General features: G+C 34.0%; 3 protein-coding genes and 2 long non-coding RNA genes across 7 annotated transcripts; 4 read left to right on the top strand and 1 right to left on the bottom strand.

The window, feature by feature from the left end:
- The first annotated feature begins 4,484 nt into the window (after window positions 1-4,484).
- LOC120199828 lies at window positions 4,485-5,557 on the top strand. Its single transcript, XR_005523485.1, has 3 exons — window positions 4,485-4,970; window positions 5,062-5,184; window positions 5,480-5,557. It is a non-coding gene; the product is annotated as an uncharacterized LOC120199828 (long non-coding RNA).
- Window positions 5,558-19,499: 13,942 nt separating this feature from the next.
- Window positions 19,500-22,203, top strand: LOC120199835 (soluble inorganic pyrophosphatase 4-like). 3 transcript variants are annotated; one of them, XM_039200830.1, is made up of 10 exons: window positions 19,500-19,629; window positions 20,339-20,476; window positions 20,566-20,594; window positions 20,893-20,958; window positions 21,050-21,157; window positions 21,367-21,432; window positions 21,523-21,643; window positions 21,766-21,847; window positions 21,958-21,999; window positions 22,100-22,203. In XM_039200830.1, coding segments are annotated over exons 2-10 (651 nt in total). In that variant the 5' UTR covers window positions 19,500-19,629; window positions 20,339-20,340; the 3' UTR covers window positions 22,101-22,203. The 3 variants fall into 3 exon arrangements, with proteins under 3 accessions (XP_039056761.1, XP_039056760.1, XP_039056759.1); XM_039200829.1 differs by lacking the exons at window positions 21,958-21,999; window positions 22,100-22,203 and having other exon boundaries at window positions 19,527-19,602; window positions 21,766-21,852; XM_039200828.1 differs by lacking the exons at window positions 19,500-19,629; window positions 22,100-22,203 and having other exon boundaries at window positions 21,958-22,000.
- A 2,486-nt stretch (window positions 22,204-24,689) lies between these two features.
- Window positions 24,690-25,225, top strand: LOC120199823 (histone H2B-like). The gene has a single exon (XM_039200821.1). The coding sequence runs from the start codon at window positions 24,744-24,746 to the stop codon at window positions 25,161-25,163; it is 420 nt and encodes a 139-aa protein (XP_039056752.1). The 5' UTR covers window positions 24,690-24,743; the 3' UTR covers window positions 25,164-25,225.
- A 546-nt stretch (window positions 25,226-25,771) lies between these two features.
- Window positions 25,772-27,662, top strand: LOC120199822. The gene is made up of 4 exons (XR_005523484.1): window positions 25,772-26,248; window positions 27,172-27,240; window positions 27,319-27,456; window positions 27,563-27,662. It is a non-coding gene; the product is annotated as an uncharacterized LOC120199822 (long non-coding RNA).
- An 18,570-nt stretch (window positions 27,663-46,232) lies between these two features.
- On the bottom strand, window positions 46,233-48,688 carry LOC120199834 (squalene monooxygenase SE2-like). The gene is made up of 8 exons (XM_039200827.1): window positions 48,386-48,688; window positions 48,172-48,283; window positions 47,918-48,092; window positions 47,614-47,782; window positions 47,314-47,532; window positions 46,955-47,233; window positions 46,593-46,871; window positions 46,233-46,468 (listed from the first exon to the last, which is right to left on the bottom strand). Exons 1-8 carry the CDS (start codon window positions 48,653-48,655, stop codon window positions 46,340-46,342), a joined length of 1,632 nt encoding a protein of 543 aa, XP_039056758.1. The 5' UTR covers window positions 48,656-48,688; the 3' UTR covers window positions 46,233-46,339.
- Between the last annotated feature and the right edge of the window lie 14,808 nt (window positions 48,689-63,496).

Genomic DNA, 63,496 nt, shown 5'->3' with positions numbered 1-63,496 from the left:
CACCTTAAGCTTTAGCCATTTACGCTAGGTTACTATTCAAGAGTTTTATTATAAAATTATTATTTTATTAACTATCATTCATTTTAATTCAAAAACTAATTTCATATCAGATATTAGGCAAAATCCCTAACCCTAAAATTCCCAAATTGATAGCTTTCATCTTCGCCCTTTCCCTTTCCGTTCAACCACCATCTGAATGTCTTCATTGTCACCGATCCTACTGATGTGATCGTTATTATTCGACGAACAAAACCTGATCGACCACGCTCCGTGAGACTCTATTGTTTATCGTGGAGAGCTCCACGAAAGCTTCGTCAGATATTTAAAACCCCGGCACCATCTTTGCTATTTTTTTTCCATTCCCAGTGGTCGTGCCATACATCGCCTCATCTGAAGTGACCGCCGTCCAACCCCGAGCAAAACCCCTCAATTAATTCGTCATGGATAGTCGTCATTGGCCAACAAAAACTGTTCAAAGTTTCGTGAAACCCAAATCGTCAGCCATTCTTTTCTGTGATTTTCGACTGAATCGACAGTCGGTTAGCCTCGCCACCACTGTCATCCGGCTCCCCTCTCTATTCCAACCAAAACCCAGTCGGGTTCGTCTCTCTACCATCGTTGTTTTACCGACCGTTGCTTTGGTAAGCCTTTGATTCTTTTTCGATCATTTTAGCTTGTTTCGGCTTAATATCTGATATGATTTTGGTTGATTTTGGTGTTTGGCACCTCTGGGAATGATGGGTCATTGTCTCTGCCCTATCACCTATCGCACACATCGCCACGCACCACCACTGCGCGTAGACGTTGTTCTGCTGGGTCTTTTTGTTGACTGAGTCAACTCAATCGAGTCAGTTAAGTCAACTCAGACCGAGTCAACCTATTGACCTCTGACCCGGACTGTTAACCGTTGACTAAACCCTTTAACTTTGACTGTGTTGACCGTTGACTTTGACCAAAAAGTCAACTTTTTTATATAAAAAAAATTATTTTGTTATTTTCGACGTCATGAGCCTGAATTTACAGTCTTTTTAGCCAAATTTGAACTCGGTAAGTTAGTTTTAAGCATTTTAAATTCTGATTTGAATAGTTTTACCGATTAAGTTCCGTTTCTAACGTAAATTCTTTTGCTATGTATATGAGATATTATAAGACATAAAAATCGAGGTAGTAATTTACTACCCTTTGTATGCTTTACGGAACATGTTGATAATTGGTAATTGCATTGATGAAATGATTGGTCATTTAGGTATAATTAATTACTTTTGGACTTGAACAAAATTACAGTAAAAAGACAGTAAACTTTATAAAACTCAGATGGTTGGCATAAGAAATTAGAAGACCGATGGGAAACAATTATAAGTTCAGTGATTCATTAATAAATGAATTGACCTCAGGATCCATAAATTTTGATTAATTTCTTTAAAGGTTAAATACCATGAATACATGGATAAGAAATTAAAAAAATAGCCCTATGGAGTAAAATTACGAGAATGATCTCGTACTGCAAAAAGACCAAGACTGTCCTTGAAAGTGAAAACTAACCATTAAATGACATACTTGTCCAAATTACCAAAATAAGTACATATATTTGGATTGAGCATAATTACCTAAATGTTCTCGAGATGTGAAATAACTAAAACAACCTCCAATATTCAAAGGACCAAAATACTCTTGAACCCTAAAAAGACTAAAATACATTGAACTCTAAATGACCAAGTAACCTCGAGTAAGGAAATGACCTAAATACCCTCATGACCTAGAAATGTGTGAATATTATTGGATAATTCTAGAAACACCAAGAAAACCTAGGTATTCTATCACCCCAAAAAGTTATAGAGTATGACTCAAGTATGTCGGTCATCTTGGAGACTGTTGTAATACATAAATAAAACAAATACCATCAGAATACGTATAGTTCCTCAAGATACGTTCAACGATGGTTCTGAAGATGATCAGTTCGACTAGTATTGTTAGTATTAAAGTATAAATATTCTTGAAGTGCATCGATTTAAGTGGTTGATAGGTATCGCAGTAATGAGATTTGTTCAGTTCAAGTTGACCCGATATCTTGATAAATCGACACAAATCTTGAGTACCATAAATCGTCGTTTCACCCTTATTGGATTAAATTGCTAAAAATCCACTAGAAATCAAAGTGTCTGAAATACCCCTGATTATCTAAATAATGGAATCGCTCTGGTTATATCTTAAATCTTAATTTATTATGATATAAAGGTTCATAAATACCTTTCTGATACACATGAAATCCTAAATGGTCCTAAAGCATCAAACCCTAAAATCTGATCAATTTTACGTATATTCATATTTTCTATTCTTGATAATTTCTAAGCGCCTTCGAAAAATATCTAGATCTTATAGTGTGTTCCCTATTGACAAAAGAATATTTTCTCTGATTTATATAAAGTATGTTTTCTAATATCTAGTTTCTTATTTCTAACACGAGGTACAATTAGCTCATGATTTCTAATATTACTGTCTGTTATCTGATATGTTTTATTGGGTATTGTCTGGGTAGGTGTTTGGAGACTCTGAGATTCAGCTAGCTGGTAAATCCTTTCTATTTTGATCATTCACATTGGACTCCTAGATCCTAGGGTCTAGGGTAAGTCCTTACATATGCTTGTTTTGGGTTACTGTATTTGGTGTACGTTTGGAGGGAAACTTTGTATTTTAAATAAAAACCCAAATTCTGATTTCTGTTTTTTGATATTACTGGTTCTATCTAAAACTATTTATTGGGGTATTGATTGGGTAGGATTCTGGAGTCCCTGAGGTTCAGCTAGCTGGTAAATCCTTTATGTTATGATCATTCATATTGGACTCCTAGATCCTAGGGGTCTAGTGCAAGTCCTTATGGATGATGTCTTGGGGAATTTCACATGGAGTATTCGGATGAAGGGTAATACAATGATTTTAAAAACCTACTTTACTGAAATAAATTACTATAGTTTATAAACTATGATTTCATTTTATTCTAATTTTGAGGGAACACACTAGACTTCTGTTTCAATCTCTCAACCTGGTCTTTTGAATGTTTCCTCTAAGCTATAAGCTACTTGTCTGTTACCTGAAAAAATATCAGTGGAATCTCAGCTCAAAACGAAAACATGTAGATGCATGAATCAATGAGAAAATTTTTATGCTTGTCATTTATCTGCATATCCTTCAGTATCACCTGGTAGTTCCGTATTACTGATCTCCCCAAAGCTCACTCTTTTACTCACCATTTTAGGTTAAAAGAATCGATCCAGTGCAACTATCAACTCCAATAATGTGAGTTCATTTAGCTTGGCTTATGGAGTACGATACAAGTTTAAATTAGGGGCATGAAGGCCATATTTGATTTTTATAATAAGTCTAGAACTTGTATGATTTTAATTTTGTTTGTAATATATGAATGGTTTTTTGAACTTGTATTTTATTTATAAATTATTTTATGATTTTACATGTTTTAACAAAAAAATTAATTTTTCCTGGATTTTTACTGTGGGTCACTTCGGTGACCCTAATGTGACACCTCATATCAGATTGGGTCACCCGTATCATTTGAGGGTATTACATTTAGTGGTATCTGAGCTTAGATTGAGTCAAGTTTTCTGGGTAGACCGACCGATTGACTGTCATAAGACGTCTAGTCAGTACATGCCCATATTATAATCGTACTCCTCTAAGCCAGAACTCCAAGGTCGAGTCCCTCTCTGTAACTAGCTAACCTAAGATTTTTGTTCATTAGAGCTCGACTTGTGGATAAAAGGAATACAAACAATGTTTGTTCAAATTATGTAAAGCGCCTTACGAGTAACATGAGAATTACTTAACTGAGAAATTCTGACCTAAATCCGGATATTAAATTGGAATATGTTACTCGATTTATGAACCTAACCTCGTAGCTAATGTTAGATTGTTACCACAAGGATAATTCTATTCAGATTCTTGAATTATTATGAGGGAGAGTTCTGACGAGAATGCATATTCAGCTGGTTAAGGTTTGGTAAAGTATATGTAATCCTATAAAAGCTACCTGAAGATATTGAAGTAATGATGAAAGTTTCACTTCTGCATTTTGTGACTTGGGTGGATTTCAAGGATGAAATACTTTTAAGGAGGGGAGAGTTGTCACACCCCAATTTTCATTCATTTCAAAAAAAATTATTTAATTAATTTTTTGGACCAAATTAAGTTTTAAGACAGTTTTCAAATTCCCTTGAAAGTTCAAGAATTTATCCCCAAATTTAGCCATTTCTACTCAGTAAAGGAAAAAAAATAAATATGCATTTGATGGGTTTTGAACCCATATTTCTAAAACCATCACCTTAATCCCTAGCCATTTAAGCTAGGTTATTGTTCAAGAGTTTTATTATAAAATTATTATTTTATTAACTACCAAACACATTTTAATTCATAAACCAATTTCATATAAGATATTAGGCAAAATCCCTAACCCTAAAATTCCCAAATTAAAAGCTTTCATCGTTGCCTTTTCCCTTTCCGTTCAACCATCATCTAAAAATCGTGATTGTCACTGACCCTACTGATGTGATCGTCATTATTCGACGAACAAAACTTAACCAGCCATTCTCCGCGAGATTCTGTTGTTTGCCCTGGAGATCCAAAAAAGCTTCGTTAGAAATTTAAAACCCCAATGTCATATTTACTATTTTTAACCATTTCTGGTGGTCGTGCCATGCACTTCCTTAGCTGAAGTGACTGCCGTCCAATCCTGAGCAAAACCCCTCAATTATTTTATTATGGATCGTCACCGTTGGCCGGCAAAAGCCGTTCGAAGTTTCGTGAAACCCAAATCATCGGCCATTGTTTTCTGTGATTTTTGATTGAATCGAAAATTGGATAGCTTCACCGCCATCGTCATCGGGCTCCCCTATTTCTTCTAACCAAATCCCAACCGGGTTTGTCTCTCCACCACCGCTGGTTCGCCGACCGTTGCTTTGGTGAGCCTTTGATTCTTTTTCGATCATTTTAGCTTGTATCATCTTAATATCTGATCTGTTATTGGTTGATTTTGGTGTTTGGTACCTCTAGGAGAGATCAATCATCATCGTCGCCCCCGTCATACGTACCGCCACGCTCCACCGCTGCGCATGGACATTGTTCTGTTGGGACTTTTGGTTAACTAAGTCAGCTCGCTCGAGTAAAATTATCTGAGTCAGCTAATTCAACTGAGACCAAGTCAACCTGTTGACCTTTGACCCAGATCATTGTTAGTTGACTAGACCCATTGACTTTGACTTTAACCGCATTGACGGTTGACTTTGACAAAAAGTCATTTTTTTTTGAAAAAGTCCTATTTTATGCTTTTCAATATCCTGAGCCTGAATTTGCAATCCGTTTTGCCAAATTTGAACTCAGTAAGCTATTTTCAGTATTTTAATTTCTGATTCGAATAATATTTCAGATTAAGTTTCGTTTCTGACGTAAATTCTTTTGCTATGTATTCAAGATATTAGGAGGCATGGAAATCAAATGTAACAGTGATTTTGGGGTTCAGTTGGTCAATCGATATGTCACAGAAATTGAGGTAATACTTTACTACTTTTTGTGTGTTTTCTAGAACTTGTTAATAATTGGTAATTGCATCGATGAAATGATTGGTCATTTAGGTATAATTATTTTTTTTTTGGACTTGAACAGAATTACGGTAAAAATGAGTAAATTGTATAAGACTCAGATGGCTCGCATAAGAAACTGGAAAACCGATTGGAAATAATTATAAGATTAGTGATTCATTAATAAATGAATTGGCCTCAAGACCCATAAATTTTGATTAATTTCTTTAAAGGTTAAATACTGAGAATACTTGGATAAGAAATTATAAAATAGCCCTATGGAGTAAAATTATGAGAATGCCATTGTACTATAAAAAGACCAAGATTGTCCTTAAAAGTGAAAAATAACCATGAAATGACACACTTGTCCAAATTACCAAAAAAAGTACATATATTTGGATTGAACAAAATTACCTAAATGTTCTCGAGATGTGAAATAACTAAAATAACCTCTAATATTCAAAGGACCAAAATACTCTTGAACCCTAAAAAGACCGAAATACCTCAAACTCTAAATAACCAAGTAACCTCGAGTAAGGAAATAACCCAAATACCCTCGTGACCTAGAAATATGTGATTATTATTGGATAATTCTTGAAACACCGAGAAAACCTAGGTATTATATCACCCCTAAAGGTTGTAGAATACGACTCAAGTATGTTGGTCATCTTGGAGACTGGTGCAATACATAAATAAAACAAATACCATCGGAATACGTACAGTTCCTCAAGATCCGTTCAATGATGGTTTTGAAGATGATAAGTTTGAATAATATTGTCAGTATTAAAGTGTGAATATTATTAAAGTGCATTGATTTGAGTGGTTGACAAGTATCATAGTGCTAGGTTTTGTTCAGTTCGAGTTGACTCGATATACTGATAAATCGACACAAATCTTGAATATTGTAAATCATCATTTCACCCTTATTGGATTAAGTTGCTAAGAATCCACTAGAAATCAAAGTGTCTATGTAGACACCCATTTTCTTAAAAGATAGAACTAGCAAGAGTTCATTTCCTAAGAGGACTCTTCTACCACCATATCTTTTAAAGCAACAACCACACCAACAAACGTGCAACAACCGAGCAAGGAATCTAGTTGCATTAGGATTCTATTGTTAATAGGATTCTAAAAATAGTTAGTTTTTTCACTATAAATACATGTAATCCTCCCCATTTTTAACACACGGATTTACATACAAGATACAGAGGAAAGCACGAAAAATACAAAGGCAAATCTATTATAAACGATTCGAAAATGAAATAAAAGGTAGCATCTTTTTTTTACATTAATTCATTCATTTCTCGCATGTACATGTTATTTTTCTTGAGATTTGGTTTGAATAACCCAAAACATGGGTTGCGCCGATGACCAAAAAGGGGTGGGATTTCGAAGTTTCGAACCTAAATCTACTCCCGAGGCATGTTCATTTTTTAAAGTATTTAATATTTCCCCTAAGTCAATCTTAATCTTTAATTTACCTTGAAATTTACCCTTTAATTTTACTCTTATATTAATTTCGTCCCATATATATATATTTTTAATTATATTTTTTTATCTATTTACTATATTCCTCTTTTTTATTTATATTTTTATTATATATCTTATATCATTATATATATATATATGTATAGATGTATTACTTTTTCTCCATTTACTATGTATATATATTTTTTTAATATTATATTTTATACGTTTTTATATATATTTTCTTAATATTCTATTTTTGTTTTTATTTATTTATATATATTATATTTTTACTTTATTTTATTTTTTTCTTAATATCATGTATACCTTTATTTTTTATTTGTTTTACTTAGTATTATATATTTATTATTTTTATTTGTTTTAGTAAATACTACTTTATATGTACACATTATTTTTATTCTTTTTTAATTTATTTTATTTTTTTTATTTTTGTACTCCATTAATTTTTTCCCTTTTTTATGTGTCTTTGTTTTTAACATTTTATTCATTTTGTTTATTTTATTATTTTATTATTATTTTTACGTGTTTTGTTATTTTTTATTTTTTTTGTTTTATTTATTATTCTCACGTTTGCACACTTGCTATCCTAATTCGATTTTATACTCCTCTACGAATCTAACGTTTTTATCTTTTAAGGATATTCAAATCAATCAATTGTAAGTAATTTGAATCGGGTCTGTTAAATTTTAATTTAAATTTTGAATTTTCGCAACTAAGACAACCGGCAAATTAATTGGTACCGAAAGGGCGGTTCAAGGGTGTTAATCATTCCTTGACCGTAACCGACTCCTGAACCCGACACATTTATGGCAAAAACGCAGATCAGGTAAGATGGTGTCCGACCCACCTAAATTCGTTTTAAAATGGTCGGTGGCGACTCCAATCCACATTTTTCAAGTCGAAGCCCAATTCCGGTGCCCAACCGAAAGACGGTTACGACAGCTTGGCGACTCCGCTGGGGAAAGGTAAGTGAGTCAGGCCGAAATTAATTTTCGGTTGTATTTTTTTAGCGAAAATTACAAGTTTAAATTTTAATTTATTTATTCGATTCCAATTATTTATCTTTGATTATTTTTTTTCAAGTAAATAGTTGTACTAACCGTTTTCTAATAATTTCAGCCCTTAAAGATTTTTCGTCTAAGGATCTATACCCGAGCTTCGAACCTTATTTAAGTGGGGGTGAAAGCGACGCCTTCGTGTGAATTTATTCACCGTGCGGGCCTAGTAAGTAGCTTTTGGGATTCATATACCTTATATCTTCGTGTGAATTTATTCACCGTGCGGGCATAAGGGAATGTTTCCTCTCGAGTTTAACTTAATCCACACAAGCATGTGATGGGTTTAGGACTAAGGGTCTGGTAAGCCCAAGGGGCACCAGTAAGGAGAACTCGGGTACCGTTTCTAGAACCTAAACCGGGAGAGTACAGGGAATTAGAGCCTACCCCAAAGCCTCATTTTAAACCCTAGGTTGTTTTTATTTCCTATTTTACTTTCTGTTTAAAGCATGCGAACTAGACAAATATGCGGTTAGGATTTGTTTAAAATTAGCATACGGGATAGAGATCATGTCCAGGTAGGAATAATAAGCATGTTGGGAGATATCATGTAGGGTAGGACTTTTTTTTAATTTTATCATTTTGATTATCATCTTTATTTCACTAACTTTTTTTTCCTTTCATCTTCTTTTATTTATTTATTTATTTTCATCATCTGCATCATTTAAAAGAAGTATTGATCCACCAAAAACGTGTTTGTTAAAACATAAATAATTTGCATTAATGAACAAAGGGGTTGTAATACAAGAGATGAAAAATACAGGGGTCCGACTATGGTCAGAAAAGACTCAGAAAGAAAAAGAAGACAATTTGCAAGACAACTATGTGTCACATTCGATCAAGAAGATATGGTGCCCACAATCAAGTATATCAAAAGTTAACTTTTCAAAAATGGGTTGACAAAGGTGGCAGGGGCAAGAAGAGAAAAATGTTACTGACCTCGAGAGTCCATTCAAAGACAACAAGAACAAGATGGCAAGTCACTGTCGACAAATTCAAGAAACAAGCAAATGAACTTCGGATAATCCATTTGATGGAGGATTTCAATGGAATTTCCGATTCAGCAAAGGATGAAAGCTAGAGATGCAATCATTCGACACTTTTTGGGAACCAGTACAAAAAACAACTCAACATTTTCACGGTTCATCCAGAGAGGCTGGAGTGGTTCAACAGGTTATTCAACCGGTGAAAGACGAAGCAAATGACTAGTCAACCTGTTCCGGGTCTAGAGGATTTAGTCCGGATGTACCTTTAAATATGTTTATTATCTCTTAAAAGATAAAATAATTTTATCCCAATAAAGGTTATTTACAATAACATACATGTTTTTGGATCAATGCCTCAAACATTTCATGCATTTTTGCATTTTGCATCTACATTTCATTTTTAAGCATTTTCATAAACATGAAATTTCTTCATGGAGAATTCGATGAAGTGGTTTTAACCACATGACACCACATGGAAGCAAGATTGTAACATCAAAAGAAAAAATTGAAATCAATACAGTGGGATCACGATCAGTTGGTTATATGACTAAGCTTGCCAGGATGATATGAGAAAGGAGTTCACATATCCTGAGGGCTACGATGTTGAAGCTGTTTGCAGTTGCCACATAGGATGCTCCAAGTTTTGACGACCACCCCTTTGAAACTTTTTCATACCATACCTTTCTTTGAGTCGATAAAGTCACACCATTGTCTTTTTAGACTCAAAATTGACATTTTTATGCCATCAAAACCCAAGGCATTGAGTTGTTCATTTGAACATGAGCATTCTTCTAAGACACAACTTGGGGCATCTCGCAGGGAGCCTGAACATTGAGACATGTTGGGGGCAAGAAGCAGAAAGAAGAATTCATTCAAAATAATTCTATCATGCATTAATTACAATGTTTTCATGTGAATAAAATTAATCCTGAAAATCTATCCCCTGGGGATACCTCTTCTGTGAGGACTTCCATGTATGAAATGATGAATGTCTTTCTTTCTTCATCCCTTCACAACAGGAGAAAATATATATCCCTTGTGTCCCCTTTTGAGCCTATAGTATTTTTCTTCTGATTCAACCCTAACCAAGGATCACCCTCTACACTGGGGGCAAGGTGGAGAAAATATGCTCGCATGAGTGAAGACATTGATTCAGATGAGATACCGAAAGGTGAACCAAATGCCAAGTGCGAAGATTCAATCAGAACAAAAAGAGAAAAAAGAAAAAAAAAGCAAAGAGAAAATAAAAAGAGAAAAAACAAAGGAAATTTGAAGAAAAAAAATACAATATGCATATGTAAAGATTCTCTCGATTCAAATGACGCATCAAGATTCAAACTATGAGATTGATCAAATCACTGAACCACTTCACTCGAAGATCATAGAGCATCAAATGAGATTGATCAAGAACAATCATTTCTAAATCACTGAATCACTCCACTCGAAGATCATAGAGCATCAAGAGAGAGACACATACGAACAGATTCAAATTGAGCAAGATATGATTAAAGACATCAGAATGATTTGATCCTTAGTTCAATCACCCTTAAACACTTGTTTGGGCCTTTTATCCATTTCTTTCATAACCATAAACCATGACCTACGTTACGTGCCTTAAAAGTCCCTTCTAATCATACATGAAGTTTTAAACATAAGAGACTATCTCAGATTTCATCCCGCCCATCAAGATTAATCTTTATTTGCAAAAAACAGTGTAATTAATGCATGATAGAGAAAAATAACAAAGGGGGTTTCAAGACGTAAATTACGAATGACGTCTTGAAACCAAAGGAGGATTCGAGTTGAAAACCTGAAAAGGCAGCTCGAATACGAAAATTGGGCAGTTGAGGCGATCACACAAATTCCTTGATAAGGCATCGCAAAATCCGAGCATGACCATGAAAGTTGGGAGTCAGAGAACACTTCCAATAGAGGAGCATACAAGGTACCCCATCAAACCTTTGAGCATCAAATAAATAAAAAATACCAAACCTTTGACCAAACACAATAACCTGAGACTTTTTATCCTTTCATTACTTAACCATTTCCCAAAAATAGCTTTGATCTTGGCACGTGTCAAATAGCTATAATTTATTGAAGGATTAACATTGTAATTAATTCTTTGATATCCAATGAGCTCTAGTTTTATGATTCATCTCAATTGTAAAACCGTGAAAGGGGCAATATTTTTCAAAACTTATGACTAAACATTTTTCGAAACTCTTTTAATTGATATTTTCAGAACTTTGAAAATAAAAGAGAAACATTTTTTCAAGCAAGACAATCTCTCTAGAGTGGATCTTGGTAAATGACATGTGGCTCTCAGACAATAATCTCATGCTTAGAATTAATGTTGAAGTAAGAAATGAGGAAAAATAGGGGCACTTTTAATGTTGGGGCATTTTTGGAGATTCAACATTGAATATTGGGGCATCTCCGGGGATCAAAATCCTGATGCGAATGATCAGATCTTCTGAAGGCTTTTCCTCCACATGTAGGAACCATCAAGCAAAAAATGAGATTCTGTCCAAGGAATAAAACAAGAACTCATTCATTATGCATACATTTTAGAGCATCATATTTATCATTTTTTCACATACATAAGTTTTACAGCTTTAGAGTCAAGTTTCAACTTCAAGGCGTAAGATACTTGATTCAGAAGAGTTTGTAAAAATCAATGGTGGTTGCTTAACTCAGCAGCAAGAAGTCACACTTCAACCAACTTGACAGATTGAAAGATCGATATTCATCTTCAGATTCAACATTTCCAAAATAAATTTTGTCTCGCTTGAGACAGTCTCATTTAATGCAGATGATTATCTCACTTGAGATTGTTTTTCTTAAAATAGAATTTGTCTCACTTGAGATTGTTTCACTCGAAAGAAGGCATTTCATTTCACTCAAGACTGTTTTTAAAAAGAAGATTTTATCTTGCTTGAGATAGTTTCCCTTGAAACAAAATATTGTCTCCCTTGAGACAGTTTCTCTTGAAACATAAACATTGAAAACATTTCCCTTGAAACGAATTTTGTCTCTCTTGAGATAGTTTCCATTGAAACGAAATTTTGTCTCCCTTGAGATAGTTTCTCTTGAAATATAAACATTGAAAACATTTCCCTTGAAATAAATTTCGTCTCTCTTGAGACAGTTTCCCTTGAAACAAATTTTGTCTCTCTTGAGACAGTTTCCCTTGAAACAAATTATTTGAAACAAATTTCATCTCCCTTGAGACAATTTCTTTTGGAACTAAGTTTTGTCTCTCTTGAGACAGTTTCTCTTGAAATAAATTTCATCTTTCTTGAGACAGTTTCCCTTGAAACAAAATCTTTGAATTTATTTCCCCTAAAACAAATTTTGTATCCCTTGAGACAGTTTCTCTTGAAACACAAAATCTTCAAATTTATTTCCCTTAAAACAAAATTTTCTTTCCCTTCAGACCGTTTTCATGAAACAACAGATATCTTTGAGATCGTTTCCCTTGAAACGAATTCTATCTCTTTCGAGACAACTTCTCTTGAAGCATCATCTGAACCGTTACACTAAGCTCAAACACATACTTGAGATGGTCGAGAAGCATTTCTCAAATCAAAAATAGAATGTATACATCAGATTTGAATATTTAAAGAATTCAAGATCAGGGATCAGAACTTAAAGATTCAAGAATCAAGATTCCAGACAGGCAATCGGAGATCGAGATTTCTCTCCAGAGCCCCAAGATAACATATGTTGCATATGCATTTTAGGCACACCTAAGAGCATTGCATCCATAGCATCACATATATGTATAACTTTTTCAGGTTTTATCCAATTTCAACTTCACGGAGAAGGATATTAAACTCAAAATGACACAATTTGCTCGATAGTAGATTTCAACTTCACGACGGAGGATATCTAACTCGAAGTCAAACTTCACAATAAAGGGGTCATCAACGGTTTCAACTTCACGGTGAAGGGAATCGTGTCCACCCGCAACATACAATACTTGGATTTCAACTTCACGACGAAGGATATTCAAGTCAAGGCTCAATTTCACGACGAATAGGCCATCCGCGATTTCAACTCCACGACGGAGGATATCGTACCCGCACATCCACAATTTCAATTCCACGACGGAAGATATCGTGCCACTCGAGACAACACAAGTTCAACTTCACAACGAAGGGACGACTGGTTGTCAACAAACAATTTCCCAGTTTTAGAACCAATTTCAACTTCACAGTGAAGGATATTGGATTCGAGACAACACAAGTTCAACTTCACAACGAAGGGACGGCTGGTTGTCAACAAAAAACTTCCTAATTTCAGAGCCAATTTCAACTTCACAGCGAAGGATATTGGACTCAAGACAGCACAAGCTCAACTTCACAGCGAAGAGGCGGTTGACTGTCAATAAATAACTTCCCAATTTCAGGGCCAATTTCAACTTCCCAGCGAAGGATATTGGACCCAAGACAACACAAGCTCAACTTCACAACGAAGGGGAGGCTGATTGTCAACAAAATTTCATTCAGAGTCAATTTCAAACGAAGGATATTAGACTCGAGACAGCACAAGCTCAACTTCACAGTGAAGGGGCGGCTGACTGTCAACAAACAATTTCCAGAGCCAATTTCAACTTCACGACGGAGGATATTGGACTTGGAACAATACTACCTACTTGAATTTCAACTTCACAATGAAGGATATCCAATTACCAGGCTAAACTTCACGACGAAGGTGCCACTCACGGTTTCAACTTCACGACGAAGGGAATCGTGCACACAAACAACATCCATCTCTAGATTGGATTTCAACTTCATGACGAAGGATATCCAACTCAAAGAAGGGTTATCTGTCAATAAATACCTTCGAGTTCGACTACGCTCAGCTCCAAGACACATAATTTGTAGCATATCTCAAGGCAAGAAGGGTTATCTATCATCAAAGACCTTCGAGTTCGATTACATTCAACTCAGAGGTAAATCAAATTTACAATATAGCTCAAGGCAAGAAGGGTTATCTATCAACAAAAATTGTCGAGTTCGATTCCATTCAGCTCGATGACACCTCAATCACACTATTGTCCGACTGCAATCGAGGTTTTCAAGAAGATATGGGTTAGTCGTGCCTTAGTAGCAAGAAGCCTTTTTTCCGTCAGCATAGCTTAAGTCGAGAAAAGCTCTCTGTCAATGAAGACTTTTCGAGTTCGGTTTCATTCAGCTCGAGAGCATATCAACCACATTATGGAGTTAAGAGATTACTTTCCAGTCGAATTTTTAGCCAAGGTCTTTAAACCGAGAAGAAGACCAAAGTGGACTACAACGAGAAGCCACATTCTGATTCAAATCATTTCAAGATGGACTCGACTTCGCGACGGAGGAGCCATCCGCAACTCAATTCGACAGGGAGTTATTCTTTAACTCCACTGAACAAAAATTTGTGTCTTTTTATCTTTGTCCTATTTTTCGTTCCACGAAAAAAAACAAAGAGGGGCAGCTGTAGACACCCATTTTCTTAAAAGATAGAACTAGCAAGAGTTCATCTCCTAAGAGGACTCTTCCACCACCATATCTTTTAAAGCAACAACCACACCAACAAACGTGCAACAACCGAGCAAGGAATCTAGTTGCATTAGGATTCTATTGTTAATAGGATTCTAAAAATAGTTAGTTTTTTTACTATAAATACATGTAATCATCCCCATTTGTAACACACGGATTTATATACAAGATACAGAGGAAAGCACGAAAAAATACAAAGGCAAATCTATTGTAAACGATTCAAAAATGAAATAAAAGGTATCATCTTTTTTTACATTGATTCGTTCATTTCTCGCATGTACATGTTATTTTTCTTGAGATTTGGTTTGAATAACCCAAAGCGTGGGTTGCGCCGATGACCAAAAAGGGGTGGGGTTTCGAAGTTTCGAACCTAGATCTACTCCCGAGGCATGTTCATTTTTTTTAAAGTATTTAATATTCCCCCTAAGTCAATCTTAATCTTTAATTTACCTTGAAATTTACCCTTTAATTTTACTCTTATATTAATTTCGTCTCCTATATATATATTTAATTATAATTTTTATTTATATTATATTATTTTTATTATGTATATCTTATATCATATTATATATATATATATAGATGTATTACTTTTTCTCCATTTACTATGTATATATTTTTTCTTAATATTATATTTTATACGTTTTTATATATATATTCTTAATATTCTATTTTTGTTTTTATTTATTTATATATATTATATATTTTTTTCTTAATATCATGTATATCTTTATTTTTTTTTACTTAGTATTATATATTTATTATTTTTATTTGTTTTAGTAAATACTACTTTATATGTACACATTATTTTTATTCTTTTTTTAATTTCTTTTACTTTTTTACTCCATTAATTTTTCCCCTTTATCTGTGTCTTTGTTTTTTTAACATTTTATTCATTTTGTTTATTTTTATTATTTTATTATTATTTTTTTTACATGTTTTGTTATTTTCCATTATTTATTTATTTATTATTCTCACGTTTGCGCACTTGCTATCCTAATTCGATTTTATACTCCGCTACGAATCTAATGTTTTTATCTTTTAAGGGTATTCAAATCAATCAATTGTAAGTAATCGGGTCTGTTAAATTTTAATTTAAATTTCAAATTTTCGCAACTAAGACAACCGACAAATTAATTGGTACCGAAAGGGCGGTTCAAGGGTGCTAATCCTTCCTTGCCGTAACCGACTCCCGAACCCGACACATTTCTGGTAAAAACACAGATCAGGTAAGATGGTGTCCGACCCACCTAAATTCATTTTAAAATGATCGGTGGTGACTCCAATCCACATTTTTCAAGTCGACGCCCAATTACGGGGCTCAACCGAAAGACGGTTACGAAATCTGAAAGACCCCTGATGGCCTAAATAATGGAATCGCTCTGGTTATATCTTAAGTCTTAATTTATTCTGATGTAAAGGTTCCTAAATACCTTTCTGATACACCTAAAATCCTAAATGGTCCTAAAGCATCAAACTCTGAATGTTTGTTTAGATTGGTTAATAATTAAACTTTTTTAATAGGGACATCGATCCTGAAATCCTATCAATTTTGCGTATGTTCTTATTTTCTATTCCTGATAATTTCCAAGCACATTCGAAAAATATTTGGATCCTCTAGTGTGTTCCCCATTAACAAAAAAAAATGTTTTATTGATTTATATAAAGTTTGATTTCTAATATCTGATTCTAATTTCTGACACGAGGTACAATTAGCTCTTGATTTCTGATATTATTTTTTGCTATCTGATATGTTTTATTGGGGTACTGTCTGGGTAGGTGTCTGGAGACTCTAAGGTACAGCTAGCTGGTAAATCCTTTCTGTTTTGATCATTCATATTGGACTCCTAGATCCTAGGAGTCTATAGTAAGTTCTTATGGATGTCTGTTCAGGGGTATTGCATTTGGTGTACGGTTGGAGGGAAACTTTGTATTTTAAATAAAAACCCAACTCTAATTTTTTTATATTACTGGTTCTATCTGAAATTGTTTTATTGGGTATTGATTGGGTAGGATTTTGGAGTCTATGAGGTTCAACTAGCTGGTAAATCCTTTCTATTCTGATCATTCATATTGGACTCTTAGATCTTAGAGGTCTAGGGTAAGTTTTATGGATGATGTCCTGGGGAATTTCACATGGAGTATTCAGATGGAGTGTACTATAGTGATTTTAAAAACATTTTTTAATGAAATAAATTACTATTGTTTTGAGGGAACATACTAGACATCTGTTTCAATCTCTGAACCTGGTCTTCTGAATGTTTCCTTAGAGCTATAAGATAATTTTCTGTTACCTGAAGAAATATCAGTGGAACCTCAGCTCATCACGAAAACATGTATATGCTTGAATCAATGAGAAATTTTTATGCTTGTCATTTATCTGCATGTCCTTCAACATCACCTAGTAGTTATGTATTACTGAGCTCCGTAAAGCTCACTCTTTTACTCAACATTTCAGGTTAAAAGAATTGATCCAATGCAACTATCGACTTCAGTAATGGGAGTTCATTTAGCTTGGCTTGCAAAGTACGGTACAAGCGTAATTAGGGGCATGTAGGTCGCATTTGATTTTTATGCCGAGTCTTAAACTTGTATGTTTTTAATTTTGATTGTAATATATGCATGATTTTCTGAACTTGTATTTTATTTATAAATTGTTTTATGATTTTACATGTTTTAACAAAATTTTTAATATTTCTTGGATTTTTAGTGTTGGTCGCTCTGATGATCCTAATGTGACACCTCATATCAGATCGAGCTACCCGTATCGGTATGAGGGTATTACATATTATATATATTTTGATTTGTGTTTTTTGTCTACTTGTCAACATGTCAATATACTAATGTCTTTATAGGTCGTCTTTTTCTATAAAAGATTTTAAAAAAATTATTATATGTCTCAAAAGATTTTTAAAAAATCTTAAAAATCTTTTTTATAAAAGGTGTTTTTTAGATTATCGATCATCTCTAGATAAGAAAATATTTTAATTTTTGATTAAATAATTATTTTTGTTTATATATATTTTAAAATATTTTAACTTTTAACATTTTATTTTATTTTTTTTGGATAATTCATCTTTATTACCCCGTAAAGCAAAGTTTGTTACAAAAAAAATACCAATCTCAAACAAAAATACATTCAACATATAAAAAAAAACAGATCAGTTAGTCAATCCCCCATGAAAAACAGAGGTGAGAGTTGACTCTATCATTCCTATTGATTCTTTTCCCTCTAAGCTTAATACTTACAAGATCTTTAATACAAACAAGGAGCTCGTCTTTGGATCGGGAGCATCCTGTAAAAATCCTTCGATTACGTTCTTCCCATAGAATGTAAATGTAGGCACACCAAGCAAGCTTGAGAGTAGTGGTAAGGATTCTCTATGAATGAAAATTATAAGTTAATAAATTATTAACTCTCCAATATAAGGATTTTTTTACCCTAAAATAAAACATGAGGGCTATAGTACTCGAGAAAAAAAAAATTAAGAGCTAAAATAAATATTCATTTAAATATTTTAAATATTTTATCCTAAATGAAAGGTTGAGTTAAAATACTTTAAAAATAGCACAACCCAACTTATTTTGGTGGTTAAAAGAATCATCGTTATTCCTAAAGGTAATGAGTTTGAGTACCAGTGACTGTAATAAGGTGATTGGGCGCTCATTGTCAAATGATTGAAAGTATTTAGAACGTATACTACTTTATAATCACTTTAGCTTAATAAAAAAATTAAAAATATAATATAAAATAAATAATCATTTTAATAAGTATTCAAGCTTATATTTCTTCTTTTCAACAAATGCATGCAACTATAAAAAGATTCATTTGGTCCATTTCAAGCCCACAAATTGAGAATAATAAGAAAAATGATTCGATGGTTGTTCGTTGCTCACGTCAATCTATCAAAAAGAAACTCAACAATAGAAATTTAAAGGAATAAAAAAAAATCAGCGGCGTATGCAAAACAAAGGAAGCAACACAGGTAAACGTGAGTGGTGTTCATTGTTTGACAAGTGTACAATCAGCTGCGTACAAACAGAAATAAGAAATAAGAAATAAGAAATGAGAAGACTGGTAGTTTCATTATGGGAAGTCAACCAGCATGTGCTTAGCCTTGGAGTAATGTGGAATTGTGGATTGCATGTATACCTTCCTACCATGCTCCCACGTTAACTGTTCAAACCAAACCTATCAATATATTTTATGGGATTTATGATTATATAATTTTATTAATTTTTCAAACTATTTAAATCCATTTTCTCTTTTATGTCATTTGTTGATTTCATTTATATAATATTTTAAATTATTCTCATATTTTAATATTTGTTCAGAATCATCTCTTAATAACATAAAATTATTTGTCATATAATATTTTGTTTATTTAATTTATATAATATTTTTAGAGGACAAAATTGGTAATTTAGATAATAATAAACAATTTTTCAATAATTTCTAATTAAGGGAAAAGAAAGAAAAAATTTACTCTTAATAAATATTAAACTCATAATCTAAAAAAAAGAAAAAGATGTCAATTGGATCTTAATATTATTATAAAGCATTTTTTATACCTTTATAATATTTATATAAAATAATTAAAAGTTAATATTAAAAAAGCAACACGAAATTCATGAATTTATTCGCTTCACCTTAATACCCAATCACCAGAGGACGCGTAATCTTAGATATTAGAAAATGGGGCCCACTATTAATTCTGCTGCCGCAGAATATCCGCGATCCCTCTTTGTTATATCTCTGTCACACCGGATGTTAACTTTTTTCTCATTTTCCGTTTAATTTGGGGGGAGGGGGTTGCCTTTAAGTAGCAACGAAGAAAGAGAGAGGGAACGAGCACGGCATTCTTTGCTCTCCATGTTCTTGAGATCCGCGTGTTTCATCAAGATCCTCCAAAAGCTTCGTTTTCTTCAGAACTGGAAACCGCTGCAGGTTTCGTTTCAAATCTGTTTCTAGACGGTTACGTCGTTGAATTTTCGTTTCTTTTTTCGCTTTTATGCTCTGCTTTTTTATACGATTTTTCTGGCTTTTAAGTTGTAACTAGGTTGTAGCATTGAATCAGAGATACTTTTCTTGAGTTGCTTTTCTTTTCTCTTTCTGGTAAGAAATTCTCTGGCGTTGATGTTGAGGATAAATAATTTTTTTAACTTTTTTATTGCCTTTTGATTTTGTATTTTTCTCATTTCTTTTGTAGATTCAAGTGGTAGTAGTTTGTAGATCTGTGTTTTATAAGCTATAGATTAAATTGTCACCAAACGTTTTTCTTTAAAAAGAAAAGAAATAAAAAAATCGACTGTGAGCGAGGGGACTCTGCTAGGAAATCGTCTTGATTGTTTTTCCAAACAGAGTAAAAGAGTCAATTAGGACAATTCTTATTCTTCTTTTAAAAGATTTGGCAGTTTTCTTTTGGATTGTTGAGAGTTCTACGTTAAACTGTTTTCTTATTATTATATTTGACGATACTCTGCTGCTAAGAAAATCTTCCGCTTTCAAAGAAGAAAATCGCCGAAGTGTGGCGACAATTTTGTTTTCGTTGCATATTTTTACAAGTATTTGATTGGTTAAACTAGATGATCTTTGAAAAAAGAAATGTACCAACTCTATGATTTTTCTATGGTCACCGTTTATTAAACATGTTAATTTCTAACTTTAAAATTATTTCTCACAGTGATGGCTTCACCAATTGAGCCTCCAGCCAAATCCTCCGACTCTCAAAATTCGTCACATCCTCCTTTGAATGAAAGGATCCTTTCTTCAATGACCAGGAGGTCCGTCGCTGCTCACCCATGGCATGATCTTGAGATTGGTATGCAATGTCAGCTTTAGCTGTGTATAGTTTTGGGTTTTCTAATTGCCTTTTTAGTAAATCTAATTATATTCTACCTTTTCATATAGGACCTGGAGCTCCTACGTTTTTTAACTGCGTAAGTACACTAACTTTACATTTTGAATATCATGTCTGGGATGGGATGAGATGCTTTAGACATTCCTACAAAAATGTACACCATTTAATTTTCCCTAGCATATTTCTTATAAACATCTGGCCTTTTAGATCTTTTGACACGGCCAAGTGACCTAATTGATCATGCTTGGGATTTTTTTGAGAAATGGATTGAAGAATCAACATTTGTGCAATTCCATTAAGATTAAAAGATATAGGCAAAACAGTTAAGTGTTCTTATTCTGTTATTTTTATATTGAAGACGTGGTTAATGTTTTCAGGTGGTTGAAATTGGGAAAGGAAGCAAGGTGAAATATGAACTTGACAAGAAAACTGGTTTGATCAAGGTAATTACCAATCTCTACCTACTACTTACAGAAGTTGCAATACCTATGAGATTCTTAATTGGTTGCTGATGAAAGGTACATAAATTTGTAGGTTGATCGTATTCTTTATTCATCAGTTGTGTATCCTCACAACTATGGCTTCATTCCTCGCACTCTTTGTGAAGATGCAGATCCCTTGGATGTCCTGATCATAATGCAGGTACGCCGTTTGGTTCTCATTTTCATTTTGAAAGTATCATAGTTTAATGCATGGGTGCATGACATGTTTCATGCTCTTAAACTGTCTTATGCCCCTTTGATTTTTCCAGTGCATTTTGAGATCGGCATGGTCCTATTTTATTTTTCCCTAAAATGTTATGCATATTCAAAGGGTCTAACTTTTTGTTGCAATACACCAATGAATTGCAGGAGCCCGTTCTCCCGGGGTGCTTTCTTCGGGCTAAAGCTATAGGTCTGATGCCTATGATTGACCAGGTATGCATTAGCAACAGATTAAAAATCTAAAACACTTGTCCAATTTTTAAGACCAGATGAGAAAAATGAAATCTGAAACCATGAATGTAGGGTGAGAAAGATGACAAGATTATTGCCGTGTGTGCTGATGATCCTGAGTACCGTCACTACAATGATATCAAGGAACTTCCCCCTCACCGTTTAGCTGAGATTCGCCGCTTCTTTGAAGACTGTAAGTTTAATCCTTCTTAGTAGCAAATCATGTGCTGATGTAAGTTCTACAAGCAAAGATAATCCATGTTAAACTGCTGGTTGCATTTATAACTTGTGTTTTCCGTTATAAATAATTTTCAGACAAAAAGAACGAGAACAAGGAAGTTGCTGTTAATGACTTTCTGCCCGCCTCAACTGCATATGAGGTGATCAAGCATTCCATGTAAGTGATTGTTTTATATCTTTGATTCGATTGAATAGGCTTTAAGTACTTGATTCAATCCTGTAGTTTCTGGATTTTAATTGCATATCAACATTATTTTTGGTTGATAGGGATTTATACGCGGACTACATAGTGGAGAGCTTAAGGCGGTAGTTGTTACACGTTTCTGCCATTATATATCTTTGTGAACATGTTTCTGCTATAACTACATAGCGCACTGCAGACTGCATTCACCACCCAAGTAATCTCGTGGTTATCCCTTAAAATACAGTCTCTAGATGGAAAAATATGAAAATACGCACTGATGATTTTGGATAATTCTCACTGTTATTATGATATAGACTATATTATACGTACGACACTAAATTTTGATGTTCAATATTCTCTCTTAGATATACAAATTCCAATAGAACTTATCAAACATCTACCCAAATCCCAACAATACTTGCTGCCGACCGAACCTCAACCATTAACACACCCAGAGCCACCGCTCGGTTTCTCACTGCAGCTGGAGCCATCATATAGCTCCCTTGAGTTGCTGTCTACATCTTCTCGAAACAAAACCAAACCTCTAAGCCCACCACCCAAACCAAAATCGTGACTCAACCGAAAAGCAACGACAACAAAGAACAAAGGTCATAAACAAAAGAAGAAAGCTAAAAGAGAAGAAAATGGTCTACCTATGTCGGATTTTGATAATCGTTGCCTCCGACAGACGATCCCAATAAAGAGGTGGTTACTATCATTGAACGATTTAGACGACGACAACAACAACAAAACCCAATTTCCATATGCAATGGGGTAAGGGGGAGGTAGTGTAGTAGGCTGTCCCTAACGTCAGGTTGAGAGTAGTTTCCGTGGAAGACCTCCGGCAGTCAGAAAATTAAAAATATAGATAAAATGCAAAACATGTATAAATAAATACATAAATACATAAATTTTAAAGGAATATATATAAATACACATTAAATGTTAAGATTAACATAATAAATATAAGAAATTAATAATTAAAGAAAATTTAAATTTTAAAGGGGACACTTGATCATTCTAGTGCACATAATATATTTCATTTGAAATTAATTGAACAATGAATAATATTAATTCGATGAAAAATATTTTAAAACTCATATTTGAATTTATAATTTTTGAGTTCATTTTAAAAATGTTTGATTGGATAAAATGAGAAATATGAAAAAAAAAATTGTGATGACGATTTTAGTACACAATATATTTCATTTGAAATTAACTGAAAAATGAATAACGTTAATTCGATGGAAAAAGATTTTAAAACTCACATTTGAATTTATAATTTTTGAGTTAATTTTAAAAAAAGTTTGATTGGATAAAATGAGATAAGATGAAAAAAAAATTGTGATGATGATTTTAATTCATCGAAAAGATTATTAGAGAGACAATATGTAATGGTTCAAAGTTGACAATAGGGGAAAAAGTTCACTTCTTCTATTGCTTTGGAATATTTGATATCGTGTGTCTTTTATCAGGAGTCTTGCCTTATGCCTTACTGGTATCTTATTTCCTCCGGTATAGCTATTCAATTAACTTATCTTTCAACGCTATTTTCCTTTTCGGTCATAATGACTAATTCAGAAAAATATAATTGACTGGGCATATATAAATATAATAAGAAAATAATTTAATAGGAGTATAACTCTCAAATAGAGTTGGCACGGGACTCGAACCCGACGGGTTCTGATCCGACCCGACCTGATTGGGTAGTTTTTTTTTAAAAAATTAGATTCGGATTTAAGGTGAAAAATATCCAACCTGACCCGGAAAAATATATAATTTGATCTTATATATTTAGGAATAATTACAATAATACCCCTCTATATATATATTTTTTCCAATTAAATCACTGTTTTTATTGAATAAAAATAATATTTTTATTATTATTTCGGGTCGGGTTTCTAAGTTATATGTCGGGTCGGATTCGGGTCGGGTGAAATTTTATTTTGGTCGGATATGATCGGGTCTCAGGTGGAGGATCATTTGTTTTCGGGTCGGGTCGGGTCGGGTGGACCAAAAACCCTACCCATGCTCATCCCTACTCTCACATAATCTTTCAATTTAAAAATTTAATAACAATTAAAACTAATATAACTAAATGTTCCAAAAAAAAACTTTAAAATTTATGTAAAAAAAAATAATCCGAAATAAAATATTTTTATCAATTAAAATGGACTCTCATTTTTATAAAACTATATTCATTTATGATCAAGATAAAAAATATTGAATAATTTTAATTAAATAAAATATAATACGAGGAGAAACTTTTAAATTGTACTTTGAATGTGATCTTCAAGTCTGTATTGAAGCTACTGTAATTGTAGAGGCACTTTCTAATGAATGAATTATGGTTTAAATTAAAAAAAAAGAGTTGACAATAGGGAGGAGAACTTTAAGAGAATGAAATATTATATTAAATAAAAATATTTTAAGACATTGATAATTTGTTAAATTTAAAAATTATTTATTAATGAAAATTTAGTTAATATTTTATTTAAAATTTAGAATTTAGTTTTAATTATTTTTAATATTAGGTCAATAAATTAATAAATATAATAAATCAATACCATAATTAATTAAAATATAATGTTTTTAAATTTGATGATTAAAATAACATGAAGACAAAATAAAACCGACTTCCGTATAGTTTATCCAATTAAATAGTACTATTTCAACTGTGACATCTAGCCTCACATCTAATCGACACGTACAAGGCCACGTCACCGATCCGCGTGAACCTCAAGCAACCAATAAAATTTCATCCCACAACTCTATATAAACAACCCCCATCCCAAATCTCAATCCGCCGACTCCCCTCAATTCGCTCTTTCTCAACACACACAAAGTCCATTTTTCTTCCCCACAAAACATGGCACCGAAAGCCGAGAAGAAGCCTGCAGAGAAGAAGCCAGTAGCGGAGAAATCTCCGGCGTTGGCAGAGAAGAGGCCGAAGGCTGAGAAAAAGATCTCAAAGGACAGCGGAGAAAAGAAGAAGAAGAAGATCAAGAAGAGCACCGAGACTTACAAGATCTACATCTTCAAGGTTTTGAAACAAGTTCATCCAGACATCGGGATCTCGAGCAAAGCCATGGGGATTATGAACAGTTTCATCAACGATATCTTTGAGAAACTAGCACAGGAGGCTTCGAGATTGGCCAGATATAACAAGAAGCCTACGATTACGTCGAGGGAGATCCAGACGGCGGTCAGATTGGTTTTGCCTGGTGAATTGGCTAAACATGCTGTCTCTGAAGGAACCAAAGCGGTTACCAAATTTACCAGTTCTTAGATTTGTTTCTGTTCTTTCTTTTTCCTCTTAAATTGATATTGCAATCAGATTAGTATATTCGCTACTGGATTTTAATTTTTTATAAATGTTTTAGTTGCAATAGATAGATTGATAAATGGATCTGGTTACTGTTTATGAATATAATCAGATTATGGCTTAGATGAATTTTGAGTCGAATGGGAGGCGGTTAAATCGTATTATCAGATCTAGGTTTTGGGATGAAATATTTTTTTCTTCAAAATAGGACCGAGGAAAATGAATTGAAACCCTAATTTTCCAGTTTCTAAGTATGAAATATTTAAGTGATTTTAATATAATTATTATGCATGGAATATAAATAATATTTTTTTTTCAAAAATAATAATGAGATAAAACATTTTCCCTCCATCTAAACCACTATGAACTGTCATCTCTTGAATTGTCCATTAACACTGGTATAATAAAAATACATAATTAATAATGACATCATTTTTTAATTTTATTATCCATTTGCATCAATCTTAATTTTAAATATTCATTTACAATTAATTAACTTACTTTCCACCTTCAAATTACGAGATAAAATTTTCAATTTTATTATCTTTTATAGATTTAATTTTTTTTTATATGAAATCAATACACTTTTACAGTCAAAATTTAGGGTCTGTTTGGTTCAGGAAAGCACGAAAGTCATCTGAGAATGTTTTATGGTCAGCCTAAAATTAAACTTCTCATCGTAAAACAACTTAACCTTTAAAAAAGGGAAGTCGTTTTCCCTTCCCTAACGTTCCTTCATTTTCCCTTCCCTAAATCTCTTCACACCTAAAATCATTCCATCAAGTGGCCTTCTTCTCACCGGTGTTTGTTGACTCCGGCGGACGGTCATCTTCTCAGGTGATATATGTTTAGGTCATTTTCTGCAGTTGGTGATAGTGGAGCTTGCAGTTTGCAGATTTTTATTGCACTTAAATGGAAATGTCCGCAGTGGCCCTTAGCAGCAGTATCACGGGGGAAGGAGCCTTGAAATTATATTTTTGTCGCTGCGTATTTACTCACTCTAATTCGTCTCCATCGTCATCCTCATCAACAACCAAATTTTTCTTCAGGTTTGTTTGATATCTGCTTTCACGTTTCTTCTTCTTCTTATACACTGTTCTTCAACTTGTTGGGGGAATATTATCCAAATTAGTTTTTTCTGTTTCATTTTGATTTGAGTGGAATTAGTTCGATTTCTCTTTTTCTTTCATTTTGATTTTGCATGGAGATTGAGACGTGGATTTCGGATTGAGAGCCTTGAATTGATTCTTATTGTCTTGCTGTAAATTTAGTTTATTTGATTGTTTCCTTCTCTCGATCATATTCAATCTTGCTTCTGGTTTTAACTTTTTGTTGCGAAATTATTGGTTTGTCGAAAATGAAAAATGGGATGCAATACTTCACAGAACCAACGAGGTAGATGATGATAAAAAAAAAGGACTATTGTTCACAGAAAACAAATTAAGACTAAATGCTTCTCTCTCCTGAGACGGTTAAGTAGAAACCATAATCGGATCACTTCAATCTTAAAGTTCCATTGCTTTAACTGTCACAGCATGCCTCAGTTTCACCTTTGATTTTATTCCTTTCCATGCAGTCTCATCACTCTCATTTCCTGTTACCTTCTTTTGCTCTAAATTTAGTTTATTTGATTGTTTGCTTCTCTCGATCATATTCATTCTTGCTTCTGGTTTTAACTTTTTGTTGCGAAATTATTGGTTTGTCGAAAATGAAAAATGGGATGTACTAATTGTGAGCAACAAGGCTCCTTTGTACATCCTTTCCTTTGAGTGTTGTCTAGGACAGCAGATTGTCAAACTTGAGGTCTATTACTACTTTGCATTTTAGAATATTTTGCCTCTGCAAACCATTGTGCATTTATTATTCAGCATATTCTGTTTTCACTTTGATGGTGTATTTTTCTTTTAGAGTTAAGTCTCTTCTCTTGTTCACTTTATTTGTTAACTGATCTGGTGGCTTGCTTCTTGTTAAGCTTCCCGCTGGTACCTCAGTTTATGGAACTGGAGAAGTTAGTGGACAGTTAGAGCGAACAGGAAAACGAGTGAGTTTTCTTTAGGACATGACTGCATGAAGGATATTTTCCTCCCCTTTTATTGCTAATGAAAATTAATACTTGTAGGTTTTTACATGGAACACGGATGCCAGGGGTTATGGTCCTGAAACTACATCCTTGTATCAATCACATCCTTGGGTTCTGGCAGTTCTTCCAAATGGAGAGGCATTGGGGATTCTAGCTGACACGACAAGGCGCTGCGAGGTGTAATGGCTTTCCTTTCTTAAATAATAAATGAATAAAAACCTGCTCAACACTATTCTATATTTATATGTCCCTTTAACTGTCAAACAAACTTGTTCTCTAGTAGATTGATCTCAGGATGGGATGTAGAATTCAGTTCCTGTCATTACTTTTGGTCCATTCCCTTCGTCCACTGATGTTTTGGTATCTTTATCTCATGCAATTGGTAATTATAGACTTCAACAATATTGTAGGTTTAATGTGTTGTAGTACTAATTATGAATTAGACTTTGTACTACGGTTGGATAATATTGTTGTTTTAATATTATGTAATATTAATTATACACTTTGACATTATTATTATTATTATTACAATGTTATGTAATATTTTTGTTTTAATGTGGTGTACTATTAATTATAAACTTTGATAATATATTTTTAATAAATTATTAAGATTATATCAATTAAACCTACATAATGTTAATTATACGTTGAAATTTAATTCTAAAAATACTAATGAATAAGTATCATGAATATTTTAAACCTAAAATACTATATTTATAACACAATCAACATAAATTATTAATATTATCTAAAAATTTAATTTGACGTACTTATATAAATAAAACATTTAAATTCAAAGTTTTATAAAATATAATTATATAAAATAAAATTTACTTAATAAAACTAAAAGGTAAAAAATAAAAAAAATATAAAATATGTGTGCTTGTTTATTAAAAACATATTCTAAAAATTATTTTTTAAAAAAATTAATCAAACAGTGTAAAACATTTTACAATGTAGCATCCAAGCAATAGAAAAATGTTTTTCAGAAATGTAATTTATTTTTCAGATTTCATTTTCCGAAAACTGTTTTCAGTGAAACAAACGGACCTTACATGATATGATGAAAGTCGATTAGATCATCTTTTATCATTCTATCGATATCATTATTTTTATTTTTGAAAAAATACAATATAATAATCTAAAAGAATATTTCTCTTATCTAGTGGGTCTTCTTAGTGACACTTATTTTTTAAAGTGTTAAGTTTATTCTTTTAAAATAATTATCTCAATTCAAATAGAGAATTGTTCAACATTATTTTATTGAAGTTCCAGATTTATTTTTTGATTAATGAAATATGAAAACATAAGAATTGAATTATAATCCAATATATCCTAAAAAACGTATCTCAAATCTTATTCTTTATCCAAATTTAAAATTCTCAAAAAAATATTATAGATCTTATTTTGAAAAATAATTTTAATTATAATATCATGAAACTTATAATGTTTAGATCGGTTAGAATAATCAAAATAGTTGTTTACTATTTTTAAAGTTTATTTAAGTTCTGAATTGTTACAAAAGAGAAAATCTCTTGACAACATATGTTTTAAGTTGACCCCTAGATAACTATATTATGATATTTTATTTTCATGTCCTTATCCTTAAATGCACTTATCAAATGAGTATTTTAAATTTATTATACTTCAACCTTTCTTCCTCTTGTATACGATAAGAAATGAACTATTTTTACAGTTCATTTCTCCTTTTGATATTTGCAACTAATTTTAAGTCATCTTAAAAATGTTCTTCTCACCATCTGGATTTTCAAATGAACGCCTCAATAACTTAAATTTGAGAAAGCCGACAAACTCCTAATATGATAGATTTTTAGGTTTAATTATGCGAGTTATAAATAAGTTTTGAGAAAATCTAAACTGGTAAAGTTGTAGATGGTATGAGACAATTTTGTTGATGTCTAAGGTTGTTGTGAAAGACATCGAAGAAAGGTATCATCTCATGTGTGTGATCTTTTCTATATTTATCTCTCTTCACTTATTTTTTTCCCTTACAAATTCCTAACAAAAGGTATCAAGAGCCATGGTTTGAGTTATAGAGTTTTATTGAAATTTTTTGTGAATTCTGTTAGCTATTTTGAAGACATATAAGAGAAATTTTACTGCAACAAATTTTCAATTGAGGGGGAGTAATTCTCAATCAATCTAGCGTTCTTTCAATAGATATTAGTAAGAATTGAAGTTGTTGAAGACTTGGTGGCAGTGCTTCAACGAATTTTTTTGAAGTTGTTGAAGATTCAATGATTAATATTTTAATGAAATTTGTGTCAATGGAAAGATTATAAGATATTGACAATCTCTAATTAGAAATTAAGTTGATTTTTTTATAATTCAATTGGTTGTAGATTACTTGATTATAAGATTATGGCAAAAGGGTACCTAAGCCCTTGTACTTCTCAAAAAAAAATCAATGTGGCATTCCACTTTTTTTTACACCCAATGTGACCCTCCAAGTAAAAAAAACAAAACCCAATGTGGTCCTTTAACCATTGTTTCCATCATTGACCAACGATTCCGTTACTTTGTGCTGACGTGACACGTTAAGCATACCAACATCCTATTTTTTTCTCTCAATCTGGCCTTCCAAATCAAGAAAATAACTCAATATGGTCCTCTTATTTTGCTCTTCTATTTTGATTATTAAAGTTCAAACATTTTCAATTTAATCACTCGACTTTTGAATTGCTCATGTTTAATCATCATGATTTATTTTATTAACATTTATGTATGATGTGGTATTTTTTATTTTCAACCAAATATTTCTTTTTTTTCTTTCATTGCCAAATTCGGTGAACTCAGATTGAACTTGTAAAAAATTGAAAAAAAAACTAGGGATGAGCTACTTGATCAGGTAATGAAAGGAAAAAAAAAATCTTTGGTTGAAAAGGAAGAAAAATGAAATGAGAGGATAAAGGAGGAGAATGGAGATTTGAAAATATATAAAGCAGAGGGAATACTTTTTTAATTTAATTATAATTTTGGGAAATTTTTTTTATTTCAATATAATTTTAAAATTTTAATTTAATTAATATTATTTTAATAATATATTAATGAAATAAGAATAATAAATGTCACGTCACACATAAATATTAATAAAATAAATCATGATGAATAAAATATGAGTAATTCAAAAGTTGAGTGGTTAAATTGAAAACTTTTGAAGTTTAGTGATCAAAATTGAAGAGAAAAAAAGGATTTTGGCATGTTTAACGTACCATGTTAGCACAAAGTAACGGAGTCATTGGTCAATGTCGAAAAACATTGGTTAAAGGACCACATTGAGATTTTTCCCTAACTTGGAGGGTCACATTGGGTGCAAAAAAAAAGTTGAGGGCCACAATAATTTTTTTTTAAGTAAGAGGGGTTTAAGTATCCTTTTGCCTAAGATTATTTAGTAATAATTCTTATTGAATAAAAATTCTTGATGACTAAGTATTTGAGTTTATAAATAGAGACTATGTATTAGCTTTTAGAATTATGCAATAATTGAGAGATGTAATCTTTTTATAGTTTTAAAATTTTTGAGTTTATGTTATAAAGATGAGTTTTGTAGGGATATTGAGAGGGCTATTTGAGATACTCCGAGATTTGGTATAGATAACGACTTTTAAGATATATGTGATATCATATATTTGTAACATCCGTTATCTTTTAATTTATAATGAATTATTATTCTTTCATTCATGGATATAAACAAAGTAAACCACATTAAATATCATCTCTTATGTGTGATCTTTTCTTTATTGATCTCGTTTTCGCTGTTTTTCTGCTTTTAAATTCTTAACAGTGATCAAAATATTTTTTTTAAATGATGATAAAAATGAGAAAAAAAACCATTTTGATATGTCATAAACAATTGTTGATTGTATCTTAATTCCATTAACATCATTATTATGATAACAACTTAAAGGCCTTAAATTTTTTAAAATTTATTATTTTAAATATGTTTAAGTTTATAACAATATTTGATTTTGTAACGACTAGAATTTTGAATCAATGTATGAGCGTTGATCTGAGATAACCTTAGGTCGGTAAGAGAGCTTAATTGGACTTAAGACATTTTTATTCTCATTTGGGGTGAGAGTTGGGCTCAATTGAGCCTAACAAGGAAGTTTTTATGATGGCTTATAAGTTGAGGGACTAGAAAGGTAAATAATTTTTATGGCTGACTTGAGTTGATTTTTATGATATCAACGTCTAAATATTAATGGGGAAATGAATCGTTTTTCACCAAATTTCTTTAAGCTTTCTTCTTCCTTAAACTTACCTCTATATTTTCCCTTTTGAAACCAAGCTTCATCCTAGTATCTCTGAGAGTGAATCTCAATTTCTTTAAGGTAAGAAACCTTTATAGAATTCCAAAGACTTCAATTTAAACAACATACCACTCATTTTTGGAAGCATGAGCTCAAGGAGGGTTTTAGTAAGGTTTTAAGCCTTAGGGATAGCTAAAAGAGTTTATTGAGTATATTTATGTTTCTAATTCGTTCTTTAGCATTATTTGGTATTTGGTAATGATTAGAATCCTCTTTTCTTTTTACTTGATTAACAAAAGAGCAAGGAGAGTTAAGGAAAATATTGTTTGAAGTTGAGCTAGAAGCCTTCTTGGGTGATTTGGAACAAGGTATTGTATCTCTAATCCCTTGTAATACCATGCATGACTATCATAAAAATGATGCTTTGTGTTATATTATCGTTTGGAAGCATGTTTTGAGTGTTATGCATGTTATGACTTGGAATGCTTAATTTGGTGTTTAACATAAGATATTTAGATTCTAAATAATCCTATAGGACCCCTTTGGAAATTAGAAATAATTGTTGGCCTTAATGGTAGCATGTAAAGGGAATTTAAGAGTGATTTCTAAGTCGTAGATGCTAATTTTTAGGCTGTAGTATTGATGTTATTCACGCAATATCGTTATTGGTTGAACGAGTGTAAAAATTTGAAAATATTTATCCTGGAGTATCAATATTGTTCTTCATGATATCGAATATGTTCGTAGGATATTGATATCGATGACATGATATCAATACCAGAGAGAATTATTCAAACATCAAGTCTAGAATTGATATCATTACTCAAGGTGAATATCGATATCCATGAGGGTGATATTGATACCGCCATGGTGGTATCGATACCTAATTAATTTATTGGACTTTGAAATCTATTCTAGTATTTATACATTAGAGGAGTATCGATACCCATAAAAGTAACATAAGTACTTGTAACACCCCTAAATCGATACGGGTGGCCCAATTCGACCCGAGGTGTCACATTAGGGTCACTGGAGCAACCCACGATAAAAATCCATAAAATAAAAATTTTGTCAAATCATTTCAAAACATAAAAAAATTATAAATATATTATATTAGTTCAAAAAACATTCACAAATTAAATTCAAAATCCAATCACGCACAATTTCAAAACAAGTTACAGACTCCGATATACATACAAAAATGAGACCTACATGCCCTCTAATTACAACTGTCTCGTACTTCGCAAGCAACATTGAAAGAACTCCCACACTAGTGTCGATACAACATAGGAATAATTCTTTAACCTGAAATGGTGAGTAACAAAGTGAGCTTTGGAAAACTCAGTAATGCAAAACTACCAGATAAAGCTAAAAGGACAAGCCGATATATGGAAGCTTGATATTTGCTTAGTTATCCAGGCATTTACAGGTCATAATAAAGAGTTGAGGTCTCACTAATTAATTCTTCAGTTAACAGTCAAGAAAGTTACAAGTCAGAGGGAACATTCAGAGAGGTAGATTCAGTAGATAGAGTAGGGAAGTCTAGTGTGTTCCAAAAAAACCAGGAATAGTAGTTTATTTCAGAAAAATTATTTTTAAAACACAATAATACCTTTCACTCGTACATTATATGCAGTCCCTCGGAATTGCATTCATATGAACTTACCTTATACTTGATGGGTATACGAGTCCAATAAAATAATCAAACCAGAAAGGATTTACCAATTAGCTGAACCTCAAAACTCTATAATCTTACCCTATCAGTACCCTAATATAGATCAGTTTAACCGTAACCAGAAATGTCAGAAATCAATAGCCAAATGTTTTTGTATAAAAACCAGAATTCAGAGATCATGCCCTTCAACCAAACATCAATATGCATTTTCCCTCAAACTGTAAGGTCCGTAAGGAATTCTATATAAAAACCAGCTTGTTGAACCTCATAGCTCTATACACCTACCTAGACAGTACCCCAATAAAATAACTCAGATAGTAACAATAGTTCCAGGATCCATCAATCATACATATTTATATTTTTAGTAAAAATAGGTAACCAATAATATTAGAAATATGGAGTCATATGTATTTAGTATCAGAGATCAGAAGTCATATGTATTTAGTATCAGAAAACATATATCGGGTTTTTATTTCAAATATCAAAATCATACCTTTAAAATCAGATAAAATATATAAATGCATATGGAACACACTATAGGATTCAGATATCTTTCCAGAGGTGCTTGGTAATTATTAGGAAATGAGCACAAACTTATGCAATTTGATTGAATTTCGGAAACAAGATCTCTATTAAAAGGGTTTGATTACTAACATATCTAATCGGACATTTAGAAGTTGATATTTCAAAACCATTTTTGATTTTAGGTGCACCAAAAGGTAATAAGGAACCCTACATTAGAATTCTTTTAGATTCGGATGTAATAGGAGTGATTCCATTACTCAAGCCATCGGGGACATTTTAGTCATTTTGCTACCATGAGAAAACTTGGTAATTTGGTTTAGGAGGATAAAACATAAATTTGCAGTATTCGAAATTTATTTCTAGTTTTTTGGATTTTTGAGTCAAATTGAACTGTACATATCACAACACGACGATACTTGTCAATTATCTAGAACGATACTTCATGAATATTTACTTCTTAATACCGATGAAATTGGTTGAACTGATTACCTTTAGAAACTTCATAGAACAAATCTTGATGAGACAAATAGTTATTCCAGTGGTATTTATTTTGTTTCTGCTCCACTTCATAGGATTTAATCGGAAGTTTCCAAAATTTTAGGCCATTTTAGAAGTTAAAGGAAATTCAGGGACTAAGCCCTAAATTTAGCCAAAGAGTGTCGGCAGGTTATGTGGTTTTATACATGCACTGCGTTTCTGATTTTAAAATCAGAAACTTTTGTAAACAAAATTCCTCCTCTCGCACCCTTCTTGCAAGTCTGATCCCGACACCGTTCGACATCTGATCGTCAAATTGAAACCACCATCGTGTTCATCTTCGACTCGTGAACAAAGCACAATAAACCAATTTTAGTGAAACGCTGCCAAACGCCGTGAATTTCGAGTCAAAGTATCGACGTTTTTTAGCACTACTACCGGGAAAATCTTAAATTCATCTCCGATCGTTGATCGGTTTTCGACACCTCCTGCACCATCGTGTTCCTGGTGTCGTTTCGAGTCTGCCGGTGTCAACCTTGTTCGCCGTCGATGGCGGCGCGTGAGGAGGTGGAGCAGTCAAAGATTCGGTCGAGTTGAAATCGAGCTCTCCGCCGTTCAAAAATTTGAACCGATCTTTGTAAGTATATCGAAATCGCTTAAAATAATTTTTAGAAATTTTTCCGGAATTTTTAGACCGCCGGAGGAGGCCTCACGCGCCGCACGCGCCGCCGCAGGGAGAGTGGAGGGCTGGAAACCGGTTTGACCGGTTTTCAACCGGTTCTGACCGGTTTGACCGATTTCGACCGGTTCGAATCGGTTTGACCGGTCTGAACTGATTTGATCGGTCTAACCCGACCCGACTGACCCGACCGTTGACTGTTGACTTCCTTTGACCAAAACTTAAAATGGCTTTGACTGACCCTTAAACGACCGTAAATCATTTCCGAGTATACCTATTCTGATAGTTTTCGACGTTCCGAATCCGTTTCCAAAGTCCATTTCGTCAAATTCGAACCCAAATGCCTCCAAATTGATGGTCAAAGTGGTTGACTTTGACTTTGACCAAGAATCTGAATTTTTGAAAATTCATACTTTATGTTTTTCGACGTCTTGATTCCGATTCCGCAATCCTTTTGACCAAATTCAGACTCGAAATACCCCAAAATGATAGTCAAACCTGAAAAATGCTTATATACTTAAGAATTTTATCTTTGAACAATTAAGTAAGCTTTGGGGTTGATTAATTATTATTGTTTGAAGGTACAAGAGACTCTCCGGATCGTTCGACAGCTCGACCCAGCTCTTCTAGATCAGTTAAACCACGTATACCAGTATTCACCCGTTTGAAAACTGTAACAGAGCGTGGTGAAACCAGCAATCAGTAGATCTACTATCTGAACCCATTATCGAGGTGTGTTCATGTTTACTACATAATGGTTTTATATGTTTTGAAATATGGTACATTGAAATCTATGGATTATTATTGTTGGTACACTGATTTATTGTTGATGATTTATGGACTTTGATGACTGGTATATGGATATTGATTTTGGGATGGATTGAACTACAATTGTATAGCTCTGATCAAGCTAATAAACGGGCCTAATGTGACTCTTGAGGGCCCCAAGATGTTTCATTAGGTCGGCTTTCCTTTGCTGTGTGCTTAGGGTAAGCTATATGGACTTATTGACTTGGGCTTAAGGATACATGCTTCATAGCTTATCCTTAAGTCGACTTTCTTTTTGCTATGTGCATAAAGTAAGCTATATGGAAAATAATTTTGGGAACTACTGATGGTGTACCAGAAAAGGGTTTAAACTATAGTTAAACTCTTTTACGAATTTGTGAGATTTACTGGACTATGATTTGTTTAATGTACCTATTATGATTTTATGGTAATGTTGAGACACACTTAGCCTAGCTCACCTTTCGAAAATGTTTTTCCCCTTTCAGATACTGTTGGTTAGATACCTCGGTTCGAGCACTTGGAGGATCAACATATCTCTTGAAGTATATCTGATTGTAATATTTTAAAATTGCAAGTTGACTTTATTCTGGTGACATGGACCTATTTTAAAGTATTGGATTTTATAATGATGATACTTTTGCTATTACTATTCAGTTTATCGTGGTTTTGATTTTTTTAAGATATGTTTTAAATTAATTTATTACTGATTGGTTTTATATTTAAGAGTTGAGTTTTAAATAGTATAATTTATTATAATTTCATGTCATGAATAATGTGGTTTTATATTGATTGGATAATGGTTTTGGAAAATGTCTTTGTGATCCACTAGACTTAGTCGAAACGCATAGGCCGGGTCTAGGGGGTTACATTTATTGGTATCAGAGCTTTTGGTTTTTAAACCCTGAACTGTGTATGAGTCCACATTGAAAATACGATTTTGAAATATTTTACAAAACAAGTTACTCAGACCATGTCACAAAGTTATTAAGATTTTAACTGTGTTCGAGACTCCAAGTGCTTATCTAACCCTAAGTTTTATCTTCTGTAATAAACTTGAGATCCATCAAAATGAGTGCTAGACGTAGTCGTCGAACTAGCCGTGGATGAGGTCGAGTGGCTAGATTTGCAGATCCGATTGATGAGATACGGGTAGATCCCCCAACTCCGATAGGTGATCCTGCTCCTACGACCCCAACGAATCTGCCTCATGCCGCTGGTATTGGCATGACTACACCGATCATAGGAGCGACCAATATTGAGTCAGATTCTACCGGAGTTGCTTTGGATGAGAATTTTGGTAGACAATTTTTGCAGTTTATACAGGGAGCAGTCAGAGCTACTGGTGTTGTATCAGAGGTTCCTATTTCGCAGACTTTGATTGCCAATGGAGTTAGAACTTTTGGGGGACCGATTGGTGGAGCTCCTACTGAAGCTGAGGATTGGCTCCAGGATACAAAGAGACGTATGGATCAGTTGGGTTTAGACTAAACTAAGAGATATCAGGGTGCTGTGGCGATGTTAGATGGCAATGCCTACACTTGGTGGGAGTCAGTGACCAGTAGTGTTCCTACAGATCGTTTGACCTGGAATTTCTTTAAGGATCGCTTTCGGAGTCGTTTTCTGGGAGAGCGCTACTTAGCTCAGAGACGTCAGCAGTTTCAAGACCTGGTTCAGGGAGACATGATTGTTTCTGAGTATGAGATCGAGTTCTTGAAGTTGCTGAAGTATGGATTCAGTATGGTACCTACTGAGAGAGATCGATGTCGTAAATTTGCCCTTGGACTCAGATACGAGCTGCGTAGGCAAGTTGTAACCCATCAGGATGAGATATTTGATGTGCTGGTGGGAAAAGCCAAAGATGCTGAAGAGGTGGAGGTTTTAGCTTCTGGTAGAGAGCGTGTTGAACATGAACGATCTAAGAAATTTTCAGGTCTGATGGAGTCATCAGCACAGTCCGGGAAAAGGACTCGTACTTTAGTCCCTCAGAGAAGCAATACACGTTTCAGGCCTGCAGCATCCTCACCGTTAGTTGGCAGTCGAGGCGGTTCCTCATCGTATTATCATGGGTTCCTCTGTGAGTTTTGTGGTAAACAACACACATGAGAGTGTCGTAAGAAGATGGGTCTTTGCTATCAGTGTGGATCTAGTGGTCATTTTCAGAGGGATTGTCCTCAGCTAGCTTCGTTTAAGCAGACCGCTACTCAGACTTCTGTGCGTTCTCAGACTACAGTACAGACTCCAATTAGAGACCGTAGCCAAGTAAAGGCTCGTGGTTCAGTGTCCAGGACTGACAGTAGAGCCCGACCTCAGCAAAATAGAGGGCCAACAGTTTCTGAGGCTAGACAACCAGCTTTGGTTTATGCCACTAGAAGTCGGGATGACAGAGATGAGCCTGAGGTTATTACAGGTATTTACTATTTATTATATCCCATACTTTGCATTACTGGACAATGGCTCCACTCACTCCTATGTATCGAGCTCGGTATCTCGAAACCTTCAGATTCCGATCGAGAACACTGAAAATACTGTTACAGTTATGAGTCCAGTAGGACAAGCGGTATTAGTGAATAAAGTATTTCGGCGTTGTCCTCTCGAGGTTCAGGGAGAAATTTTTCTCACTGATCTTATGGAACTTCCTTTAGAGGAGTTCGATCTAATTCTTTGGATGGATTGGTTGAATAAACACAAGGTGAATCTGGATTGCGAATACAAGCGGGCTACTCTAAAGACTTCAGATGGTCGGACCGTTGTGTTAATTGGTGAACGGCGTGGCTATCTCTCCAATATAGTTTCAGCGATGGAAATTGATCGTATGATACGGAAGGAGTATGAGACTTTCATTGCTTGTATTTTGAACACTAAAGGTTCATTGTCCACGATCGAAGAGATCCGTACAGTTAGCGAGTTTCCTGATGTCTTTCCAGAGGAGTTATCTGGTTTACCTCCAGATAGAGAGGTAGAGTTCGAGATAGAGACTTATCCGGGATCTGCACCTATTTCTATGGCACCTTATCGCATGGCTCCAAAAGAACTTAAGGAGTTGAAGGTCCAATTGCAAGAATTATTTGATCGAGGATTTATTCGGCATAGTACTTCACCATGGGGAGCTCCATTTCTGTTCGTGAAAAAGAAGGATGGGCCGCTAAGATTATGTATTGACTATAGGAAGTTGAATCAGATGACGGTCAAGAATAAATATCCACTACCCAGAATTGATGACTTATTTGATCAGTTGCGAGGAGCTACTGTATTCTCTAAGATTGATCTTCGTTCGGGTTATTATCAATTGAAAGTTAAAGATCTGATGTTGCTAAGACAGCCATTTGCACTAGATATGGTCATTATGAATTCTTAGTGATGCCTTTTGGTTTGATGAATGCTCCTGCAGCTTTCATGGATTTGATGAATCGGGTGTTCCGACCATATTTGGATCAATTTGTGGTGGTCTTTATTGATGATATTCTGATCTATTCTCATACTGAGGCAGAGCATGACGAGCATTTGAAAATCATTCTGCGGACTTTGAGAGAGCATCGTCTATATGCCAAACTAAGCAAGTGTGAATTTTGGCTTCAAGAAGTGTCGTTTCTGGGGCATATTATTTCTGCGCGAGGTATTCAGGTCAATCCAAGCAAGATCGAGGCGATTGTGAATTGGAAACGACCCAAGAATATCTCTGAAATCCGCAGTTTCTTGGGCTTGGCTGGTTATTATCGACGTTTTGTTGAGGGCTTCTCGATCATTGCTTCTCCTTTGACAAAGTTGTTAAGGAAGAATGTGCCGTTTGACTGGGGTGAGGCACAACAGGAGAGCTTTGAGAAATTAAAGGCAGTATTGACTCAAGCACCAGTGTTGATGCAACCAGAGTACGGGAAGGATTTTACAGTGTATAGTGATGCGTCACACTCAGGACTCGGCTGTGTTCTAATGCAGGAAGGTAAGGTAGTGGCTTATGCATCCCGTCAGCTGCGACCGCATGAGTGTAATTATCCTACTCATGATTTGGAGTTAGCAGCAGTGATTTTTGCCTTGAAGATTTGGAGACACTATCTTTATGGAGAGAAGTGTTATATTTTCACGGATCATAAGAGTTTAAAGTATCTTCTGACCCAGAAGGAGCTTAATTTGAGACAACGACGTTGGCTAGAGCTTCTAAAGGATTATGATTGCGTGGTTGATTATCACCCTGGTAAAGCTAATATTGTAGCGAATGCTTTGAGTCGAAAGACGGTAACAGAGTTGAGATCTTTAATGGCCAGGATGAATTTATATGACGATGACACTCTGTTAGCAGAATTACAAGTTAAGCCGACCTTGGTTGATGAGATCAAAGCTAAGCAGCCCCTTGATAGCTCATTTCTTTCCATCTTTGAGCAAGTAGAGCAAGGGACAAGCTCAGATTACGCCCTTGATCAAGATGAAGTTTTATGCTTCAAAGGTCGGTATTGTGTGCCAGATGATGCTGAGTTGAGGCAGACTATCCTCGTGGAGGCTCATAGTAGTCCATATGCTATGCACCCCGGTGGAGATAAGATGTATCAGAATTTGAGAGAGAGGTATCATTGGGTCGGCATGAAGAATGACATCTCAAATTTTGTGGCGAGGTGTTTGACTTGTCAGCAAGTTAAGGCGGAACATCAACATCCATCAGGTTTGTTACAACCTATCAAGATTCCTGAATGGAAATGGGAGCATATTACTATGGATTTTGTTACTGGTTTACCTATGACTCCTTCGAAAAAGGACTCTATTTGGGTGATTGTTGACAGACTTACAAAGTCAGCTCACTTCATTCATGTACGGGTAAATTATACATTGGACAAGTTGGCGATGTTGTATATTTCAGAGATTGTTAGATTGCATGATGTTCCGTTATCTATCATTTCAGAGCGAGATCCGAGATTTACTTCGATATTTTGGAAGGCGCTACATACGGCTTTGGGTACGAGATTGGATTATAGTACCTTCTTCCACCCACAAACTGATAGTCAATATGAGAGAGTAATTCAGATTCTGGAGGATATGTTACGGGGTTGTGTAATTGATTTTCATGGTAGCTAGGAGAACTTTTTGCCTTTGGCTGAATTCGCTTATAATAACAGTTACCAGACCAGCATTCGTATGGCACCCTATGAAGCACTCTATGGGCGTAGGTGTCGCACCTCGATTTGTTAGACTAAGTTGCGTGATAGGAAGACTTTGGGACCTGAGTTAGTGCGGGAGACAGAGGACACAGTCAGATTGATCCGTAACCGTCTGAAAGAGGCATTTGATAGGCAGAAATCTTATGCAAATCAAAGGAGGAATGATATACAGTTTGACGTTCAAGATCAGGTTTTTCTCAAGGTATCTCCATGGAAGAAAGTATTGAGATTCGGGCGTAAGGGTAAATTGAGTCCAAGATTTATTGGACCATTTAGTATCTTGAAGAGGGTAGGACCTGTTGCATATCAGCTTGAGTTGCCTTCCCAGCTCAATCGTATTCATGATGTCTTTCATGTATCAATGTTGAGGCGATACCGTCCAGATCCAGATCACATCATTCAGGTTGAGGATGTAGAGCTAAGACCTGATTTGTCATATGAGGAGGAGCAAATTCAGATCTTAGAAAGAGATGAGCGAGTTCTTCGGAATAGGCGCATTCCAATGGTAAAAGTTCAATGGAGTAACCGAGGCCCCTCTGAAGCTACTTGGGAGGCATTGGAGTCAATGTAGGCTCAATTTCCTCAACTATTCTCATAAGGTAAATTTCGAGGACGAAATTGCTTGTAGAGGGGGAGAATTGTAACAACCCGGAATAAAATTTGGAAATAAAAATTATTAATTAAGTAATTTGGCAAAATTTGAGGATTTAATCGGAAGTTTCCAAAATTTTAGGCCATTTTAGAAGTTAAAGGAAATTCAGGGACTAAGCCCTGAATTTAGCCAAAGAGTGTCGGCAGGTTATGTGGTTTTATACATACAATGCGTTTCTGATTTTAAAATCAGAAACTTTTGTAAACAAAATTCCTCCTCTCGCACCCTTCTTGCAAGTCTGATCTCGACGCCGTTTGACATCCGATCGTCAAATTAAAACCACCATCGTGTTCATCTTCGACTCGTGAACAAAGCCCAATAAACCAATTTTAGTGAAACGCTGCCAAACGCCGTGAATTTCGAGTCAAAGTATTGACGTTTTTTAGCACTACTACCGGGAAAATCTTAAATTCATCTCCGATCGTTGATCGGTTTTCGACACCTCCTGCACCATCGTGTTCCTGGTGTCGTTTCGAGTCTACCGGTGTCAACCTTGTTCGCCGTCAACGGCGGCGCGTGAGGAGGTGGAGCAGTCAAAGATTCGGCCGAGTTGAAATCGAGCTCTCCGCCGTTCAAAAATTTTAACCGATCTTTGTATGTATCTCGAAATCACTTAAAATAATTTTTAGAAATTTTTCTGGAATTTTTAGACCCCCGGAGGAGGCCTCACGCGCCGCACGTGCCGCCGTAGGGAGAGTGGAGGGCTGGAAACCGGTTTGACCGGTTTTCAACCGGTTTGACCAGTTTCGACCGGTTCGAACCGGTTTGACCGGTCTGACCCGACCCGACTGACCCGACCCGACCGTTGACCGTGATCGTTAACCGTTGACTTCCTTTGACCAAAACTTAAAATGGCTTTGACCGACCCTTAAACGATCGTAAATATTTTCCGAGTATACCTATTCTGATAGTTATCGACGTCCCAAATCCGTTTCCGAAGTCCGTTTCGTCAAATTCGAACCTGAAGGCCTCCAAATTGACGGTCAAAGTGGTTGACTTTGACTTTGACCAAGAATCTGAATTTTTGAAAATTCATACTTTATGTTTTTTGACGTCCTGATTCCGATTCCACAATCCGTTTGGCCAAATTCAGACTCGAAATACCCTAAAATGATAGTCAAACCCAAAAAATACTTATATACTTAAGAATTTTAGCTTTGAATAATTAAGTAAGCTTTGGGGTTGATTAATTATTATTGTTTGAAGGTACAAGAGACTCTCCGGATCGTTCGACAGCTCGACCCAGCTCTTCTAGATCAGTTAAACCACGTATATCAGTATTCACCCGTTCGAAAACTGTAACAGAGCGTGGTGAAACCAACAATCAGTAGATCTACTATCTGAACCCATTATCGAGTTGTGTTCCTGTTTACTACATAATGGTTTTATATGTTTTGAAATATGGTACATTGAAATCTATGGATTATTATTGTTGGTACACCGATTTATTGTTGATGATTTATGGACTTTGATGACTGTTATATGGATATTGATTTTGGGATGGATTGAACTACAATTGTATAGCTCTGATCAAGCTAATAAACAGGCCTAATGTGACTCTTGAGGGCCCCAAGATGTTTCATTAGGTCGGCTTTCCTTTGCTGTGTGCTTAGGGTAAGCTATATGGACTTATTGACTTGGGCTTAAGGATACAGGCTTCATAGCTTATCCTTAAGTCGGCTTTCTTTTTGCTATGTGCATAAAGTAAGCTATATGGAAAATAATTTTGGGAACTACTGATGGTGTACCAGAAAAGGGTTTAAACTATGATTTTCAAAAGTTAAACTCTTTTACAAATTTGTGAGATTTACTGGACTATGATTTGTTTAATGTACCTATTGTGATTTTATGGTAATGTTGGGACACACTGAGCCTAGCTCACCTTTCGAAAATGTTTTTCCCCTTTCAGATACTGTTGGTTAGATACCTCGGTTCGAGCACTTGGAGGATCAACATATCTCTTGAAGTATATCTGATTGTAATATTTTAAAATTGCAAGTTGACTTTATTCTGGTGACATGGACCTATTTTAAAGTATTGGATTTTATAATGATGATACTTTTGCTATTATTATTCAGTTTATCGTGGTTTTGATTTTTTTAAGATATGTTTTAAATTAATTTATTACTGATTGGTTTTATATTTAAGAGTTGAGTTTTAAATAGTATAATTTATTATAATTTCATGTCATGAATAATGTGGTTTTACATTGATTGTATAACGGTTTTGGAAAATGTCTTTGTGATCCACTAGACTTAGTCGAAACGCATAGGCCGGGTCTAGGGGGTTACAAACAGTATCTAAGAAAGAGCGACATGCTTAGGTCGTGCTCCAAAACCTTAGAGGTGATACAACCTTTAGGTTTGTCAATGTTTTCAAAATTATACAAATGTCTATTACTAGGTCACAAGGGTATTTAGGCCATGTCAGTACTCGAGGTTATTTTGTTCATTTCAGAGCTTGAGGGTATTTCGACTATTTTGAGGTCTAAAGGTATTTTGGTCATTTCAAATATTTCAATTTGATCGTATGCATCTTTCCTATAACTTTAATTATCAGGAATTATTTTAGAATCGAGAATTCTAAGTTTTTTATCATCTCAGAGGTCATAATCAGTTATCACAGTTTTCTTATCCATGCATTTTCGGTATTAAAAACTTTTAACGAAATAATCAAATGTTAAGGATTCTTAGGAAATTGATTTATTGATTCATCACTAGACTTGCATTTATTTGTTATCGGTCTTCCAATTTCTTCTATAAGTCATTCGAGTCTTATTCCATTTCCTAACCTATATCGTATCCAATTCGAGTCTAGAAATAATTAACTAAACATAATTAACCAATCATAATCATTCATGTATTATCCAACACCAACGTGTTCCAAAAGCATATATAAGGTAGTAAAATATTACCTCGATTTTTTAGCCATATCGGTCAATAAATTAAACTCCTTTTGATCACCCACAAACTTGATTTCGACGTCCTATAAAGTCTTGGATACATAGCAAAACAACTTATGTCAGAAATAGAACTCAATCAAGAAAACTATTCGAATCAGAAGATAAATCATTGAAAAACAACTTATAGGGTTTGAATTTGGCAAAATGGACTTTAGATTCGGACTTAGGACGTGGAAAAATATAAAATAAGATTTTTCATTAAAAAAAGTTGACTTTTCAATCAAAGTCAATAGTCAACGCAATCAAAGGTCAAAGTCAACTCTGGGCAGGTCAATGATTGGATCAAAATCAACTGGTATGACTGGTTCAGGTTAACTCTGACCCGTTAGAATTGACTTAGACCTATTCGAGTTGACTCGGTATGAGTTGACTCGATCGAGTTGACTCGACTTTCCAGAAGACTCGACTGGGAATGAGGTCCACACGAGACGGTGGTGCGTGCGATGGCGACAGGGACGGAGAAGGGCGGTCAAACACTCCACGACGCTTCATTCTCTGTTTCCAACCAAAATCAGACCAGATAACAACCCAAATACCGAAATAATAAAGAAAATAAACGGAAACTTACCCTCAACGATGACCGACATAGGCTTCATCGGTGAGGAACACAAATAATTGGGTTTTGGTTGAAAGAGTAGGGGAACTCAGTGGTGAAGGCAGTGAGGTGAAACGACGACAGAATCGATTTAAATCACTTCAAACAGGAGCAACGACGGGGGTGAGGTTTTCAATGAACTTCTCGTAGGTATCCACGACGATCGGCGACGAGTATCGACGAACGATCAGAGGGCTTTTAGTCGGACGGATGTGAGGATCACGACAGGGGAGGTGGTGTGGTCAACAAACCTCGGAAACACCAGTAAATCAAGAAAAACACGAAGGGAAATTTTGATTCTGACGAATGCTCGAAGGTCGATTTATAGCGAAGAACAACATGCCTTGACATTCAGCCACCAGGGATTTGATCGCGACGAGGCTGCGCTTCTATTGGTGGTGGTGGTACACAACATCGCCAGACGAAGATGGGTTTGACGGCGAGGTCGAGCGGCGGCGAATGATTATGATTTGGGGGATTTAAATTTTAGGGTTTAGGTCCATCTTGATTGGAGAATTTGATTTGGGGATTTAAATTTTAGAGCTTAGGTCATTCTAATTAGGGAATTTAATTTGGGGGGGGGGGGTTTAAGATTAGGCTCAGACCACTTATATACTTATACCCGATGTTAGATAAGAAAAAAATGTTATAATATTGATGTATGATGTTGTCTTGATAACCTTCGTAGTTCACGGCCAGGCTCTTATTTGTGAATTAGGGAAGCATGAGACTGATAGAGTTGTATTTAAGTATGTCATGCCTTGGATTATGAATCATGCATATACACCCTGCTTATTATATATTCTGCTATTTGTCAGACTTGATCCACTCGTGTAGTACCGTTATTACAAAATTCAAGCATATGTTTTCTTAAGGGTACAATTAGGGAGTACTTTAATGGGCACATGTATATATAAAGCTCTTACATATAGTTAACATGTTATCCTTGTCATATTTTGGGATTATAGTTATAAACTATTATTATGAAATTTCGTGTTTGTAAATCTTATTTATGTATTTTATGAATTTGATGGATTTTAATTAAATTGAGTGAAATATTTTAGAAATTTTTTCAGTACTGATCGTTTTTAGTGATTTCACGTGACACACTAGAATTATTTAAATTTAGGATATTATATTTATATCGAGTAAAATTTAAACTTAATTTCTAAAATATCATATGGGTCAACCTTACCAACTCCGTCAAGTTCTCATTGACTTATTCACGACAATTTTTGTAGTACATATATTTTAATAATTTCTTATTGCTCACAACATATGCTGCAAATTAATCCAAGGAGTTTCTTCTCATACTTTTTCCGGGTGGAGTTCTATAGTATGCAGGCACAGTTAGGGGGAAGAACATTTGTCTCACTCCTTCAGACCATATAAAGGGAAAAAGAACACTGGATGCAACCTGAAGAACAACAAATAAAGAACAAGCAACATATTAGTATCGGTAGAGAAAATCGTAGACACGACGATTCATATATTCGTATCGTGTTCATGTTACATAAGAACCGTGTCTCGGAGATACCGACCCAAAGGAGTTTAGCTCCATTCCACAAGCGTTTCGGAGTAGGAAACGGAAGTAATAATTGGCCGACGCCGTATATTGCCATGGCAGAGAAATGAAATGCCAAGCTTGATGGACGAGGGCATAAACCAGATAGCATAGCTGATAGTCCATTTGCAAATACACCTCCAAGTCTCAAGTATCCAAAACATGTCTGTTGCATAGAATTCATTGCAGGATCCGACGTGGCACTGAAAACCTTCTGTAGGACATTAGCCAGTGTGTTGATTGTAGATGACATTGGCTGCAGTGCAGTTAAAGTGCAAAACAAAATTATACCGTTTTCATTGCTCTCAAAATGTATTTGAAACATGAAGTCTAGCTTACCTTCCTCAGTGTATAAAAGGACTCGAGATATTTGCAAATGGTGGATGCATCTGATAGATCATGCAAGGGTCTTAGAAGATCCCTCAATAAGATGACATCAGATAATGCAACAGTCATTCCTCCTCCGGTTATAGCATGCCGCATATTGAATGCATCGCCTATCAAAAATGCACCGGGAGTCAGGTGTGGAGCAGCCGCCATGATTTTAATCGGCATCGTTCTTATGTTACCCTTCTTCTCTATTGCAGCAATAAAGGCAGTGTAGAGTTCAGGAAGAACCTGAAATGTATAAATCATATTGTTAGTCCACAGATTCAGCCAATTCCCCTTATGAATCAATAAAAGAACGATCCAAGTACCTTGGGAGCCACTTGAGTTTTCAAATAATGGGACATTTCACCATCCGAAATAGAAGGTAAATTTTGACTAGGAATATCCACCATACAACGAATTTCGGTGCTGCTAATGCGATAAAATAAGATAGGTGCAGGTTCTTCTAATACAAAAGCTGCGTAATTTTCATTAGGAAGCTTACAGTTCGTCAGGACTAAACCAACAAAATAAGAAGGGATATCAACCTGCAGAAATAATCAACACCTTTTATTATATATATATAGAATTTAAAGAACAGTAAGCAGGACTTCCTAAGAATTTGTCACCTTGGGATTGCAGAGAGAGCGTCTCAAATTCGAGAAACAACCATCGCAGACGAAGGTGAGCGAAGCGTAAGCTGTCATCAGTTGACCACTCTTATCTTTGTAGTGCACTCCTTTGACAGTCCCATTTTCTTCAATCAGAGACGTTACAGTCCCTTGTTCAAGGCTGACACTACATTATCATATCATCAAACACATGAAGTTGAAGCTTGTAAATAAAGTAATGATTTCATGCACTATTAGTATGAATGCTGTGACATCTTATGTCGAAACCCTTAAGAAGATTTAAACGAAGTGGATGAAATACTTGTGAAGAGATGCAGCTTTGTTCCTCAACTTTCGAACGAAACGACCATGACGAAAAGTTCTTCCATCCACATGGGGCTGAAACTTTTCCAGAGGAAAAATTACGGAGGCCTCCTTTCCATCCTTGTATAGAATATATCCCGGCATTCGTACAGCATCAATCTCATCGAGACAATCTGCAGTGCAACAGTTAATAGCATAACATTATATTGCTGGCTGCACAAGCTATTTAAGTTTGGGATTTTTCTTGTTTACCCTCTAGCCCCAACTCCATTAACTTGAGGTATCCCCCTGGAATCAGAGCTTCACCGGCGATTCTGTCAGGCGCATTTAAGTCCCTCTCGATCACTCGCACTCGACGTCCATCCTGCAAAATGTAAGCAACATTCGAAGGTTTTATTATTAATAAGTTTCAGGTTCAAATCTTTAGGGAAACAAAGGGAGAAATTGAGATGACGAAACATGGGACCTTTCCAAGAGAATAGGCAAGAGCGGCACCGGCAACTCCGGCGCCGACTATGATAATATCTGTGGTCCCAACAGCCTCGCAGTTTCCATTTCTGTTTACGTAGTTTTCCTTTGGAGCATCCATAGAAGCTGGCCTTTTCAGCTTGCTTAGTCCCCTAAATCTTACTAGAGAATTGTAGTACAGGAAAACAAGCCCCAAGAGAGAAACTATAACACCTGCAACTCCAACTATGTAATGGTTAGCCATTGCATAATGGAATGAATAATCCATAAGAAGAGCTTCAAAGAGGAATGGAATTGGATTTGATTCACAAATGGCTTATCCGTTTGCAGGAACTGCAAGTGACAGAGTAATTTATAGGCTTTTTTGCAAAAATATCACCCGAAGGTGATAATATGTGTGAAAGACACGTATGTTTAAAAAAGTTTTATTTAAATATTTAAAAAATAAATTTAAAAATAATATAAGATTTAAAAATCTCAAGTTCCACCGATGTCGGATACTTAAATTTATACTCAAGTTCTACCGATGTCGAATACTTTCTGAAATACTTGAGATTTAGGTATCTAAAATTTATTTTAAATGTTTTGTTTAGTAATGAAATCTTTAAATCATATATCATTTAGATATTAATTTTTTAAAAATTTAAATATAAAATTTTAAGTTTATTTAAAAAATAATATTTTAAATATATTCATTGAATGATTGAAAACAATATTTATACGTCAAAACCATCTAGCTTGGATCAACACATAGATAAAGGTATGTTTAATATGTCTTATATTTATAGGCTTGTTTAATTGGAAAGTATAAGGAATAATCGTCTAATTTAAGGTTAAAGAACGATAAGAAATAAGTATAATCGAAAATGTGATTAAAAAATACAACTTTTTCGATTAGACAACCTAAAATGTTAAATTTTTCATAATATTTTAAGTTATCAACTTAAAATATTACATTCTTCATAATATTTTCGATTCAACAGAATATATTATAAAAAATTAATATTTTAATTTGTGTTCAATTAAAAATATTATATTTTTCAGTTGTGTCTATTTATTTTATTTTTTAAATTAGGTTGACGTATCACAAATTATTTTTATTTAATATATACATTTAGATTATAAGTCAGTAATTTGTACTCTTACCAATTTTGTCATCCTTCACGGCTTCTGTCAGTATAAGTGTCGGCTGGCATTCTCTTTCATTGAAAGTGGCTTATCCTTTTGCAGAATTGGCAAGTAGCATCTGGTTTTGCGTCCACAATAATAATATGTTATCATGATTTAGGAATGCTCAATGAGTTCAATTAACATAAAACTTAATTAATGTTTGATTTGAAATAGAATTCAATTTAAAAATTTAAGAAGCAAGTAAGATATAACTCGATCCGATAAATTCTCGAACAATTCGTTAACTTTTTTTAATATGTTTTTAGGATGTTGATTACCTTAGTTTTAAGATTGGTTATGTATTGTTAAATTTATTTTTTTAAGAATGATTATAATATGTTAGTTTGATGTATTTATGAATTGTTACTTTGATTGTAAACTTATAATATGTTAGTTTGGTGTATGGTTTGTTACTTTAAATTTAGAGTTTGAAATTGATTCCCATATTATTTTGATAATTTTTGTTAAATTTATTAATTTATGTTTATATTAAGTTCTATATAATATTATTAGGTTTTACCTATATTTTTTTAAAAACAACACATAAGTTCTGGCGAGCTTAATAAGCAATGAGTCGAGTCAAACAAGATATTTTAACGAGCACAAGCAAACAAAATTTTATCGAGCTTAACAATTAATGAGTCAAGTCGAACACGAATCCAAATAATTTTTTAGTCGAATCAAATATTACTCAACTCGTGATCGACTCACTCGATAAGCACCCATTATCATCATCGAAATTCGAAAGACATCTTATATAAAAGCAATGTATTATCTTAAAAGATTCACATTTGATGTGTTAATGATATATACTATTACATCTAAGTTTGAGAAACTAGCTTAATTTGGTGAAATATTGTGAAATTACATCTAAGTTTTTTTTACAAGAAACAATTTTGTCTATCAGTTTTTTTGAAAGAATTCTTCTATTAATCTAAAATTTTAAAGTTTTATATCTTTTAGTCAATCACAATTCTTTGATAGAATTACTAGTAAACTTATGAGATTTATTATGGTCAAATCTATTATCAAATGATTGTATCTATTTTTATGTTTTACATTGCTATGAATAATAATCACGACCCTAGATGAGACCTTTCAAATTGTTCATCTTTTTCATTACAATTTTCACTCGATTCTCAAACTCCCACCATCAAAAGAGTTATCGAATATGACTCTAAATTCAAATTAGAATAGATAAATCGTCTATAATCAACGTACAATACATTATTATCATAAACAATATGGGTAAATTACATAAATGATCACTTTCATTTGAGTTTTATAAATTTTTCTTCACTGAATTTAAAAAACATAAGATTTGGTCACTTTCATTTTTTTTAGTTAAGATTTGGTCTCTTTCGTTTCGTTATAATTAAGATTTGTTCACTACAGTGACATGGTAAACATATAAAATTAAAATTACATTATTTCCACGTAGATAATACGTGGATTAAATTTTGGTCACTTTCCTTTCATATTTGTATAAATTTGCTCACCAAATTCAAAAAATATAAATTTTGGTCACTTATGCTATTACTTTATTAAGTTTTAGTCACTTACGTTATCGTTTTATTATGTTTTGGTCACTTGGAGGTTGAATGTCATTAGTTTGATGACGTGACATGTTAGTAGAATGATTTAATTTTTATTTTAACACCTAAGTTTTAGAAAAAAATTATTGTTTATGAGTCGTTTTGTAAATTCAAATTAGTTTAGGGACAATATTTCAATTTATCTATTTTTCAACATTTTTCTCCCCAATCCCCAATATTGCCCATCTTCTCCTTACTTCTTCTTCAGATATATCTGCTCCATTGTAATAGCCTTCTTCTTTTTAATTATTAGCTATAATTATTTCAAGTCAAATTAGGCGAGTTCTCAGCTGTAAGAAATATATAAAAAGAAGTAATGAAGATAGTGAAAAATGCAAAGAATTTGTTATTGAAACTCTGAAAAGATTCACCACCACGGCGACACCATAGCCTGAAGCTGAGAAAATTAGAGCTTATTCAATGGCAACGTTATTGACGAAATAGTACCAAGTTTTCATCTTTAACGCATTGTTGACCAACAAAATCCTCGTGTTACAAAATATCGTCAAGAATGTTCGTCACATCCAAATGATATCGACCTTCACGACGTTTACAAAGATCAAACCGACATTAACTTAGTATTGGAGCTCTGCTCTGGCAGTGAGTTGTTTGATTAGTCACAGAAATGAGGTACTCGAAAACCAACACAATGATGGTGGTACGACAAATCGGAAAGGCCATAGGGGTTAACTGTAACACCCTCAGAATAATACGGGTGACCCGATCTGATCCAAGGTTCCACATTAGAGCCACCGGAGCAACCCACTCTAGAAACCTAAGAAAAATAAAACTTTAACCAATAAAATTTTAAAATCGTAAAACAATCTCAATATATGAATAATAATAAAATTTTGGAAATCATTCATATATTAAGAACATAATTTAGTAATGCATAAATATTAAAATAAGTTTCAGACACTGATATAAAAACAGATGTGACCTATATGCCCCCTAATTATACGGGTACCATACTCTGTAAGCAACACCGAAGGATCTCCCACACTGATGTCGATACTACACATGATCAATTCTTTTAACCTGAAATGGTGAGTAACAGAGTAACCTTTGGGAAAACTCAGTAATACAATACTACCAAAAGATGCTAAAGGTAAAGTATATATATATATGATGCAACATGAACATTTTATTAGTTATTCAGTCATATATATATATATATATATATATATATCCTAACGATGAGTTGGAAAATTCAGTAAGTGGTTTCCAAGTAACAATTGGGAAACTTGTAGTCCAAAGAAAACATTCAGAGAGATAGATTCATCAGAAAAAATGTTGGGGAAACTAGTGTGTTCCAATAGAACTATAAAATAGTAGTTTATTTCAGTAAAACAGATTTTTAAAAAACACAATAATACTCTCTACCCGATTACTGATAGTCAATTCCCCAGAACTATATCTAAAAGGACTTATGATAGGCTCATTAGGCATATGAGCCAACTTAAGGGAGTATCTTAGGGCCTTAGAGCCTAGCCAATGAAGTGGCTTGGGGCCTAAGAGCCTACCCAAAGGTCACCTTAGTTCTGTAAGGAATTACCAACTTGATCAGAGCTGAACCTTAGAACTCCATAATCCTACCCATATAATACCCCCAATAAAACAGTTTCAGACAGTACCAGTAATATAAAAAATAGGAACCAAATATATTTTGCATCAAAAAATAGAGATAAGTGATTGAGCGTTTGTTTTAGATTTCAGTTTCATACTTTTTAAAATTAAAGAAAATATTTATGTGCATAGGGAACACACTTGAGGATCTAGTTATTTTTCGGAGGCACTTGGTAATTATTAGGAGTGAAAACACGAAACTTCTGTAAATTGGTCGGATATCATAAACGAGATCCCTAATAAAAGAGTTTTGATTGCTAACAGGTCCAATCAAACATTTAGAAATTGATGCTTCAAGATCATTTATGATTTCTAGTACATCAGAAAGATATCTAGGAACCCTACATCAAAATTATTTACGATTCATATATAACAAGAGTGGTTCCATTACTTAGGTCATCTGGAACATTTTAGTCATTTTCCATCGGGAGAAATTCTGGTAATTAGTGTAATGAGGATAAAATTGTAATTTGTAGAATTCTGGATTGCTAACGATTTATCAAACCTTTAAATCACACCAAACAAATCGGACTTCAATAATGTGGTATTTACTGATTATTTGGACATATACACTTCACGAATATTTATTTCTTATTACCGATTGCTTTATATACCTTAACATATCACCCTCACAAACATCATTGAACCTAACTTGATGATGCATGCATGTATTCATGTGGTATTACTTTATAATATGGTAATAGTAACAAGGATGGTCGATATACATAGGTTGTACTCCAAAACCTTTAGGGTGTTACAACATTTAATGCTTCATTAGTGCTTCCAGAACCCATCCACAAGTATTCCCTTAATCTAGGTCATGAGGGTATTTAAGTCATTGTAGTACTTGAAGTTATCTTGGTCATTTCGAAGCTCAAAGGTATTTTGGTTATTTCAGTAACCAAGGTTATTTTGGTCATTATCTTCGATATAGTTGCATGCATTATCCCCAGTATTTGGTCTTCGAGTGTTTAGCTTAGAAATTAGAAACTTCGAGTCTTTCACCCTCTCGAAGGTTAGAAACCGATTACTAAAAATTTATATAAATAATCATAGATTTAATAGGTAGGTCAGTAAGTTTATCGGGTCAAATATGGGTCCTCAAGTTAATTCCACTATTAGGGTCAATTCAAGTCATTTTATCTTACAAAGGTAATTTTATAATTTTTATCCTTATACTACCAACATTAAAACTATTTAACAAGAAATATCAGAATATAAGAATTATTGGGTTAATCACTTTATCGAATAACAACTGAACTTGAATTAATTCTTATCAGTCTTCTAGTCCCTTATACGAGTTATCCGAGTCATTTTTTAGACATATCAAGAACTTAAATAGATTATTCAGGGCTTAAATTAGGTCCAATATAAATTTCTATGTCAATTCCACTATCAAAGGTAAATCATGTCATATTTGTATTTCAAGGGCATTTTTGTCATTTTGCCATAATCAATATGGCTTTAGAATAATTGATATTTATCACAAGCCCAAACATATTGTTGAGTTAATCGATCGATGGAGTTAGCCAAGAGGGGGTTGAATTGGCAAATAAAAATTTCGGTGGAAGCTTTGCAGAAAATTGAAAAGATTTGCACAACGATTTAGAGTGGTTCGACTTTCTCAACCAAAGTCTACGTCCACTACCTTAGCTATCCACACTAAGGATTTTCCACAAATTCACTAATTTGTCTTTCTTTTGAGAACAAAGAGTAACCTTACAAATCCCTCAAGAATTATATCCCAAATTCTTGAGAACACTCTCTCCCAAAGAGAATAATACAAATTTTGCAAACTTACAATAAAATCCTCCAAAGGCAAGATGTTTGCACAATTCTAGAACAAAGAAAGAACTCTCAAGAATAATACGATTGAGCACAATAAGTGTTCTTGAAAGCAAAAATGAATATTAAATGAAATAGGCTTGATAATGCTCAAACTTGAGGTTTGATGTTTTCTCTTTTATTCTCTCTTGATTCTTGTTGATTGTTGATTCTTGTTATTGATCAATGGCTTCTAATCTTGTTTAAATACACCTTCAAATGATTCTGAATGTTGGGGATGATTAGTGGAGTCAATAGAGTCGTTTTAGTGTGAAATCAATTAATAAAATATCTTGGAGCGTGGAGGGAATCGGTACCTCCTCATGGGGAATCGGTACCCCCTTGGAGGGGAATCGATTCCCTTTGAGCAATCTGGAATTTTTTGGCTTTGAAATGGTTCGAAATATTTTGTAAAATTGTTTTGAAATTATTTTAAGATTAAAACTTAATTTTACACTTGAATAAGGATTAAAAATGACATTTGAAAGATTTAGAATAATATTTTGATATTCGAATAATTATATCGAATATACTTAGAAAATCTTTTGGAAAATCTTAAAATTCATTTAACTTAATTTGTTATATCGAAATATCAAAATGTTTTCAACAATCTCCCCCTTTTTGATATAACAAAACATTTTAGTAATTTTAAGATTTTGAAATCAAGTTTTGAAATTACTCCCCCTTACTCTAACACTTTTCCCCTTTAAAACACTTTAACATTTCTCCCCCTTTTTGTTAAATCAAAAAAGACTTTTAAAAGATTTTAAATATAGCTTAAGCTGTTAAGATCACAATCAAGAGAAACGTTAGCCATTAGTTTCATAATCAATATTCATAAACAATTTGATACGGCGAAATTGGTCATATATCTAACATGATGTAAATGATGCAATAATGCATAAATTTAACCAAACCAAATATATAGAAATATAAGTTCAAACATCCATAAAACATCAACCAAATTCAAACATCCAACAATAAAAATTAAAAATAATCCAAAGTCATTCAAAATGTTGAAACAATAATCTCTAAGTTATATTTCAAAGCATGACAAATAATCAAGCATCCGTAGGAGGATCGGGAGGAGGAAAATGAGCTCGTATAGCGGCCATCTCCCGCGAGAGTGCATTAATGCGTTCATTCATAGAAGCATTGTTCGCGTGCATCTCCCGGAGAATCTCCAATTGTTGAGCTCCCATTGTGGATAAATGAGACTCTATGGAAATGAAGCGAGAATCCATGCATGCATACCAGAAATCAAATGTCTCCATAAAGGTTTGAAAGTATGGAGGCATTTGATCCTTTGGTCATGCTTGTTCCTCTGGTGGAGCTTTTTCCTCGTGCTGTTCTTGCTCATCGTCGGAGTCATCGGCTTCCGGAGGTTGTTCATGAATACGAACCCAAAGACCAGTCTATTCATTGAACTTCCATCTCGATTTGGTTAAAGAGAAGAGGTTGATTTTGTTTTTGAGGGGAAAGGAAGCATCAAGACCAACTCTAAGCCCAACCTTTTTAAACATATTACTAAGAATACAACCGTAAACTAAAGAATAACATAATTTCTTATTAGGAACAAGATTTACGATTTTGACAAGTTTAGAAAAGATAATCTGTGGAAGGTTGATTTTAAGATTATTTTGGACAAAATGTAGCCAAAATAAATCCATGGCTCGGAGAGTAGAGTAACGGCCTCCGGATGGTCGAAACCACCAAGAGATCATGAGATGAAGAAAACGGTCGTGAAGATCTAACACACTTGCACTATCCCTTCGTTTATACTGAGATCCTACTGTCAGTTTTTCATTGTCTAACCCGTCATTATCTAATCCTAATGCTTTGGCTATGTATTCCGGGTCAAGATGAAAGAATCGTCCTAGAAGATAGGATCGAATTCCTGTGGTGAAGGTTTTCTCCCGGTTTTGAATGCAAACGACATTAGAGTAGAAGATACAAACGAGTTGATGGTAGACTATTGGTTCAAGCTCAAAAAGTTTGTCAAATTTCCACTCTTGAAGAGTAGGAAGATGTCAAAAATTGATGTCTAACATGGCTTGAAGAGATGGGATGCGTTCTTCCCGGATTTTGTAGGACTCAAAGTATTGACAAAACCTAAAGTAGAGATTTTGTATACGACCGGGTTCATTGAAGCAAGAATTGTGAATGGTCATGTTTGGATCATCGGGATTAGGATTAGGAATTTGTTGAATAGGTGGAGGATTTGGAGGTTGGCTAGAACGACTAGAGGAATGTCTAGAACGTTTGTAAGACATGATCTAAGGTAATCGGAATGGAAAGAATAACCTGCAATTTTAAAACACATGTATGCAATATAATCAATTCCAAAACTCAATCGAGTCCTCAATATCTCAAGGTTCTCTAAACCAATCCTAATGGGCAATTTTTTTTTTTGAAAACTATTGAAAAACAAAGTTTTGAAAATCAATATACGTATAGTTTTCATACTAACAATATAATTAAATCAAAACACAACAGTTTGAAATTAATTAAAAATTTTCATTTTTTTAATTTTGAAAGTTTAAGAATTAATTGAAAAATTATGAGATTTTGATGAAATTAGTTGTAAAATCTAGTTTCTAAACACTAAACAATTAATGCCCGATCACTATTTCAATCTAGAACTAATTAAAACTAGTTCTATGTTCAAAAATTGATAAAATAGAAGTTTTAGAAAAATACCTTGAAAAATTTTGGATTTGAGTGAGATTGAATGAAGTTTGCACGATTTTGATGATTCCAACAGGTTTAGGAGTTTATATTTGAAGTAATTCCGATTAAAAATGATGTTTTTGATGAAATATAGAGATAGGGAAAGAGTAGAGAGGAGAACGTCGTGAGGAAGAGAGAAAGAGTTTGAGGCAAAATGAGGTATTCTGGGCGTGATATAACTAGAACCCTCAGGGGGTATCGATTCCCCTGTGGGGGGGGGAATTGGTTTCCTTCAAGGGGGTATCGATTCCCTTTGCACTAAAATTGCTAAAATTTGATTTTAAACACTCAAAATGCTAAATTAATTTGCTCCAGTGGTATCGATAACTCATATTATGAAAAATTAACTATGTTCAATCACTCAAATCTATCATTTAAAAATTATTTGAACATATAATCAATTTTTCACAAAGAATCATAAACTCCCCCTAACTAATAGCAAAGAATGCAATCAAAATTAATTATAATCATTTTTCATTTATTCTTAAAAGTGCTAAAATTATTTTAAACACTAAGTGAGGATAGGTTAGTTAAACCTAATTCTCTCCTAAGTGTCCAAAATCTTTCCTTGTCTAAAGGCTTTGTAAAGATATCCTCTAATTTATGCAAAGTATCAACAAATTCTAGAACTATATATTCCTTAGCAACATGGTCTCTAATGAAGTGATGTATTATTTCAATGTGTTTAGTTCTAGAGTGTTGGATGGGATTTTTAGTGAGACAAATAGCACTAGTATTGTTACACTTGATAGGAATGGTACCTATTTCAATTCCATAATCAAAAAGTTATTGTTTCATCCATAAAACTTGTGCACAACAACTATCGACTGAAATGTATTCCGCTTCAGTGGTAGATAATACAACACAATTTTGTTTCTTTGAAAACCAAGAAATCAACATATTTCCAAGGAATTGACAAGTACCGGAGGTGCTTTTCCTATCTAATTTGCATCCTCCATAATTCGCATCAGAAAACGCATGCAAGCTAAAGCTAGAGTCTATAAGATACCAAAGTCCTAAACTAGGAGTGTCCTTAAGGTGTCTAAAGATTCTCTTAACAGCTAGTAAATGTAATTCCTTAGGACATGATTGAAATCTAGCACATAAGTAAACACTAAACATAATGTCAGGTCTACATGCAGTTAGATAAAGCAAAGAGCTAATCATTGACCTGTATAATTTAACATCCACACATTTACCTCTTTCATCTATGTCAAGCTTTGTTGATGAGCTCATTGGAGTGACATGAGGTTTCCCATTTTCCAGTCCAAACTTCATGAGCATATCTTTGACATATTTAGCTTGATTGATGAAGATGTCATCTTTTCTTTGCTTGATTTGGAGTCCCAAGAAAAATGAGAGCTCCCCCATCATGCTCATTTTGAATTCACTTTGCATTAGCTTAGAAAATTCTTGGCAAAGAACATCATTAGTAGAACCAAATATTATATCATCAACATAAATTTGAACTACTAATAAATCTTTACCTTTATGTTTTAAAAACAATGTAGTGTCAACCTTCCCTTTTGAAAACCTTTTTCAATTAAAAAGTTTGACAATCTTTCATACCAAGCTCTAGGAGCTTGTTTTAAACCATAAAGAGCTTTTGTCAATTTAAGAACATGATTTGGAAATTTTAAATCTTCAAAACATGGAGGTTGTTCCACATACACTTCTTCTTTTATAAAACCATTTAAAAAAGCACTTTTAACATCCATTTGATATAATTTAAATTCATGAAAACATGCAAATACTAATAATATTCTAATTGCTTCCATCCTAACTACGGGAGCGTATGTTTCATCATAGTCTATGCCTTCTTCTTGAGTATAGCCTTGAGCAACAAGTCTAGCCTTGTTTCTCACTATATTACCACTCTCATCAAGCTTATTCCTAAATACCCATCTAGTACCTACAATAGATTTATTACTAGGCCTTTCAACTAATATCCATACTTTACTTCTCTCAAATTGATTTAACTCTTCTTGCATAGCCATATTCTAATGTTCATCATTTAATGCTTCTTTAATATTCTTAGGCTCTATGCATGAGATAAATGCAACATAATTACAAATATTTCTAAGAGAAGATCGAGTTGTTACCCCTTTGGATGAATCACCTATGATTTCACCATTCTTGACATAGTTGTACTCTCTTGGGTAAGATACTTCCATTTCTTCAATGGTTGGATTCTTGAAAGGATCATGAGTTTCCTCATCTTTCGTTTCTTCCTTTGATGATGGTTGTCCAACGTCATGTCTAACGTCATTTGTATTTATAATACCTACATCATCATTCAAACAAGAATCCTTCCTCGGAAGGAGATTATCATCGAAAACAAAATGTATAGACTCTTCTACAACTAAAGTTCTTTTATTAAATACTTGATAAGCTTTAGAACTTAAGGAATAACCCAGAAAAATTCTTTCATCACTTTTAGCATCAAATTTGCCAAGATTGTCTTTACCGTTGTTTAAAACAAAATATTTACATCCAAAATGATGAAAATAGCTAATGTTAGGCTTTTTATTTTTAAAAAGTTCATATGGAGTTTTCTTCAAAATAGGTCTAATCATTACTCGATTAATAATATAACAAGCGGTATTTGTGGCTTCCGCCCAAAAAGATTTTGGCAAATTGTTTTCACAAAGCATGGTTCTGGCCATTTCTTCTAAAGTTTGATTTTTCCTTTCAACAACTCCATTTTGTTGAGGAGTTCTAGGTGCTAAAAAATTATGACTAATACCATTAGAATTACAAAATTCTGTAAATCCAAGATTTTCAAATTCAGTTACATGATCACTCCTAACACTAGTTATAGAGTAACCTTTTTCGTTTTGGATTACTTATGAAAACGTGATGAATTTTTCTAATGCTTCATATTTAGTACTTAAGAATAGAACCCAAGTATATCTAGAATAATCATCTACCAAGATAAATGCATATTGTTTTCCACCCAAGCTAGAAGTTCTAGATGGCCCAAAAAGATCTAAATGGATTAATTGCAATACTCTACTAGTTGATACATCATTAATGTATTTAAAAGAAACTCGCTTTTGTTTTCATTTAGCACAAGCATCACAGATTTTATCATTATCAAATTTTAGTTTAGGCAGCCCTCGAACCAAATCTCCTTGAATTAACCATTGCAAAACACTCATACTAGCATGTCCTAGTCTCTTATTCCATAACCAACTATTATGCTCAACCTTAGCAACTAGGCATAAATTAATCATATCTATAGAATCTAAATACACCATGTAAATGTTTCCTATTCTATGACCAACAAGCATAATTCGATTAGATGCAATGTCAATAACTTTACAACCATTAGTTTCAAACATGACATTGAATCCTTTATCACATAATTGACTAATACTCAAATATTATGCTTTAATCCATTCACATATAAAACATTTTAATTTGTATGGAAGAAGTATTACCTATTGTACCTATACCTTCGATGTGTCCTTTTGAATTATCACCAAAAGTCACTTCTCCTCCATTTTTGGCGTTAAGCTCTATGAACCGGCTTTTGTCTCCAGTCATGTGTCTTGAGCATCCACTATCAAGGTACCATGAGTTTGAATTTGTTTCCCGGGCCTTGTAGCAATGCTCCTTTTCCTACAAACATAGATTAATTTCTAATTTTTGGTACCCAAATTCTTTTGGGACCATATTCATTAGTTTCCAAAATCCTAGTCCCCTTAGGTATCCATTTGTGTAGGATATCCTTATCTTTAGTAGTAACGAGTCCTTTTGGAACCCATATACTTCTAATAATTTTTCCATTAGAAGTTCTTCGGGGACCTCTATGATTGTAGTTTTTAAAACTTTTTCTAACAAAGTTGGATTTTGAATTTTCTCCATTTTCAAAACGTTTTGTTCCAACTTTATCAAAAGAAGCTTTAAGATCATCAATTTTCTTTTGATGATCATCATTGACCTTTGAAAGTAAATTTTGAAAATCTAAATTTTTCTTTTCAAACTCTTCTAGTTTGATTTGCAAATCACTAATTTTACTTTAAAAATCATTGTTGGTCTTGGATATGAGCTTATTTTTATTTTTCAATTTTGAAACATCATTTTTATATTTTAAAAACAATTTCTCATAATCCGAAGCCAACCCATTATATTCCTCTAATAACTCATCATAAGATAAATCATCTAATTCAAATGAGTTAGAGGTTACCTTAGAATCTTCCCCGAATGCCATCAAGTACAAGTTTGCTACTTCTTGTTCCTCTTAATCAGAACCTTCTTCATCGCTCTATGTAGCCACATGAGCCTTGTGCTTATTCTTTGATTGACTCTTTCTCTTCAATTATGGGCAATCATATTTGACATGCCCCGGCTTTTTGCATTCATAGCAAATGATAGGGTCGTTCTCTTTTGGTTTATTTTTGAGGCCTTCATTTCATTTGAATTTTCTTCCTCGGTAAGGTCTCATCATTTTCTGAACCGTTTGGCAAACAATGTCATTTCCTCGTCATCGTCATCTTCATCCGAATTACTCTCATCTTTTGTGGATTTGAGAGCAACTCCAATGTTTTTCTTCTTCTCCTTCTCCTTTGGTGTCTCGTCAATCTTATCGAGGTCCACCTCATCTTCAAGCATCATTTCATGAGTGAGGAGGGAACCGATTAGCTCTTCAAGAGTTAAGGACTTTAGGTTCTTAGCCTCGATGATTGCAGTCTTCTTGGATTGCCACGATTTTGGAAGTGAGTAAACTAACTTCCTCACAAGCTTTTCATTTGGAATGATCTCTCCATATGGTTTGAGACCATTGACAATCGTTGAGAATCTATCCGTCATAGCTTTGATATCTTCATTTGGTTTCATCCTGAAATTTTCATAGTTATGTGTTAGAAGACTAATTTTAGTTTCTTTTACCTCGTCGGTGCCTTCATGAGTGACTTGTAGTTTATCCCATATTTCTTTGGCGGTTGTACAAGATGAAACTCTTCCATATTCATCTTGTCCAAGAGCAAAAAATATGATATGGATGGCTTTGGAGTTGAGCTGGAACATTCTTGTCTCTCCTTCACTCCACAATCTTGGATGAGTGAGAGGCTTGATATATCCGTCTTCTACAACATTCCATGCTCCCATGTCACTTGCTTGAATGAAATACATCATCCTATTCTTCCAAGAGGCATAGTTAGCTCCATTGAAGAAATGAGGCTTGTTGACGGGCATCGAATCGAGACTGAAGTCGGAGTTTGAAGCGCCGACCATTGATGACTTGAAAATCGATGTAACTCTTCCCGAATCGACTCAAGAGGTGATTAAACCTTCAAATGAGTGAGTCTCTGGTACCAATTGTTGAGTTAATCGATCGATGGAGTTGGCCAAGAGGGGGTGAATTGGCAAATAAAAATTTCAGTGGAAGCTTTGCAGAAAATTGAAAAGATTTGCACAGCGATTTAGAGTGGTTCGACTTTCTCAACCAAAGTCTACGTCCACTACCTTAGCTATCCACACTAAGGATTTTCCAAAAATTCACTAATTTTTCTTTTTTTTGAGGACAAAGAGTAACCTTACAAATCCCTCAAGAATTATACCCCAAATTCTTGAGAACACTCTCTCCCAAAGAGAATAATACAAATTTTGCAAACTTACAAGAAAATCCTCACAAGGCAAGATGTTTGCACAATTCTAGAAAAAAGAAAGAACACTCAAGAATAATATGATTGAGCACAATAAGTGTTCTTGAAAGCAAAAATGAATATTGAATGAAATAGGCTTGAAAATGCTCAAACTTGAGGTTTGATGTTTTCTCTTTGATTCTCTCTTGATTCTTATTGATTGTTGTTTCTTGTTATTGATCAATGGCTTCTAAGCTTGTCTAAATACAGCTTCAAATGATTCTGAACGTTGGGGATGATTAGTGGAGTCAATAGAGCTATTTTAGTGTGAAATCAATTAATAAAACAGTTTGGAACGTGGGGGGAATTGGTACCCCCTCATGGGGAATCGGTTCCCTAAGTGTAAATTTAAATATTTTGATCGTTGAATAGGAGGGAATCGATACCCCTTTGGGGGAATTGATTCTCTCCGAGCATTCTGTTTTTCTCGGAGCCAAACCATTCAGGGGGAATCGGTACCCCCTTAGGGGGAATCGGTTCCCTCTGAGCAATCTGGAATTTTTGGCTTTGAAATGG

This window comes from Hibiscus syriacus, unplaced genomic scaffold, assembly GCF_006381635.1.
Source record: "Hibiscus syriacus cultivar Baekdansim isolate YM2019G1 unplaced genomic scaffold, ASM638163v2 tig00005582_pilon, whole genome shotgun sequence".
Taxonomy (NCBI): domain Eukaryota; kingdom Viridiplantae; phylum Streptophyta; class Magnoliopsida; order Malvales; family Malvaceae; genus Hibiscus; species Hibiscus syriacus.
This window is presented reverse-complemented; position numbering and strand designations above follow the sequence as displayed.

Coding starts and splice junctions, on each gene's coding strand:
- LOC120199835 (XM_039200830.1), top strand. CDS start 20,341: ATGGCTTCACCAATTGAGCCTCCAGCCAAATCCTCCGACTCTCAAAAT. Junction 21,433..21,522: donor TGATGCCTATGATTGACCAG/GTATGCATTAGC, acceptor CCATGAATGTAG/GGTGAGAAAGATGACAAGAT. Junction 21,848..21,957: donor GAGGTGATCAAGCATTCCAT/GTAAGTGATTGT, acceptor TTTGGTTGATAG/GGATTTATACGCGGACTACA.
- LOC120199823 (XM_039200821.1), top strand. CDS start 24,744: ATGGCACCGAAAGCCGAGAAGAAGCCTGCAGAGAAGAAGCCAGTAGCG.
- LOC120199834 (XM_039200827.1), bottom strand. CDS start 48,655: ATGGATTATTCATTCCATTATGCAATGGCTAACCATTACATAGTTGGA. Junction 48,284..48,385: donor TTGCCTATTCTCTTGGAAAG/GTCCCATGTTTC, acceptor TACATTTTGCAG/GATGGACGTCGAGTGCGAGT. Junction 47,234..47,313: donor AAACTCAAGTGGCTCCCAAG/GTACTTGGATCG, acceptor TATACATTTCAG/GTTCTTCCTGAACTCTACAC.